Source organism: Bos taurus, chromosome 29, assembly GCF_002263795.3.
Source record: "Bos taurus isolate L1 Dominette 01449 registration number 42190680 breed Hereford chromosome 29, ARS-UCD2.0, whole genome shotgun sequence".
Lineage (NCBI taxonomy): Eukaryota > Metazoa > Chordata > Mammalia > Artiodactyla > Bovidae > Bos > Bos taurus.
This window is the reverse complement of record NC_037356.1, coordinates 49,763,253-49,833,930: the sequence shown is the minus strand read 5'-3', so window position 1 is coordinate 49,833,930 and position 70,678 is coordinate 49,763,253. Positions and strand designations below refer to the sequence as shown.

Below are 70,678 nucleotides of genomic sequence, written 5' to 3'. Positions count from 1 at the left end.
CAAGATTCCCAGGAGCAATATCAATAACCTCAGATATGCAGATGACACCACCCTTATGGCAGAAGGTGAAGAGGAACTAAAAAGCCTCTTAATGAAAGTGAAAGAGGAGAGTGAAAAAGTTGGCTTAAAGCTCAACATTCAGAAAACGAAGATCATGGCATCTGGTCCCATCACTTCATGGCAAATAGATGGGAAAATGGTGGAAACAGTGTCAGACTTTATTTTTCTGGGCTCCAAAATCACTGCAGATGGTGACTGCAGCCATGAAATTAAAAGACGCTTACTCCTTGGAAGGAAAGTTACGAACAACCTAGATAGCATATTGAAAAGCAGAGACATTACTTTGCCAACAAAGGTCCGTCTAGTCAAGGCTATGGTTTTTCCAGTGGTCATGTATGGATGTGAGAGCTGGACTGTGAAGAAAGCTGAGCACCAAAGAATTGATGTTTTTGAACTGTGGTGTTGGAGAAGACTCTTGAGGGTCCCCTTGGACTGCAAGGACATCCAACCAGTCCATTCTAAAGGAGATCAGTCCTGGGATTTCTTTGGAAGGAGTGATGCTAAAGCTGAAACTCTAATACTTTGACTACCTCATGTGAAGAGTTGACTCATTGGAAAAGACTCTGATGCTGGGAGGGATTGGGGGCAGGAGGAGAAGGAGACGACAGAGGATGAGATGGCTGGATGGCATCACTGACTCGATGGACATGAGTTTGGGTGAACTCTGGGAGTTGGTGATGGACAGGGAGGCCTGGCGTGCTGCGATTCATGGGGTCGAAAAGAGTCGGACACAACTGAGCAACTGACCTGAACTGAACCAACAATTCTGCAGTGATGTGGAAGCAGGAGAGTTCAGGGATCACCAGAGAAGAGGAGTCACCCTCCTGGTATGGGGCCTGGGGCCTGAGAGGCAAAGCTGGGTCAGGACAGGAGGCAGAGATGGGGCGACCTGGCACCTGAGGCTCTGAAGTCAGACACAGTGATGGCAGCGGGTGGTACACGGGGCCTTTCTTATGTGTCGGGAGACACTCTGAGTGTCCTTCAGACGTGCCTCAGTGGTGCTCACATCGGATCCTGGAGATGGGAGTAGCTCTAAGCCTCCCCGCAAGCAGGCACTCAGAGCCTGGACCAGATAGGAGGTGCTGGCAGGGCCTGGCTCCTGGGGAGGAAGGTGGGGGCTCCCCTGGTGTCCACAGCTAAGGCAACCTGGAGGTGGGGTGGGGGCTTATGCTGGAGAACTAAGTACCAGAGGGAAGATGGATGGGGTTTATACACAGAAAGGTGACTGAATTTTCAAAAATATAATATTCATCAAGTAAAAGGAAAGACAGAAATTCTGTAGCACAGCATATATGTCAGTTTCAAATAAAAACATCAAAAGATACACTGTGTTTCCCATGTCTTCTTTCTTCTGGGAAATTAGGGAGATCAGTGGTTCCAGACCTTCCTTAACAGGGTGGCAGGGTGGGAATAACACAAACCAAGTCAGGGAAAAACAGTTTTCAAAGAAACTTATGACGCAGATTTGATAGGAATCTCCCGGTCCCCTTGGAAGATGCAAGAAGCATTAGTGTGGGGATGAAGGGGAGACTCCGCAGTTCACATGTGACACTCAGGCATCTGTTGCTGGTCCCTGCTCTGATCATCGTTTGTAATCACTCAGCATTAATCCCCACGTTATGGGTCCCATCAGGGCCTCTCCCATCGCTCCTGTTTGATGTGAGGCAGTCCCGAGGGATGGGTCCTGCCAGGCTTTGTCGAGGAGCCAGGGGCCTGCAGCTCTGGCCTCCTGTCCTGCAGGGCCTGCTTGCCTGTTGCTAGTCCTTGAGGATTCTGTGTGCACAGGGACTGTCTCAGGGGTGACTCTGTTCCCATCAGGTGTTTGCAGATAGGGCTCCTGCCTTGCTGGGTTTAGGGTGTTTCCAAGAGACGGGGCTCACATTGACCAGATAGCCACAGCGTCCCCACCCAGGGCCCCGGGACTGAGGGATTTGTGTTTTCGCAACATTTCTTAAAACCTGTGGAATTCTGCTTGTAATCATCTTATGTCTTCAGCTCATGTTAGTCCTGAACATTTTGCATCTGTTTTCCTGGAACATGTCATCCTCCTTTCAGCTAAACGTGCAGATTTCCTCCCTCATGGAGGGTCTTGCATTTGAAACACTGCATTTCTGTTCCCCTCTGGGATCTTTACCACCTGTACTGAGGTGGGTGTTCTCTGCCCCTACCTGCACTAACCTTTCTGCTTTTCTAATATGTTTCCATTTTCCCCTGCATGGTGAACCTCTCAAATCTTTTTTTTTTTTTTTTTGTTATATCAGACTAATTTCTAGCCATTTCTGAACTGTCCACCCGTTTCTATTTATTGGTTCTATGTATAATGATCATGAATGCTAAGTTCTATCTATAGGTCTCCACTTTTTTCTCTTACGAATTCTATAGTTTTATTATTTCATTTATGAGTCCTGCTCAAATGATTCAGCCATATTTTAACTTACAGTGTAGCTCAAATATCTATAGGTAATGGTCTTTGTTTCCTGAATTATGTTTTAATTTAGATTTTCTTTTTTTCCTTGAACTTTGGTATATCTTTTGATTGGAGATTTTAATCCATTTACATGTAAGGTCGTTATTGAGAGGTGGGCACTTCCTCTCGTCATCTAGTTGATTGTTTCGGGCTTTGGTAGTTTGTTTTCCTTTTTCTTTCTCTCTTGCTGTCTTCCTTATTTCTTTGATGATTTTTCTGTAGTGGAATGCCTTGATTCCCGTCTCTATCTTTTGCTTGTCTTCTGCAAATTTTAACTTTCTGATTACTATGTGATCAGGGGCTTCTATAAAACATCTCATCACAGTCCATGTATTTGGCGTATTATTTCTGTTATTATTTGAGTGTGATCGTGTACTCATGGATTTCAGCACATTTGCTGTGCATCCGTCCGTTTGAAATCTTGGTTTTCCCCTTGTCCCCAGTTTCCTGGGGCCTCTTCCAGGTTGATGCCTCAGTCCTTGGGCTTGACCGGAGTAGTCTTTGTTATCTTCCTGCTTCCTGGGACAGCAAGAGGCTTGTTCTTTTCCACATCCATTTCTCCAGAAAACTCAGGTCTCATTCATTAACATACGGGAAATGGTCTTGTACCCCGGCAATTTTGGTGCTGGAGTGCTCATAGCTACTGGATTGGTCATTATTCTAGGTCTTTCAATGGAATAGCATACTATTTTTTTAGGGACAATACTCGTCAAGATTTCATGTTGCTTTTTAAATTCAAATATACCACAACAACCAAATTAGCCCCCTCCCCCACAGCTGGAGCCGCAGCTTCTGGAACAGCCAGAGCAGCCCATGGTTGGTGGGCTGAGGCTGGAGCAGGTCAGAGGAACAGGTGGAGAGAGAGAAGGTGCTCAGGTGTGGGGCCTCCAGGAACAGGAGCCTCTGCATACCTGCAGGGGTCTGGGTTGTCCTGGGCACATGCTCCCTTCCTGGTTCCTGTCTGGGCCAGTTTCCCAAGGAATCACTCTGTTCTCACATTTTCCAAGCCCCCTCTGTTTATTCTGTCCTTTCCCTACATTGCCCCGACCTTGCTGTCAGCTATGTTTGTGCAAAAGTGTTCTCAGCTGAGAAAAGAAGAGAAGTGAAAGGCAAAGGAGAAAAGCAAACCTATACCATCTGAATGCAGAGTTCCAGAGAACGGCAAGGAGAGGTGAAAGTGCCTTTTTAAAGGAACAGTGCAAAGAAATAGAGGAAAACAAGAGAATGGGAAAGACTAGAGATCTCTTCAAGAAAACTAGAGATACCAGGGACATGTCATGCAAAGATGCGCACAGTAAATGCGGAAATGGTGTGGACCTAACCTAGGCAGAAGAAATTCAGAAGAGGCGGCAAGAATACACAGAAGAACTGTACAAGAACAGGTCTTAATGACCCAGGCAACCATGATGGCGTGATCTCTCACATAGAGCCAGACACCCTGGAGTGCGAAGTCAAGAGGGCCTTAGGAAGCATCACTATGAACAAAGCTAGTGGAGGTGAAGGACTTCCAACTAAGCTATTACAAATCCTCAAAGACGATGATGTTAAAGTGCTGCAGTCAATATGCCAGCAAATTTGGAAAACTCAGCAATGGTCACAAGACTGGAAAAAATCAGTTTTCATTCCAATCCCAAAGAAAAGCAATGCCAAAGAATGTTCAAACTACCACACATTTACACTTATTTCACATGCTAGCAAGGTAATGCTCAAAATACGTCAAGCTAGGCTTCAACAGTACGTGAACTGAGAACTTCCAAATGTGGAAGCGGATTTAGAAAAGGCAGAGGAACCAGAGGAACCGTTCTCCTGGGCCAGAAGGTCTGTCTACCTGTCCAGGGAGAGGTGTGATGCTGGACACAGGTCACTTCCTGGCTCTTGTGCCGCTTCCCCAGGGGATGTCTGTGTCCCACATGATCTCAGTCCTCTGTGTTTATGTCCTCCTTTCTGCGCCTTGCTGTCAGTTTCGTTGCTGGAATGTTGTTCTCGGTGAAGGTGACCACTCCAGCAGGGATTGGGGGCAGGAGGAGAAGGGGATGACAGAGGATGAGACGGCTGGATGGCATCACCGACTCGATGGACATGAGTTTGGGTGAACTCCGGGAGTTGGCAATGGACAGGGAGGCCTGGCGTGCTGCGATTCATGGGGTCGCAAAGAGTCGGACACAACTGAGCAACTGAACTGAACTGAACCAACAATTCTGCAGTGATGTGGAAGCAGGAGAGTTCAGGGATCACCAGAGAAGAGGAGTCACCCTCCTGGTAAGGGGCCTGGGGCCTGAGAGGCAAAGCTGGGTCAGGACAGGAGGCAGAGATGGGGCGACCTGGCACCTGAGGCTCTGAAGTCAGACACAGTGATGGCAGCGGGTGGTACACGGGGCCTTTCTTATGTGTCGGGAGACACTCTGAGTGTCCTTCAGACGTGCCTCAGTGGTGCTCACATCGGATCCTGGAGATGGGAGTAGCTCTAAGCCTCCCCGCAAGCAGGCACTCAGAGCCTGGACCAGATAGGAGGTGCTGGCAGGGCCTGGCTCCTGGGGAGGAAGGTGGGGGCTCCCCTGGTGTCCACACTAAGGCAACCTGGAGGTGGGGTGGGGGCTTATGCTGGAGAACTAAGTACCAGAGGGAAGATGGATGGGGTTTATACACAGAAAGGTGACTGAATTTTCAAAAATATAATATTCAGCAAGTAAAAGGAAAGACAGAAATTCTGTAGCACAGCATATATGTCAATTTCAAATAAAAACATCAAAAGATACACTGTGTTTCCCATGTCTTCTTTCTTCTGGGAAATTGGGGAGATCAGTTGTTCCAGCCCCTCCTTAACAGGGTGGCAGGGTGGGAATAACACAAACCAAGTCAGGGAAAAACAGTTTTCAAAGAAACTTATGACGCAGATTTGATAGGAATCTCCCGGTCCCCTTAGAAGATGCAAGGAGCATTAGCGTGGGGATGAAGGGGAGACTCTGCAGTTCACACGTGACACTCAGGCATCTGTTGCTGGGCCCTGCTCTGATCATCGTTTGTAATCACTCAGCATTAATCCCCACGTTATGGGTCCCATCAGGGCCTCTCCCATCGCTCCTGTTTGATGTGAGGCAGTCCCGAGGGATGGGTCCTGCCAGGCTTTGTCGAGGAGCCAGGGGTCTGCAGCTCTGGCCTCCTGTCCTGCAGGGCCTGCTTGCCTGTTGTTAGTCCTTGAGGATGCTGTGTCCACAGGGACTGTCTCAGGGGTGACTTTGTTCCCATCAGGTGTTTGCAGATATGGCTCCTGCATCGCTGGGTTTAGGGTGTTTCCAAGAGACGGGGTTCACATTGACCAGATGCCACGGCCTCCCCACCCAGGGCCCCGGGACTGGGGGATTGGTGTTTTTGCAACATTTCCTAAAATCTGTGGAATTCTGCTTGTAATCATCTTATGTCTTCAGTTCATCTTAGTCCTGAGCTTTTGTATCTGCTTTCCTGGAACATGTCATCCTCCTTTCAGCTAAACGTGCAGATTTCCTCCCTCATGGAGGGTCTTGCCTTTGAAACATTGCATTTCTGTTCCCCTCTGGGATCTTTACCACCTGTACTGAGGTGGGTGTTCTCTGCCCCTACCTCCACTAACCTTTCTGCTTTTCTAATATGTTTCCATTTTCCCCTGCATGGTGAACCTCTCAAATCTTTTTTTTTTTTGTTATATCAGACTAATTTCTAGCCATTTTTGAACTGTCCAGCTGTTTCTATGTATTGGTTCTATGTATAATGATTATGAATACTAATTTTTATCTATAGGTCTCCACTTTTTTCTTTCATGAATTCTATAGTTTTATTATTTCATTTATAAGTCCTGCTCAAATGATTCAGCCATAGTGACCGAGTGGTCCTTCTTTCTCATCTTCCCGCTTTCTGGGATCACAAGATGTTTCAGATTCATAGTCTTCATTTCCTGACCAATTTCTCTAGGAAACCCAGGCCCGATTAAGGTATGAGGACTGTATTTCAGCACAGCAGTCTTCACGCTGGCATTGGCTCGGTCGTTCTCCTAAACCTGTCAGTGGAGCAGAGGACCCTGTTTCAGATCACACACATCCACTCTTCATGCTGCTCTCTCTGATTCCAGCACAGCGCAGCCCCCACAGCTGCAGCCGCGGGCCCCGCAGCCCATGGTCAGCGGGTTCAGGGTGGAGCTGGTAGAGCAGCAGGGGAGAGAGAGGGCAGGTGCTCGGGTGTGGGGTCTCCTGGGCCAGAAGGTCTATCTACCAGTCCAGGGAGAGGTGTGATGCTGGACACAGGTCACTTCCTGGTCCTGTGCCACTTGCCCAGGGGATGTCTGTGTCCCACATGATCTAAGTCCTCTGTGTTTATACCGTCCTCTCTGCACCTTGCTGTCAGTTTGTTGGTGGAATGTTGTTCTTGGTGAAGGTGACCACTCCAGCATGTGATGTTCCTTTGACAGACCCGGGCGTGGACGCACAGAGAAGGTGGAGACTCACCCAGAACCTGGTCTTGGGAACCGGTGTGGGGCCGGTGGCCTGGATCGATCCTGTGTGATGTCACCTTTGAAACCACTTCTCCGGGCTTGGAGGGTACTAGGTCCTCCTCTTCCTTGTGTGCAGGGGCTCCTGTCCAGGGGAATTTCTGGTCTTCGGGCATCTCATCTATACAGGACTGGATTAGAGATTCTCAGTATTGGCTGGAATAATGGATTAAGTGCTTATCACAGCATTTTGCCTCAAGCTCCATTTAGGAAGGTGCTCCTGTCGTAACAGGGAGCTTGGTTCTGGTCTCTGAGACCTCTCTCCTCAGCTCATCACGTGGGTGTCAGGGTTGACAGGTAAAATTCAGGATAGTTGGAGCCGGGATTTCTCACAGATGCTTCTGAAGGAAGAGGAGCATCCAGGGGTGTGAATACTTCTGAGCTCAGAGGGGACGGACGCCGTGCTGTTCCTCCTGCTGCCACACGATGGCGCTGCAGGACCTCCCAGGAGCCGGGCCTCAGGCCTGCAGGCTGCTCACCCCAGGTGGAGGCAGGGCGTCCCCCTGATGTTACAGAGAGAAACGTCTGCATCCAGGTGCAGACCGTGTGTTAACGTGTCCCATGATCTCCCAGTAACTGCCTCTGGGTGGGTTCCCTCCCCAGGGTACCAGAGGACTTGGGTTTCCTTGGGGGTCTTTAGAGTGAGCTTTCATCTCCTTTGAGTTGGCACCCCACTCCAGTACTCTTGCCTGGAAAATCCCATGGATGGAGGAGCCTGGTGGGCTGCAGTCCATGGGGTCGCTGAGAGTCGGACACGACTGAGCGACTTCACTTTCACTTTTCATTTTCACGCATTGGAGAAGGAAATGGCAACCCACTCCAGTGTGATTGCCTTGAGAATCCTAGGGACGGGGAGCCTGGTGGGCTGCTGTCTATGGGGTCGCACAGAGTCGGACACGACTGAAGGGACTTAGCAGCAGCAGCAGCAACAGGGGCACTGAGTCCTGCAAAGTGTTCTCAGGCCTGAGCAGGTGAGGAGGGGGCTCCTGAAGCCTTCCCGCTGAGCCGTCAGCACAGCAGGGGCCTCGCCCCTCCCTGATGCCCACCCAGCGATGAGCAGTCTGAGCTGCCCCAGGAGCAGGGTCTTCCCGTGAGGCAGAGATGCTCCTGTGCCGCCAGGTGGCGCGCGTTAGTCCATTCTCACCCTCTGACGCTGAGACCCAGGTGTGCTTCAATGCACTTTCCTGCTCCGCATCGGGGACCAGACCCGAAGCCCCGTGCTAAGGACTTCTGGTGCATATGCGTGTTTTTGAAATCCTGCTGGGCCTCTCCTCAGACAAGTCCACATATCTGCACAACACACAGCTTTGCATCGAATTGAAAGCCTCCATATCTAACCTGATGTCCACCCATGGACTGCAGGCTCCATGTTAAGAATTTCCTACAAGCGAAGGCCGCAGGGAAGGGCAGAGAGCCGCGTTGCCCCTTCACGTTTCTGTGGGCAATCGGGGACTCGGTGGGTGGATCACATGAAATTCACTCCTCTGTTTCCTGAAACCAGAATACACTGAGAGCTGAGGCGCCGGGCAGCCATGTGTAAGATGACAAAGTGCTGATTTTTCTGAGCTTGGAAAGTTTCAGGCTTGTAGAGAGGGCTACAAGTGAGAATATCCATGACCGAGGTTCACTTGCAGGGACAGACAGGGATCGGAGCGAGGGTCAGCCGCCAGCACGGCCCCGCCAGGCGGGTCCTCCCCAGACTTCGGGGCGTTGTCTCAACCTGCACTCATTGGTGGTGATGGACAGACAGACACCACTGCCTCCAAACCAATCACTCGGCCAGTTCTACCAATTCCCCGAGGTTTTGTGAACTACGCCAAAGCCTTGACTGTGTGGATCACAATAAACTGTGGAAAATTATGAAAGAGATGGGAATACCAGATCACCTGCCCTGCCTCTTGAGAAACCTATATGCAGCTCAGGAAGCAACAGTTAGAACTGGACCTGGAACAACAGACTGGTTCCAAATAGGAAAAGGAGTTTGTCAAGGCTGTATATTGTCACCCTGCTCATTTAACTTCTATGCAGAGTACTTCATGAGAAACGCTGGGCTGGAAGAAGCACAAGCTGGAATCAAGATTGCCGGGAGCAATATCAATAACCTCAGATATGCAGATGACACCACCCTTATGGCAGAAGGTGAAGAGGAACTAAAAAGCCTCTTGATGAAAGTGAAAGAGGAGAGTGAAAAAGTTGGCTTAAAACTCTACATTCAGAAAACGAAGATCATGGCATCTGGTCCCATCACTTCATGGGAAATAGATGGGGAAACAGTGGATACAGTGTCAGACTTTACTTTTTTGGGCTCCAAAATCATTGCAGATGGTGATTGCAGCCATGAAATTAAAAGACGCTTACTCCTTGGAAGGAAAGTTACGAACAACCGAGATAGCATATTGAAAAGCAGAGACATTACTTTGCCAACAAAGGTCCGTCTAGTCAAGACTATGGTTTTTCCTGTGGTCATGTATGGATGTGAGAGTTGGACTGTGAAGAAAGCTGAGCACTGAAGAATTGATGCTTTTGAACTGTGGTGTTGGAGAAGACTCTTGAGGGTCCCTTGGACTGCAAGGAGATCTAACCAGTCCATTCTAAAGGAGATCAGTCCTGGGATTTCTTTGGAAGGAATGATGCTAAAGCTGAAACTCTAATACTTTGGCTACCTCATGGAAGAGTTGACTCATTGGAAAAGACTCTGATGCTGGGAGGGATTGGGGGCAGGAGGAGAAGGGGACGACAGAGGATGAGATGGCTGGATGGCATCACCGACTCGATGGACATGAGTTTGGGTGAACTCTGGGAATTGGTGATGGACAGGGAGGCCTGGCGTGCTGCGATTCATGGGGTGGCAAAGAGTCGGACACGACTGAGCAACTGAACTGAACTGAACCAACAATTCTGCAGTGAGGTGGAAGCAGGAGAGTTCAGGGATCATCAGAGAAAAGGAGTCACCCTCCAGGTATGGGGCCTGGGGCCTGGGAGGCAGGGCTGGGGCAGGACAGGAGGTAGAGAGGCACCTGAGGCTCTGAAGTCAGACACAGTGATGGCAGCGGGTGGTACACGGGGCCTTTCTTATGTGTCGGGAGACACTCTGAGTGTCCTTTAGACGTGCCTCAGTGGTGCTCACATCCTATCCTGGAGATGGGAGTGGCTCTAAGCCTCCCCGAAAGCAGGCACTCAGAGCCTGGACCAGATAGGAGGTGCTGGCAGGGCCTGGCTCCTGGGGAGGAAGGTGGGGGCTCCCCTGGTGTCCACGCTAAGGCAACCTGGGGGTGGGGTGGGGGCTTATGTTGGAGAATTCAGTACCAGAGGGAAGGTGGACTGGGTTTATACACAGAAAGGTGACTGAATTTTTTCAAATGTAATAATCAGCAAGTAAAAGGAAAGACAGAAATTCTGTAGCACAGGATATACGTCAATTTCAAATAAAAACATCAAAAGATACACTGTGTTTCCCATGTCTTCTTTCTTCTGGGAAACTGGGGAGATCAGTGGTTCCAGCCCCTCCTTAACAGGGTGGCAGGGTGGGAATAACACAAACCAAGTCAGGGAAAAACAGTTTTCAAAAGAAACTTATGACGCAGATTTGATAGGAATCTCCCGGTCCCCTTAGAAGATGCAAGGAGCATTAGCGTGAGGATGAAGGGGAGACTCCGCAGTTCACATGTGACACTCAGGCATCTGTTGCTGGTCCCTGCTCTGATCATCGTTTGTAATCACTCAGCATTAATCCCCACATTATGGGTCCCATCAGGGCCTCTCCCATCGCTCCTGTTTGATGTGAGGCAGTCCCGAGGGATGGGTCCTGCCAGGCTTTGTCGAGGAGCCAGGGGCCTGCAGCTCTGGCCTCCTGTCCTGCAGGGCCTGCTTGCCTGTTGCTAGTCCTTGAGGATGCTGTGTGCACAGGGACTGTCTCAGGGGTGACTGTGTTCCCATCAGGTGTTTGCAGATACGGCTCCTGCATCGCTGGGTTTAGGGTGTTTCCAAGAGACGGGGCTCACGTTGACCAGATAGCCACGGCCTCCCCACCCAGGGCCCTGGAACTGGGGGACTGGTGTTTTTGCAACATTTCCTAAAACCTGTGGAATTCTGCTTGTAATCATCTTATATCTTCTTAGTCCTGAGCATTTTGCATCTGTTTTCCACTGGAACATATTATCCTCCTTTCAGCTAAACGTGCAGATTTTCCTTCAGGTCATGGAGCGTTCTTTATATTTAAAATACAGATTTCAACTCTGTTCACTGAGGTTCTGAGGGATGCAGTGTGGCTGGGTGTTGACTTGCCCGCATCTGCTCACCTGTCTGCTGGTGATACCGCTCTGCATTTTCCCCTTGTGGTGAACGTCTCGGTTTTTTTCGAGGCTCAGCTGCTCAGTTTCTGGCAGGCTTTTTTCCTCTCTGCGCTCTTCTCCTTTGTGTTCTCGTGTGGCGGTCACTGATGGTCTCTTCTTTCTCTAGGTGTCCACATGTTCCTTTCCACTCCTCCGTGTTTTTATCACAGCGCCTCCGATTCCTGTTGAAACGATTCTCTCATATATTTCAATTAGCTATAGAATTAGAGCATTTGTAGGAACTTCACTCTTTCTTCTGGATTATGTTTTAATTCAGACCTTTCGTTTCAGTAGAGCTTCTCTGAGTCTTCATTTGGAGAACGTAACTCCTCTTCGTTGGTCACTGCTGGTGAGGGCCTTGCTCTCGTCCTCTTGTTCATTGCTTCTTGCTGTTCTGTAGTTTATTTCTTCTCCCTCCCGTACTGTCTTCCTTTGTCACCTGATGATTCTTTGTAGTGGAATACCTGGATTCCTGTCTCTTTCTCTTTTCTGTATCCACGGCAGAATTTTGCTTCTGATGACTATGAAGCCGCAGTGATTTTGGAGCCCAAGAAAATATAATCTGCCCCTTTTCCCATTCTTTCTTCATCTATTTGGCCTGAAGTGGAGGGACCAGATGCCATGGTCTCTGTCTTCGAATGGTGAGTTATAAGGCAGCTTTCACTCTCCTCTTTCGTCGTCATCAGGAAGGTCTCTAGTGCCTCTTCACCTCCTGCCATTAGGGTGGTGTCATCTGCCTGCCTCAGGTTGTTCATATCTCCTGGCAATCTTGATTCCAGCTTGGAAGAAAAGCTCTGACAAACCTAGACAGTGTATTGAAAAGGAGAGACGTCACTTGACGACACAGGTCCGTATAGTCAAAGCTTGGTTTTTCCAGGCGTCAGGTACAGATGAGAGAGTTGGACCATAAAGAAGGCTGAGCAGCAATGAATTGACGCTTTGAATGTGGTGCTGGCAAAGATTCTTGAGAGTCCTGTGGACAGCAAGGAGATCCACCCAGTCTATCCTAAGGAAATCAGTCCTGAATATTCACTGGAAGGCCTGATCCTGAAGCTAAAGAGCCAATACTTTGGGCAGGTAATGGGAAGAGGTGACTCACTGGAAAAGACCCTGATGCTGGGAAAGACCGAGGGCAGGAGGAGAAGGCTCGACAGAGGATGAGATGGTTGGGTGATGTCACCCAATCAATGGACTTGAGTTTGAGGAAACGCCGGTGATACTGAAGGATGGAGGACCCTGGATGCTGCTGTCCAAGGGGTTGCAAACAGTCAGACACGACTTGGCAACTGAACAGCAATAGTAATTATAAAACTTAGACGAAGCACCTTACAGTTATGCTAAGCTACACCTTTTGTGTGGCATCACACTATGAGTGGTGTGTGATTGTGGACTCAGAGATGTGAATATACTTGACCTGTAGCAATCCACTTGAAAAACTGGTGTCACACCGCCTCTAGTTTGTTTTCGGGAGTCTTTTCAAGTTCTTGCCTCCTTCTAATGGCGTGACCGAGTGGTCCTTCTTTGTTATCTTCCTGCTTTCTGGGATCACAAGATGTTTCACATTCATAGTCTTCAATTCCAGACCTATTTCTCTAGGAAACCCAGGCCTGATTAAGGTGTGAGGACTGTATTTCAGCACAGCAGTCTTCATGATGCTGACTGGCTCGGTCATTCTCCTAAACCTCTCACTGGAGCAGAGGACCCTGTTTCAGATCACACACATCCACTCTTTATGCTGCTCTCTCTGATTCCAGCGCAGCACAGCCCCCACAGCCGCAGCCGCGGGCCCCGCAGCCCATGGTTGGCGGGTTGAGGGTGGAGCTGGTCAGAGCAGCAGTGGAGAGAGAGGGCCTGTGCTCAAGTGTGGGGCCTCCTGAGCCAGAAGGTCTATGTACCTGTCCAGGGAGAGCTGTGATGCTGGACACAGGTCACTTCCTGGCTCTGTGCCGCTTCCCCAGGGGATCTCTGTGTCCCACATGACCTAAGTCCTCTGTGTTTATACCGTCCTTTCTGCACCTTGCTGTCAGTTTCGTTTGTGGAAGGTTGTTTTTTGTGAAGGTGACCACTCCAGCATGTGGTGCTCCTTTGATGGCCCCAGGCGTGGACGCGAAGAGAAGGTGGAGACTCACCCAGAGCTTGGTCTTGAGAACCAGTGTAGGGCCCGTGGCCTGGATCGATCCTGTGTGATGTCACCTTTGAAACCACTTCTCCGGGCTTGGAGGATCCCAGACCCTCACCATCCTTGTGTGCAGGGGCTCCTGTCCAGGGGCATTTCTGTTCTTTGGGCATCTCATCTATTCAGGACTGTATAGGAGATTCTCAGTATTGGGTGAAAAAATGGACTAAGTGCTTATCCCAGGATTTAGCCTCACGCTCCCTGTAGGAAGGTGCTCCTGTCATAACAGGGAGGTTGGTTCTGGTCTCTGAGACCTCTCTCCTCAGCTCATCATGTGAGTGGCAGGGTTGACAGGTAAAATTCAGGATAGTTGGAGCCGGGATTTCTCACAGATGCTTCTGAAGGAAGAGGATGTCCCAGGGGTCCCAAGGGTGTGAATACTTCTGAGCTCAGAGGGGACCGACGCCGTGCTGTTCCTCCTGCTGCCACACGATGGCGCCGCAGGACCTCCCAGGAGCCGGGCCTCAGGCCTGCAGGCAGCTCCCCCCAGGCAGAGGCAGGGAGTCCCCCTGAAGTTACAGAGAGAAACGTCTGTCTCCACGAGTGTGAACTCCCAGTAACTGCCTCTGGGTGGGCACCCTCCCCAGGGTATCAGAGGACTTGGGTTTCCTTGGGGGTCTTTAGAGTGAGCCTTCATCTCCTTTGATGTTTTGATTACCTCTAAGGTCATGTATTGGTTAAGGCAATGGCACCCACTCCAGTGTTCTTGCCTGGAGAATCCCAGGGAGGGAGGAGCCTGGGAGGCTGCAGTCCATGGGGTCGCTAAGAGTCGGACACGACTGAGTGACTTCACTTTCACTTTTCGCTTCCATGCATTGGAGAAGGCAATGGCAACCCACTCCAGTGTTCTTGCCTGGAGAATCCCAGGGACGGTGGAGCCTAGTGGGCTGCCGTCTATGGGGTTGCACAGAGTCGGACACGACTGAAGTGACTTAGCAGTAGTAGCAGCAGTAGGGTCATGTATGGCTTCCCTGGTGGCTCAGAGGTTGAAGTGCCTGCCTTCAATGCAGTAGACCTGGGTTTGACCCCTGGGTCGGGAAGATCCCCTGGAGAAGGAAATGGCAACCCACTCCAGTATTCTTGCCTGGAGAATCCCATGGATGGAGGAGCCTGGTGGGCTACAGTCCACGGGGTTGCAAGAGTCGGGTACGACTGAGTGACTTCACTTTCTTTTCTTTCTTTCAGGGTCATGTATGGATGTGAGAGTTGGACTGTGAAGAAAGCTGAGCACCGAAGAATTGATGCTTTTGAACTGTGGTGTTGGAGAAGACTCTTGAGAGTCCCTTGGACTGCAAGGAGATCCAACTAGTCCATCCTAAAGGAGATCAGTCCTGGGTGTTCGTTGGAAGGACTGATGCTTAAGCTGAAACTCCAATACTCTGGCCACCTCATGCAAAGAGTTGACTCATTGGAAAAGACCCTGATGCTGGGAGGGATTTGGGGCTGGACGAGAAGGGGACGACAGAGGAGATGAGATGGCTAGAGGGCATCACTGACTTGATGGACATGAGTTTGAGTGAACTCCGGGAGTTGCTGATGGACAGGGATACCTGGCATGCTGCGATTCATGGGGTTGCAAAGAGTCGGACACGACTGAGAAACTGAACTGAACTGAGGGTCATTGAGTCCTGCAAAGAGGGTCTGAGGCCTGAGCAGGTGAGGAGGGGGCTCCTGAAGCCTTCCCGCTGAGCCGTCAGCACAGCAGGGCCTCGCCCCTCCCTGATGCCCACCCAGCAATGAGCAGTCTGAGCTGCCCCAGGAGCAGGGTCTTCCCGTGAGGCAGAGATGCTCCTGTGCCGCCAGGTGGCGCGCGTTAGCCCATTCTCACCCTCTGACGCTGAGACCCAGGTTTCCTTCAATGCACTTTCCTGCTCCGCATCGGGGACCAGACCGGAAGCCCCGTGGTAAGGACTTCTGGTGCATATGCGTGTCTTTGAAATCCTGCTGGGCCTCTCCCCAGACAAGTCCACACATCTGCACATCAACACACAGCTTTGCATCGAATTCAGAGACTCCATATCAGACCTGATGTCCATCTATGGACTGCGGGCTCCACGTTTAGAATTTCCTCCAAGCAGAGGCCGCAGGGAAGGAGAGAGAGTGGCATTGCCCCTTCACGTTGCTGTGGGCGTCACGGGGACTCAGGGGTGGATCACGTGGGTTTTCACTCCTCTATCGCCTGAAACCAGAATACACTGAGGGCCGAGGTGCCGGGCAGCAGTGTATACGATGACAAAATGCTGATTTTTCTGAGCTTGGAAAGTTTCAGGCTTGTAGAGAGGGCTACAAGTGAGAATATCCATGACAAATGTTCATTTGCAGGGACAGACAGGGGCAGGAGCGAGGGTCAGCCCCACGCATGGCCCCCGCCAGGCGGGTCCTCCCCAAACTGCCGGGCATTGTCTCAAGCTGCACCGACGGTTGGCAATGGACAGACAGATGCCACCGCCTCCAAACTAATGACACGGCCAAGGCTACCAAGTCCAGGATGTTTTGTGAGAAACTGAACAAACAATTCTGCAGTGATGTGGAAGCCGGAGAGTTCAGGGCTCACCAGAGAAGCGGAGTCACCCTCCAGATGAGGGGCCTGCACCCTGAGAGGCAGGGCTGGGGCAGGACAGGAGGCAGAGACGGGGGGACCTGGCACCCGAGCCTCTGAAGTCAGGCACAGTGATGGCGGCGGGTGGTACACGGGGCCTTTCTTACGTGTCGGGAGACACTCTGAGTGTCCTTCAGACGTGCCCCACTGGTGCTCAGATTGGATCCTGGAGATGGGAGTAGCTCTAAGCCCCTTTGTGTGTGATGGGACCATGGCCCCGCTAGGCAGGCACTTGGAGCCTGGACTACATAGGAGGGTGCTGGCAGGGCCTGGCTCCTGGGGAGGAAGGTGGGGGCTCCCCTGGTGTCCACAGCTGAGACCCTCAGTAAGCAGGGTGGAAGCTTATGCTGGAGAGCTAGGTACCAGAGGGAAGATGGACGGGGTTCATACAAAGAAAGGTGACTGAATTTTCAAAAATATAATATTCAGCAAGTAAAAGGAAAGACAGAAATTCTGTAGCACAGCATATATGTCAGTTTCAAATAAAAACATCAAAAGATACACTGTGTTTCCCATGTCTTCTTTCTTCTGGGAAATTGGGGAGATCAGTGGTTCCAGCCCTTCCTTAACAGGGTGGCAGGGTGGGAATAACACAAACCAAGTCAGGGAAAAACAGTTTTCAAAAGAAACTTATGACGCAGATTTGATAGGAATCTCCCGGTCCCCTTGGAAGATGCAAGAAGCATTAGTGTGGGGATGAAGGGGAGACTCCGCAGTTCACATGTGACACTCAGGCATCCGTTGCTGGGCCCTGCTCTGATCATCGTTTGTAATCACTCAGCATTAATCCCCACATTATGGGTCCCATCAGGGCCTCTCCCATCGCTCCTGTTTGATGTGAGGCAGTCCCGAGGGATGGGTCCTGCCAGGCTTTGTCGAGGAGCCAGGGGCCTGCAGCTCTGGCCTCCTGTCCTGCAGGGCCTGCTTGCCTGTTGCTAGTCCTTGAGGATGCTGTGTGCACAGGGACTGTCTCAGGGGTGACTGTGTTCCCATCAGGTGTTTGCAGATACAGCTCCTGCATCGCTGGGTTTAGGGTGTTTCCAAGAGACGGGGCTCACATTGACCAGATGCCACGGCCTCCCCACCCAGGGCCCCGGGACTGGGGGATTGGTGTTTTTGCAACATTTCCTAAAATATGTGGAATTCTGCTTGTAATCATCTTATGTCTTCAGTTCATCTTAGTCCTGAGCTTTTGTATCTGCTTTCCTGGAACATGTCATCCTCCTTTCAGCTAAACGTGCAGATTTCTTCCCTCATGGAGGGTCTTGCCTTTGAAACACTGCATTTCTGTTCCCCTCTGGGATCTTTACCACCTGTACTGAGGTGGGTGTTCTCTGCCCCTACCTCCACTAACCTTTCTGCTTTTCTAATATGTTTCCATTTTCACCTGCATGGTGAACCTTTCAATCTTTTTTTGTTGTTATATCAGACTAATTTCTAGCCATTTCTGAACTGTCCAGCCGTTTCTATTTATTGGTTCTATGTATAATGATTATGAATGCTAATTTTTATCTATAGGTCTCCGGCTTTTTTCTTTCATGAATTCTATAGTTTTATTATTTCATTTATGAGTCCTGCTCAAATGATTCAGCCATAGTGACTGAGTGGTCCTTCTTTCTCATCTTCCTGCTTTCTGGGATCACAAGATGTTGCAGATTCATAGTCTTCATTTCCTGACCAATTTCTCTAGCAAACCCAGGCCTGATTAAGGTATGAGGACTGTATTTCAGCTCAGCAGTCTTCACGCTGGCGTTGGCTCGGTCGTTCTCCTAAACCTCTCAGTGGAGCAGAGGACCCTGTTTCAGATCACACACATCCACTCTTCATGCTGCTCTCTCTGATTCCAGCACAGCGCAGCCCCCACAGCTGCAGCCGCGGGCCCCGCAGCCCATGGTCGGCGGGTTCAGGGTGGAGCTGGTAGAGCAGCAGGGGAGAGAGAGGGCAGGTGCTCAGGTGTGGGGTCTCCTGGGCCAGAAGGTCTATCTACCAGTCCAGGGAGAGGTGTGATGCTGGACACAGGTCACTTCCTGGTCCTGTGCCACTTGCCCAGGGGATGTCTGTGTCCCACATGACCTAAGTCCTCTGTGTTTATACCGTCCTCTCTGCACCTTGCTGTCAGTTTGTTGGTGGAATGTTGTTCTTGGTGAAGGTGACCACTCCAGCATGTGATGTTCCTTTGACAGACCCGGGCGTGGACGCACAGAGAAGGTGGAGACTCACCCAGAACCTGGTCTTGGGAACCGGTGTGGGGCCCGTGGCCTGGATCGATCCTGTGTGATGTCACCTTTGAAACCACTTCTCCGGGCTTGGAGGGTACTAGGTCCTCCTCTTCCTTGTGTGCAGGGGCTCCTGTCCAGGGGAATTTCTGGTCTTCGGGCATCTCATCTATACAGGACTGTATTAAGAGATTCTTAATTTTGGCTGAAAAAATGGATTAAGTGCTTATCACAGCATTTTGCCTCAAGCTCCATTTAGAAGGTGCTGCTGTCGTAACAGGGAGCTTGGTTCTGGTCTCTGAGACCTCTCTCCTCAGCTCATCACGTGGGTGTCAGGGTTGACAGGTAAAATTCAGGATAGTTGGAGCCAGGATTTCTCACAGATGCTTCTGAAGAAAGAGGAGCGTCCAGGGGTGTGAATACTTCTGAGCTCAGAGGGGACGGAAGCCGTCCTCCTGCTGACACACGATGGCGCTGCAGGACCTCCCGGGAGCCGGGCCTCAGGCCTGCAGGCTGCTCACCCCAGGTGGAGGCAGGGCGTCCCCCTGAAGTTACAGAGAGAAACGTCTGCATCCAGGTGCAGACAGCGTGTTAACGTGTCCACTGAACTCCCAGTAACTGCCTCTGGGTGGGCTCCCTCATCAGGGTACCAGAGGACCTTGGTTTCCTTGGGGGTCTTTAGAGTGAGCCTTGATCTCCTTTGATGTTTTGATTACCTCTAGGGTCACTGAGTCCTGCAAAGTGGTCTCAGGCCTGAGCAGGTGAGGAGGGGGCTCCTGAAGCCTTCCCGCTGAGCCGTCAGCACAGCAGGGGCCTCTCCCCTCCTGATGCCCACCCAGCGATGAGCAGTCTGAGCTGCCCCAGGAGCAGGGTCTTCCTGTGAGGCAGAGATGCTCCTGTGCTGCCAGGTGGCGCACGTTAGTCCATTCTCACCCTCTGACGCTGAGACCCAGGTTTCCTTCAATGCACTTTCCTGCTCCGCATCGGGGACCAGACCGGAAGCCCCGTGCTAAGGACTTCTGGTGTATATGCCTCTTTTTGGAATTCTACTGGGCTTCTCTTCAGACAAGTGCACACATCTGCACGTCAACACACAGCTTTGCATCGAATTCAAAGCCTCCCTATCAGACCTGATGTCCATCCATGGACTGCAGGCTCCACGTTAAGAATTTCCTCCAAGAGGAGGCCGCAGGGAAGGAGAGAGCAGCGTCGCCCCTTCTCGTTGCTGTGGGCGTCCGGGGGACTCACTGGTGGATCACGTGGGTTTTCACTCCTCTGTCTCCTGAATCCAGAATACACTGAGAGCCAGGGGCAGGGACAGCGGTGCTGAGCACTCGATTACAGCCTGTAGAGAGGGCAACTCAGGAGAACATTCATAACAGGGATTCTCTTGCAGTGAACAGAACTCACAGAGGAGCAAGAGTCAGCTGCCAGCATGACCAGGCTGCCACACCCCCAGGCTGGTGTCTACTAAACTACTGGGGCCTTGTCTAAACCTGCGCTGAGGCAAGGCAGGTGTGGACAGACAGATGCTGTTCCCTCCAAGCCACGCAGCCCGTTCTACAGACCCCTAGAGATTCTGCAAGGAAATGAACAAACAGTTCTGAAATGACGTGGAAGCAGAAAGTTTTGGGGATCAGGAGGAGGAGGAGTCACCCTCCAGATGTGGGGCCTGGGTCCTGAGAGGAGGGCCGGGTCAGGACAGGAGGCAGAGATGGGGGGACCTGGCACCCGAGCCTCTGAAGTCAGGCACAGTGATGGTGGTGGGTGGTACATGCGGCCTTTCTTATGTGTCAGGAGACGCTCTGAGTGTCCTTCAGACTTGCCTCACTGGTGCTCACATCGGATCCTGGAGATGGGAGTAGCTCTAAGCCCCTTTGTGTGTGATGGGACCATGGCCCCACTAGGCAGGCACTCAGAGCCTGGGCCACATAGGAGGTGCTGGCAGGGCCTGGCTCCTGGGGAGGAAGGTGGGGCTCCTCTGGTGTCCACAGCTAAGACACAGCTAAGGTAGGGATGTGGGCTCCTGCTGAAAAGCTAGGTACCGGAAGAAGAAGACCTGGGTTTCTACCAGGAAACATGGCTCAGTCTTCAGAAGCATGGTGCTCAGCAGGTAAAAGGAATGAAACGAGAGTGGCTGTAGGACCACATGTTTGTCAATTTCAAATAAAAACATCAAAGCCACGCTGTGTTCTCAGGGCATGCGCGATGCCGATGTGTCCTGACATGTGTCCGTGTGGGTCTTTCTCTGGAGAAGAAGGGAAATCAGGAGGGATCCTGCCCCTTCTCAAAGGGTGGCTGGATGGGAAAACCTGAACCAAGTAAAGATGCGACAATTTCCAAAGGACATTTGTGATACCAGCTTTGACGGGAATCTCCCGGTCCCCTTGGAAGATGCAAGAAGCATTAGCGTGGGGGTGAGGGGAGACTCCGCAGTTCACACGTTACAGCCCAGGATCCGTTGCTGGTCCCTGCTCTGATCATCGTTTGTAATCACTCAGCATTAATCCCCACATTATGGGTCCCATCAGGGCCTCTCCCATCGCTCCTGTTTGATGTGAGGCAGTCCCGAGGGATGGGTCCTGCCAGGCTTTGTCGAGGAGCCAGGGGCCTGCAGCTCTGGCCTCCTGTCCTGCAGGGACCACTTGCCTGTCTTTTTTTCCTTCAGTCATGCTGTGGCCTCCTCTATTGCTTTTCGGTCAGACTTGTTTTCCCCAGTTTCCTGAAGCTATTTCTGCTGTTTGTCTGGCTTTAGGATGTTTCTGAGGGACAGGTCTGGAGTCGGCCACTTAGCCACACCCACCCCACCCCATGGAATGGGGACTAGGGAATTGCTATTTTTGCCACATTTTTTAAAACCTTTGGAATTCTACAATGTAATCAACCATATGTCTTAGTCTTGAGCATTCTGTATCCATTTTCCCATGGGAAACTTGTTATCTTCTTTGGAGGTAAACTAGCAGAATTTCTAGGTCACAGAGAATCTCATATGTTTTAAAAAGTACATTTCAGCCCCGCTTGCTGAGTCTTTACCGCTTGTCCTGAGGCTGGGTGGGCGCGGGCCCACGTGTGTTCCCCTCTCTCTGGTGGTCGCTAGAAACGGAGCAGCTGTGCTGTGGGCCTGTCTGGTCTTCCCTTGTAGTTAAAGCTGTTCCATTTCTTGTGTTTCAGTGATTTTGTCTGTAATGATCTCCGGTGGTCATCATTTGTCCACGGGCCTCTATGGCTTCCTTTTAAAGCTTATCTTAGAGTTTTATCTTTTTCATCCATGAGTCCTATTCAAATGATCCTCAGTTCAGTTCAGTCTCTCAGTCGTGTCCAACTCTTTGCAACCCCATGGACTGTAACACACCAGGCCTCCCTGTCCCTCACCAACTCCCGGAACCTATTCAACTGACGTCCATCACGTTGGTGATGCCAGCCAGCCATCTCATCCTCTGTCATCCCATTCTTCTCCTGCCTTCAATCTTTTCCTGCATGAGGGTCTTTTCCAATGAGTCACTTTTTCACATCAGGTGGCCAAAGTATTGGAGCTCCAGCTTCAGCATCAGTCTTTCCAATGACCACCCAGGACTGATCTCCTTTAGGATGGACTGGTTGGATCTCCTTGCAGTCCAAGGGACTCTCAGGAGTCTTCTCCAACACCACAGTTCAAAAGCATCAATTCTTTGGTGCTCAGCTTTCTTTGCGGTCCAACTCTTACATCCATACATGACCACTGGAAAAACCATAGCTTTGACTAGAAGGACCTTTGTTGGCAAAGTAATGTCTCTGCTTTTTAATACACTGTCTAGGTTGGTCATAGCTTTTCTTCCAAGGAGCAAGAGTCTTTTAATTTCATGGCTGCAGTCATCATCCGTTGTGACTTTGGAGCCCAAGAAAATAAAGTCTCTCACTGTTTCCACTGTTTCCCTATCTATTTGCCATGAAGTGATGGGACCAGATGTCTTGATCTTAGTTTTCTGAATGCTGAGTTTTAAGCCAACTTTTGCACTCTGCTCTTTTACTTTCATCAAGAGGCTCTTTAGTTCTTCTTCACTTTCTGCCATAAGGGTGGTGTTGTCTGCATATCTGAGGTTATTGATATTTCTCCCAGAAATCTTGATTCCAGCTCGTGCTTCATCCAGTCCAGGATTTCACATGACATAGTCTGCATGTAAGTTAAATAAGCAGGTGACAATATACAGCCTTGATCAATGATCCTGCCATATTTTAACTTGCTGTGTTTTCTGAATTGTCTTTAGGAAATTCAGGTTTGTTTTCTGGACTAGGTTTTAATTACATATGTCTTTTCCTTCCTTCCCTCCCTCCCTTTCCTTTTTCTTTGCTTTGCTTGCACAGTCATTAGGGTGTCTTTTTACCTTTCTTAGGTTTGGGCAGTCCCGGCTACACCCTCTGCTTAAGTTGAACAATATGGGAAGTTTCTGGTTTCTTCCACCCAGTGTCCAAGGGCAGGTCTGCAAGTCCCGTGAAGAGCTAGGTGCCCGCAGTCCGGGCCAGTCTGGGTCGCCCGGGGGAGGCTGGGGGGGCGTGGCTAAGGGAGCGGAGACTTGAAATTTTCACGTGTTTATTCCTGGCTGCTGCCTGCAGGCTTTCTCCAGCTGGGGAGCGGGGGCGGCCCCCCAGTGGCAGCATCGGGGTCTAGTGTGCACAGGCTCAGGAGTAGGCCCCCAGGCGCCGTTGCCTGGCAGCACGTGGAGACTTCGCTCCTGGACCCGGGATAGAACCCGTGTCCCCGGCCCTGGTCATAACCCCTGGAGCAGCAGGGAAGTCCCAGGGAGGGAGCTCTGTATGGGCACCCAGGCCGGCTTCCACCTCCTGGTCTCAGGACTCAGCCTCGCCTGGCCGGGGGGTGGGGTGGGTGGCGGGGAACTGCTGTCCTCGGGGGATGGGGCGGTGCGGTCCAGGCCTCAGATCCAGGGAGAGCTGTGGGGGGCAGGTGCTGGGCCCTGCATTTGGGTCCTCTGCATCTGTGTCCACCATCCGCCTCTCTACGCCCATCAGCAACCACACCCCATCTCATCCTCCGGCCCTCACTTCTCAGACCCTCTTCCTCATGCTGTTTAAGGGTGCGGCCAAGCAAGGAAAACTTGGCTGTTAAGAAAAAGTGAAAATGCCTTTAAAAACATCAAGAACTAAATGACCACATAAGCATCTGTGGAAAACAAACGTTATTTGAACACAAAGAATTTATTTCCTTGATGGAGAAATAACTTTCTAAGCAAGGAAAAGAGAATTCAAAGACAATATATTGTAAAGGAAGAAAATCACCCTCACTAAAAAGAAATTAAGCAAAAAATGAGATCCCCCAGTCCATCTTCGACATTCACGGAGATCTGAAAAATAAAGGGTAACAACAGAAGTTGTGTATATAACAGCCAAGAGTTGCGAGCAAGCTGACGTCTTGGGGAGGCCACGGGGCAGAATTAACCAGTGCTCATGGGCACATCTAGGTGGGGTAAGTCTATGAAGCCTCCTTTTTAACTAAACGTCTTTAATGACACGGGTTAAAAGTCAGGGCACAAGAATTGTTTACATGGAGACCATCAGGAAGGGAGCCGTAGCCTGGAGATGAAGAGATGCCCTTTCTCTGCTGCTGCTGTTCAGCTGCTCATTTGTGTCCGGCTCTCTGTGACCCCATGGGCTGTAGCGCACCAGGCTTCCCTGTCCACCACCGTCTCCCAGAGTTTGCTCAAACTCATGTCCATTGAGCCGGTGATGCCATCCAACCATCTCATCCTCTGTTGTCCCCTTCTCCTCCGCCTTCAGTCTTTCCCAGCATCAGGGTCTTTTCAAATGAGTCAGTTCTTTGCATCAGGTGGCCAAAGTATTGGAGCTTCAGCTTCAGTCCTTGCAATGAACATTCAGGGTTGTTGGGGAAATAGCTAGGGAGAAATTGATCAAAATATTACCAGAGACCCTCGGGACCACCCTGACTTCTCAGATCCTGAGAGCTACCCCTTCTCAGGACGCCCCAGGGTCTCTGGGTGTCGAGACCTCATTCTGAGTTCACGGTCACTTAGACTTGAGGACTTGGTGACTGCAGGACTGGAACGGGATTGCCGCCTCTCCTTGTGACAGAAATGGGGCCAGTTTGCTGAGTGCAAGTGGCCAAACCAAACCCAATGTCATTAACACAGTAATACACGCTGGAAATAACGGTGCCTGTCAAGAATGGAGGCTCGGAAGGGGAAGAACCCGCCTGCAATGCAGGGGACCTGGGTTTGATCCCTGGGTCGGGAAGATCCCCTGCAGAAGGGAACAGCTATGCACTCCAGTATTATTGCCTGAAGAATCCCATGGACAAAGGAGCCTGGTGGGCTACAGTCCACGGGATGGCAAAGAGTCAGACACGACTGAACGCCTAACATCAAGAATATGAGTGTGTTTAATACTGATACATTTATGAAAATACTACACTTCGTGGAAGGGGAAAAACCCATAAGCTACCTCCACGTTCCTGGAAAGGCACTGATCACAGCTGCCAGTACCTGATATGTAACAGTGAGACAGACATGGGGTGATTCTTTCACATGGTGTGAACACGTGTGCACGCGCAATCACGGGTTTCTGTGAACAATCACGTCCGTGTCTGGACTCTGCTGTCTGCCAGCGTCGTCCCCGGGATGGAGGGAGGCCATTCTGGAGGAGCCCGGCTTCTGCCTCGGAGGCCTGTGTCTCTGCGGTCAGAGCCTGGGGACTGGGTAGGGCTGAGCTGGGGGTGGGGGTGTCCGGTCCAAGCCGGTGAGTTCTCCCGGACCTGGGGCTCCTCCTGCCCCTTGGAGCCCTGGCCTCTGCTCGCGAGCCCCCTCAGGGCTCAGGGGGGCTTCTGGAATCAAAGAGATTCACAGCTGCCCCTTCCCAAGTCTCCTTCTTGGACCGAGAGACATCAGTTAGTCCTGGGAAGCAAGAAGGAATGTGAACAGCTGTCTCATAGGTCGTGTCCCTCTGCCTTGTGAAAGCAGGATTTTCTGCTCCCTCGATCTGAAAAGCGCGAGACACAGATTCCCTGGGAATGCGTGGGAATGTGAACTGGCATCTGGGGCAGAGAGCTCTTTGTGGCGGGCATGGGGTGATGTTAGAGGCTCCCGGTGCTCCGCCCAGGCGCCCAGCAGCATTGCACATCTTAAGGCATGTCTTTGCACCCTAACTGCCAATGTCTCCAGCTTCTGCCAAATGTCCTGGGGCACAAAACTACCCCCAGTTCAGAACCACGGCCTAACAGAACTTTCAGCAAACGTGACTAGAAGTAAGCATTCCTGTCTGATTGTTTAAATCTATGAAACTCACAGCAGCTTTCTTGTTTCGGAGCAAGTGTGTGGGCTTCAGTAGTCACGGTGTACTGGCTTGGCGGCCCTCGGCACGCGGGATCTTCCTGGACCAGGAATTGAACCTGTGTCCCCTGCATTGGCAGGTGGGTTCTTAGCCACTGGATCGTCAAGGAAGTTCGTGAATAAGACATTTTAAAGTGTATGAGGTCAAAGAAATCTATTATAATCATTAAGTTAATGTAGCAAGATAGATGGTTACAAGGTCAGTATAAAAAGCAACCATGTTTTGCAACTGGATGAAGCACAAGCTGGGATCAAGATTGCCGGGAGAAATATCAGTAACCTCAGATATGCCGATGACACCACCCTTATGGCAGAAAGTGAAGAAGAACTAAAGAGCCTCTTGATGAAAGTGAAAGAGGAGAGTGAAAAAGTTGGTTTAAAGCTCAACATTCAGAAAACTAAGATCATAGCATCTGGTCCCATCACTTCATGGCAAATAGATGGGGAAACAGTGGAAACAGTGACAGACTTTATTTTTGGGGGCTCCAAAATCACTGCACATAGTGACTGCAGCCATGAAATTAAAAGACACTTGCTCCTTGGAAGAAAAGCTATGACCAACCTAGACAGTTTATTAAAAAGCAGAGACATTACTTTGCCAACAAAGCTTTGTCTAGTCAAGGCTATGGTTTTTCCAGTAGTCATGTATGGGTGTGAGAGTTGGACTGTAAAGAAAGCTGAGTGCCGAAGAATTGATGCTTTTGAACTGTGGTGTTGGAGAAGACTCTTGAGAATCCCTTGGACTGCAAGGAAATCCAACCAGATTTCCAATCTTAAAGGAAATCAGTCCTGAATATTCATTGGAAGGACTGATGCTGAAGCTGGAGCTCCAATACTTTGGCCACCTGATGTGAAGAACTGACTCATTGGAAAAGACTCTGATGCTGGGAGGGATTGGGGGCAGGAGGAAAAGGGGACGACAGAGGATGAGATGGCTGGATGGCATCACCGACTCAATGGACATGAGTTTGAGTGAACTCTGGGAGTTGGTGATGGACAGGGAGGCCTGGCGTGCTGCGGTCCATGGGGTCCCAAAGAATCAGACACTACTGAGAGACTGAACTGAACTGAACAAGCTACAATAAAAATAACCTAGAAATGAAAGTTAAAATGTATCATTTTGTTGTTGGGTGGCCAAGTCCTGTCTGACTCTGTGACCCCATGGACTGCAGCACGCCACTATCTCCTGGAGTTTGTGCAAATTCATGTTCTCTGAGTTGGTGATGCTATCTAATCATCTCATTAACATTAAAATGTATCATTAACAAGGGAATTTAAGAAAATAATGATCTAGGTGTGAAATGAAAGAATGAACGAGAATTGTGACATATTTTTGAGGGAAGTTGATAAAGCCAAATATTACGTGTATGGATTTGCAAAGCCAATATTACAAAGATGATGATTTTTCTAAGACTTACATATAGAGTCTGTGTCTTCTGTATCAAGACCCCAGAAGGCACACTTTGTTTGCAGTGATAAGCTGCTTCCAAAATGTATATGGAGATTCAAGGGACCCCTGAGGAGCTAAGGAGGTCGTGAGGAACAAAGTTGGAGGGTTCACTTCCCTGACATCAAGAGTCAGCGGGAAGGCAGAGCGTTTCAGGGAAAGGAGTGAAGCGCAGGGAGGGGACTGATGGCGCGGCGGCACCGCCCACGGTCTGTCTGCCCTCTTAGTCTTGCTGCACATCCGTGCTGTCCTGTTTGCTGGGCCCTAACCCGCTCTTTGGCTATTGAGCCATTGAGAAGTAACCCAAGAGACTGAAGAACTGAATTTTAAATTTTATTTATAGTTAATTTTGCTTCCCAGGTGGCACCAGTGGTAAAGAACTCACTGCCAATGCAGGAGACAAGAGAGGCGGGCTCGACCCCTGGGTCAGAAAGACCCCTGGAGGAGGGAGTGGCATCCCACTCCAGTATTCTTGTCTGGAGAGTCCCACGGACAGAGGAGCCTGGAGGGCTATCATCCATGGAATCGAAGAGAGTCGGACACGACTGAAGCTACTTAACACATAGCTCGTAGTTAATTTTAAATAGGCAGATGTGACTCATGGCTACCGCATTGCACAGCATACCTGTGAAGGGTCCCCTCATCTTACACAATAGCCTCATTTATAGTCAACGTGATGCTTCAGTGCAGCTTGGAAAGGGTTATTTTTTTGATTTTTGGATGAATGGTTTGTGATAGACTATCCATATTGAAAAAAGGGGGGGGCTTACCCCCTACCCTACACCATACACAAAAGTCAGTTTCAGAGACGTTGCATCTCTAATGTGAAAGGTTAAGAAATGATAACACTGCTACAGGAAACCTCGGGGCTTCCCCTGGCACCTCAGCAGTGAAGAATGCAGGAGGCACAGGAGGCCTGGGTTCGATCGCTGGATTGGGAAGATCCCCTGGAGAAGGAAATGGCAGCCCACTCCAGGGCTCTGAGCACAGATAGGAAACCTAGGAGGACAACTTTCCAATGACCTGTGTTGTCTTAAAGGGTGGAATATGAAGGTTCAGTATAGCTAAGATTTAAGAAATACGTCATTAAGAAGAAACTATTAAGAAAATCAAAGGCAACCAGAAGGCTGGAGTAGATGCTGGAAAGGCATTTATCTGACAAAGAACTATGATCAGGATGCTATGAATAATTTAAGTATAAATAAGTTATTAACGTTCTGTGAATAATTTTAAAAGGACATATAATCCAACGGAAAAATGTGCAAAAGATTTGAACAGACCTCACAGCAGTGGCCAGGCTGTGAGGTCAGCTGCGACTTTCACACACTGTTGAAGGGGCAAAACTTGGCTCAGTTACTTTCAAAAACAGTTTCCCAGCAAATCCCCCCTGATTATTATACACCCCAACAGACGTAAATGGTGATGTTAACCAAAAAGACAGATGCAAAAACGTTCAAAGGCACTTTATCCCAAAGAACCCAGAACTGGAAACATTTCAAATGTCCATAAACTGCAGAGCAGATAAGCAAATTGTGTATCTGTCCAGTGGGACACTTGGTGACAAGGAGAAGATGAACGGTCACATATGAAGCACATACCTAAATGCTGAGTAGGTCAGCCTCGTGCGAGTCCATCTGTACTCACGGTCGTCCCAAGAAAGGAGCCCCTCAGCTCTCATGAAACGGCCAGATGGTGGTTAGGGCTGAAGGCTTTCTATGGGAGGAGGCATGTGGAGGTCTTTTAATCACACTGGTAATTTCAGCAGGAAGATCAGAATTATAAGACAGAATAAAATGGTGCTGATGAACCTATTTGCGGGGCAGAAGTGGAGACACAGGTGTAGAGAGTGGACTTGCGGACACAGCGGGGGAAGGGAGGGTGGGAGGAACTGAGCGAGCCGCATGGACACGTACGCAGGGCCACGTGTGAGTGTGCACCTGGTGTGAAGCTGCTGGGTGACACGGGGGCTCAGCCTGGCACTCCGTGAGGACCCAGAGGGGCGGGGGGAGGCTCAAGGAACAGGGGTGTGTGTCTACACAGAGCTGATTCACGTTGCTGTCTGGCGGAAGCAAATACAGTATTGTAAGGCAATTATCGTCCAATTAAAAATGAATTGCACTGGGCTTCCCTGGCGGCTCAGACGGTAAAGAACCACCTGCCACGCAGGAGACCGTAGTTCTATCGCTGGCTCAGCGACCCCCCGAGAAGGGAATGCCTGCCCACTCCAGTATTCTTGCCTGAAAATCTCATGGACAGAGGAGCCTGGAGGGCTACAGTCCACGGGGTCTTGGACACGACAGAATGACTGACCCTTTCTTCACTTTCAAAGCAACTATCCTCCAATTAAAAATAAATTTAAAAAATAAACTAAAAAATTTAAATGCTAGAAATAGGAAACCCAGCAGCTGTTGAGTCGCTCAGCCGTGTCTGACTTTGCAACCCCATGGACTGCAGCATGCCAGGCTTCCCTGCCCTTCACCACCTCCCAGAGCTTGCTCAAACTCATGTCCATAGACTCGGTGGTGCCATCCAACCATCTCATCCTCTGTCGCCCCCTTCTCCTCCTGCCTTCAATCTTTCCCAACATCACGGGCTTTTCTAATGACTTGGTTCTTTGCATCAGGTGGCCAAAACATTGGAGTTTCAGCTTCAGCATCAGTCTTTCCAATCAATATTCAGGACTGATTTCCTTTAGGATTGACTGGTTTGATCTTGCAGTCCAAAGGACTCTCGAGAGTCTTCTCCAACACCACAGTTCAGAAGCATCAGTTCTTCAGCAGTTGACCTTATGGTCCAGCTCTCACATCCACACATGACCACTGGAAAAACCATAGCTTTGACTAGCCAGACCTTTGTTGGCAATGTCTCTGCTTTCGAATATGCTGTCTAGGTTGGTCATAGCTTTTCTTCCAAGGAGCAAGTGTCTTTCAATTTCAAGGCTGCAGTCACCATCTGCAGTGATTTTGGAGCCCAAACAAATAAAGTCTCTCACTGTTTCCACTGTTTCCCATCTATTTGCCATGAAGTGATGGGACCGGATGCCATGATCTTCATTTTCTGAATGTTGACTTTTAAGCCTGGTTTTTCAATCTCTTCTTTTACTTTCATCAAGAGGCTTTTGAGTTCCTCTTCACTTTCTGCCATAAGGGTGGTGTCATCTGCATATCTGAGGTTATTGATATTTCTCCCGGCAATCTTGATTCCAGCTTGTGCTTCTTCCAGCCCAGCGTTTCTCATGATGTGCTCTGCATAAAAGTTAAATAAACAGGGTGACAATATACAGCCTTGACGTACTCCTTTTCCTATTTGGAACCAGTCTGTTGTTCCAGGTCCAGTTCTAACTGTTGCTTCCTGACCTGCATATAGGTTTCTCAAGAGGCAGGTCAGGTGGTCTGGGATTCCCATCTCTTGAAGAATTTTCCACAGTTTATTGTGACCACAGTCAAAGGTTTTAGCATAGCCAATGAGGCAGAAGTAGGTATTTTTCTGGAATTTTCCTGCTTTTTCTATGATCTAATGGATGTTGTCAATTGATCTCTGGTTCCCCTGACTTTTCTAAATCCAGCTTGAACATCTGGAAATTCTCGGTTCACAAACCTAGCTTGAAGGATTTTGAGCATTACTTTGCTAGTGTGTGAAATGAGTGTAATTGTGTGGTAATTTGAACATTCTTTGGCATTGCCTTTCTCTGGGACTGGAATGAAACTGACTTTTCCAGTCCTGTGGCCACTGCTGAGTTTTCCAAATTTGCTGGCATATCGAGTGTAGCACTTTCACAACATCATCTTCTAGGATTGAAGTAGCTCAGCTGGAATTCCATCACCTCCACTTGGTTTGTTCATAGTGATGCTTCCTAAGGCCCACTTGACTTCACATTCCAGGATGTCCGGCTCTACGTGAGTGATTGCACCATCATGGTTATCTGGATCAAGATCTTTTCTGTACAGTTCTGTGTATTCTTGCCACCTCTTCTTAATATCTTCCACTTCTGTTAGGTCCATGCCATTTCTGTCCTTTATTGAGCCCATCTGTGCATGAAATGTTCCCTTGGCATCTCTAATTTTCTTGAAGAGATCTCTAGTCTTTCCCATTCTGTTGTTTTCCTCTCTTTCTTTGCGTTGATCACTGAGGAAGGCTTTCTTCTCTTTCCTTGCTATTCTTTGGAGCTCTGCTTTAAGATGGGTATATCTGAGAACCCCATGAGCAGTATGAAAAGGCAAAAAGATATGACAGTGAAAGATGAACTCCAAAGGTCAGTAGGTGCCCAATATGCTGCTGGAGATCAGTGGAGAAATAGCTCCAGAAGAAATGGAGATGCTGAGCCAAAGCTACAGCACCCTGTTGTGGATGTGACTGGTGATGGAAGTAAAGTCTGATGCTGTAAAGAGCAATATCGCATAGGAACCTGGAATGTTACATCCATGAATCAAGGCAAATTGGAAGTGATCAAACAGGAGACAGCAAGAGTGAACACTGACATTTTAGGAATCAGTGAACAAAAATGGACCCCAATGGGTGAATTTAACTCAGATGACCATTATATCCAGTACTGTGGGCGAGAATCCCTTAGAAGAAATGGAATAGCCCTCATAGTCAAAAAAAGAGTCCAAAATGCAGTACTTCATGCAATCTCAAAAATGACAGAATGATCTGTTTGTTTCCAAGGCAAATCATTCAATAACACAGTAATCCAAGTCTGTGCCCCAAACGCTAATTCCAAAGAAGCGGAAGTCGCACCCTTCTATGAAGACTGACAAGGCCTTCTAGAACTAACACCCAAAAAAGCTGTCCTGTTCATCATAGGGGACTGGAATGTGAAAGTAGGAAGTCAAGAGACACCTGGAGTAACAGGCAAGTTGGCCTTGGAGCACAGAATGAAGCAGGGCAAAGGCTAATGGAGTTCTGCAAAGAGAATGCACTGGTCATCGCAAACACCCTCTTCCAACAATACAGGAGACGACTTTACACATGGACATCACCAGATGGTCAACACCAAAATCAGATTGATTATATTTTTTGCAGCCGAAGATGGAAAAGCTCTATACAGTCAGAAAAAACAAGACCAGGAGATGACTATGGCTCAGCTCATGAGCTCCTTATTGCCAAATTCAGACTTATATTGAAGAAAGTGGGGAAAACCACTAGACCATTCAGGTATGACCTAAGTCAAATCCCTTATGATTATACAGTGGAAGTGAGAAACAGATTCAAGGGGTTAGATCTGATAGACAGAGTGCCTGATGAACTATGGATGGAGGTTCATGACATTGTACAGGAGGCGGTGACCATCCTCAAGAAGAAGAAATGTAAAAAGGAAAAATGGTTGTCAGAGAAGGCCTTATAAATAGCTGAGAAAAGAAGAGAAGTGAAAGGCAAAGGAGAAGAGGAAAGGAAACACAGTAACAGAACTAAAAATGCCTCCTAAGAGGGTCATCAGGAGTCTCTATACAGCTGAGGAAAGAATCTGAACTAAAGATAGGGCCTGCGAACCACACAGACTGAAATGCAAAGAGAAAACAGTGAAAAGCTGTTAATAGAGAATCCAAAAGCTGTGAAACAAAGGAGAAGTGTCAGAAACGGGGGGAAACAGAGGCGAAACGATCTTCCTGTTTTCATTGCTCACTAGATGCTGCAGAGAGACACTCAGAGTGTGGAGAAGAGTAACGGTCCTGAGGGGTTGGCTGCTGGCAGCGCTCATGGATGAGGGATGCTGGTCACCATGGCAACGTTCGCTGTGAACTCATGTATTAGAAGTGGTTTTTAAAATTTACTTTTTTAAAAAAATGTATTTACTTTTAATTGGAGGATAATTGCTTTCTGATGTCTTGGTTTCTGCCATACATCAACATGGATCGGCCAGAGGTATACATGCGTCCCCCCCTTCCTGAGCCTCCCACCTCTCTAGGTTGTCCCAGGCCTGGCATCAGGTTGCCAGCCCTGTGTTAAAGCAACTTCCTGTCAGCTACCTGTTTCAGACATGGTGGTGCATGCGTCTCAGCACCACCCGCGAAATCCGTCCCGCCCCCCTGCCCCTTCTGTGTCCACAGGCTGTCCTATGTCCGAGTCTCTTCCTGCCCTGAAACAGCTTCATTCGCACCGTTTTTGTAGATCCCATGTATACGTGTTAATACGCAGTTTGTCTTTCTCGTTCTGACTTGAGAAGCGTGCTTTTCAAAGACGTCCGTGTATCTTCGGCATTGCTGGGTCTCTGCTGCCGTGAGGGCTTTTGTCTGGCTGTGCTGAGCGGGGCCACTTCCAGCTGCTGCTCAGGCTTCTCACTGCGGCGCGTCTCTCGCTGCGTGGCGCGGGCTCAGGGGCGTGAGGACGTCAGCAGTTGGGGCACATGAGCTCAGCAGTCGCAGCTCCTGGGCCTGCTCAATAGTCATGGCAGACGAGCTCATTTGCTCCCCTGCACGGGGGGTCCTCTCAGATCAGGGATGGAACCTGTGTCTCCTGCATTGGCAAGAGGCTTCTTCACCACTGAGCCACCAGGAAGGCCACCAGTGAGCTTTGTATGTGAAACCGTGAGTGTTGCTCCTCCTCCCAGGGTCCTTCTGTTGCCCAGTCCCAGGCTGCACAGCTGGCTGCTCAGCAGGCCAGGGAGCCCAGGGGTGAGCTCTCGGGAAGGAGTAGTGCCTTCATTCAGAGGCCGGCAGGCCCAGAAGATGGTGGACTAATGTCCTAAAGAACCACGTTCTTTGGGGTAGGATGCGGCTTCTTTTGCGCTAATGGAAAGGGCGAGCAGGGGATTGGAGATGAAAGGGTGCAGGCGGACTGCAGACTTCCTGGAGCCACCTGGCCTTCAAGGGAGCAGAACATTTGTTTGTCCTGCTGCTTGCTCACGTAGGCTGGATCTCAAGGCTCCTGCAAAGCCTCAAGTTGTTAGCAGTTATTTTTACTTTGCCTGTCTTATCTCTGCTTGTTTGCAAGGTTCCTAGGCTGAAAGCAAACTTATCTACAGCAAGCAACCCGGGGCCGTGGGATGGGAACTTTATTCAGGGGATTAGCGGGCTATTTGGGAACGAACAACATGTCTCTGCCGTTTAACTCCTGACGTGCGGGGGCGGCCGTGCTGGGCTCCAGGGGCCGAGGAGCGGGGGGGGCGGCTTCAGCACGTGTTATTTCTGCCCTTCTCTGCTTCCAGTCCCCTCAAAAGCGTGCATTTCACAGAACCCACGGGCAGTTTTAAATATTACAAATCACGTCAAAATGGTGTTTTGTAAACCCTCAGAGTTCGAGTAGGCTCCAGGAGTTGGGGATGGACAGGGAGGCCTGGCGTGCTGCGGTCCATGGGGTCGCAGAGTCGGACACGACTGAGCGGCTGAACTGAGCTGAGAGCTGATGCTAGTATTAGTTGCTCAGTTGGAATCTTTGTGACCCAGGGATCGAACCTGGGCCTCCTGGGTGGCAGGAGGATCCCTTAGCATCTGAGCCTCCAGGGAAGCCCCCTTAGGGCTGACATGGAAGTGGTAAAATCTAGTTGATTTGACACCAGGAAAGTGGACTCGAGCCACGTTAGTGCAAGGCAGTGGGTGGGTGTCCTTACTCACAAAGACTGTTGATTCTGAAGCGATATTTCGTTACGGGCTAATGGAAGCCTGAAACGGTGGGGTGTGTGTGTGGTGTGTGCGTCTGAAGAATGAAAATTCAGTGAGTGCATTCATGGTAACATCTCCCTCGTACAAAAGAATCGCCATTTCGTGTGATTTTCTTTAAGGCAGGGAATGGGTCTCAAGCTGTGTTTCCTTAATGCTTTTCTTCCCACCCGTTTCCCACCGTGAGACCAGAGCAGGGATTCCGAAAGGCAGCCAGCCCGTCCCCTTCTGAGCCCCTGCCCCCAGCGGCCCCCAGAGTGGCCAGGGTCTGTGGCGAAGCTGTAAAGCCCCACGGAATGTTCCCAGCAGGCAGATTTCAGCGGCCCTCAGCGCTGGCCTGCAAAGGCCCAAATACCTTTCGATAAACTGACGTTGGGAACTTGGTATCTTCAAACATTTCTGTCTTTGGCGAAAATATTTCAAATCCAAGCTCATCTTAAGAGCTAATCTCTCCCACAGCTGCTGCTGTGAGATAAGGCCGGCTGTGCAGAGAGGCGCTGTCTGCAGCCTGCAGCAAAGCTCAGCCTGGGAACGCCGCGGGGGCGGCGGGCGGGCCTGGCTGGATGGCGGGCCTCGGCCTCAGAGGCCTTCACGTCCGTGGTGGGAAGCCCAGTCCTGCCAGGAGTGGGTGACATCGGGGAAATTCTAATTTTTGAATTCTTGGGGTTCTGGCTACCTTTAAAATGACAGAAACACACATTAGCTGAGTTTGTCAGCACCATTTAAAGTAGAAACGTGGAGAAAGAGGGCCCACTCACACGTTATCCGATAACTCGGAGCTCCGGTGGTGAGCAGGCCCTGAGTCCTGCCTCAACTGTGCCGCTGTGGGCTGGCTGACAGCCCTCCGCAGCCCCCCAGTTCCGCCTCTGCAGGGACCAGCCACTCTGGCTCCCACTGCACCCTCTGGGGCCCAGGACCTCCCGGCTGGTGGCTCCTCATGGACCAGGAACCATCTGGAAGAAAGCCCCTTTGGGGGGAAACAGCAGCAGTTTGTGTTAAGAGCTGCAGCCAGAGGGCCTGGGCCAGGGAGGATGTGTCCCGCCTACCAAACGCTGCCCATGGTTTACAGGTGTGACCGAACCCATCAGCTCTGTGTTCACGGTCCCCAGAAATGTGTGGGGCCAGCCTTCAGCTGCCTCCCTGGCCCCCGGGGGGAAACCGCATCACAGAGGCTGCCTTTCGTCAGCAGCGCCCTGGCCCACCTGCTGGTACCAGCGGGGAAAGGGCAGAGGCAACCCTCTCCTTGGCTGCTCAAGGCAGGTCTGGCCACGAGGGTCCCCGGACCTGGGGCTGAGGTCACTCTGCCGTCGGGTTCCCGGGGACCGTGGGGGGTTGTGACGTCACAGAGGGTAGAAGAAGGCATCACCCACGAGGCCTGCCAGGAGGCATGGGTGTCGTTGGCAGTCCGAGTGCGGGCTGGAAAAGAATGTCCGGACAGAGAGCGTTTCAGAAAGGAGTAAGGCTGTCGAGAGCAGAGAGCAGAGTCAAAGTGAGCTCTGAGAGAGCAACGGGCTGACCTCCTGACTGCCAGGGAGAGCCCACCGCGGTTAGCAGCCAACTTTTATGGCCTCGAGACGAAGAAAGTTCCTGCTGGAAGGTTGGCGTTAGGTGATCGCTTAGGGCGCCATGGGGTGACTGGAGATGGGCATTCTGCCCAACTGCGATCAGGAAGCCTGCTGGTGGCGGTCGGGGGCCTTCTGGCAACAATTAGAGAGGGGCTCAGTCAGCCCCGGAGGTGACCTTGGTTCTGGGCTCCACTGCCGTGGCCGAGGCCTCGAGGCAAGGCCTCACCCCTGCGGCCTTGGGGCAGGATTCCACAACAGGTACAAACCTCAAGCCAGTCTTCGCGTTGAAATGATCGGCAGAACCTTGGGTGGCGACAGACAGACAGACAGGACGCGTAACTGGGGTGGAGCGCTTGTCTGATAAGACCCACTGGTTTCGAGATGCCGTCTGTCACACGTCACCCGTTTTCTGAGGATGCAGGTCAGAGTCTGGTTCGCTTACGGCCATGCGGGTGACACCGGCCCAGGCAAAGCGACTCTCTTTCTGGTTTCGCCAGCAAAAGCGCATCATTCAGGAAAGTCTCCCAGAGGTAAAAGAACTGTACTCACTGGGCCCCTGGGTGTGCCCGCGTGCCGTCAGGTGGGGCGTTCAGTGCTGCTCAGTAACTGGAGGTGGGAGGTTTGCATGAGCCCCTGAGTGTTCCCAGGGGCCTCCCAGCTCCCCCAGACCAGGGACACGAGGTGGACCCCGACAGCCTTGCCCCGCTACACGCACCTAGGGCCCCGGTCACGCCCAGCCCCAGTCAGCAGTGGGCGCGTCACTGTTTCCTAGGATGCGAGCACACCTCCCAGTACCCTGAGCAACAGCCAGTCGGTGGGTGTGCACCCTGTTGGTCTTCTCTCTCTGTGAGGTTTATTCTAAGGAGCTGGTTCATGCAGCTGGGGGAGGGGGCGCATCGGAGCTCCGTGGGCAGGAACGCAGGCTGGCTCCCTGTGTTGCCACCTGGAGGTTGAAACCTTTTCTGAGAAACCTCAGTCTTGGCCGTCAGGCCTTTGACTGAGTGTGTGAGGCCCACCCCTTGGAGGGCAGGAGACCTGCTTTCCTCTAAGTCTCCTAATTTAACTGCTAATCTCATCAGAAAGCACCTTCGGGGCAACATCTGGACTGGTGTTTGACCAAGGCCGGGCTGCGGGGACACACCGAGTGAGCCATCACACTGGGGAGATGAGATCCTCTTGAAATTGCCTGCTGTCTGCTCCTGAGCCCTGGAGAGCTGCCGTCAGGGCTCCAGGATGTTCACATCCCGCGACGTCGTCTGTGATGTCACAGGGGCCTGGTGATTGCTAGAACCTCTTACTGTAGCTGCCCCCGTGGATTCAAAAGTGGGGAACGTTTGGAAGACACAGAGCAGATCTTTGTGGTCACACCCCCTCCTCACCCACCCCCCCCCGCCCCGGCCACCCTGGACAGATGCGCCAAGGTCAGGTTCATCCACAGCAGATGCTCTGGGGGAGGCCGATGCGACTATAGGCACCCCGGCCGCTTTTCCAAGAGTGCTTTTAGGAACTTGTTACTCTTTCCTGATGAGCTCAGTAAGCTCCTGAATTCAGCTGTGTAATTAAAGAGAAAGTCACCTTCTGCTGGGTGGGGTGCGAGGCTGGAGGGCATCGTGTCTCTTAGTGAAGGGGGCGGGCGCAGTGTGCAGAGATGGCCACCAGATGGCACTGTTGCCCGGCAAACGGCGAGGTGGGCGCTGGCCCGGCCTTCCCGGCCTTCCTGGGAGCAAAGCTTCTCTGGGCCCCGAGTGCCTTTAGCCCAGGGCCCCAGAGGAGGCTGCAGCTCTTCCCGCGGGCTCATCCTTGGGGTTCCGTGTGTAGGACGGGCAGCCCCATGCGGGACCCACCAGCCCAGCCTCCCTGCCTGGCGTCCGGCGCAGGGCCCCCTGCCCTCAGGGTGCGTTCTTGTCCTCCCAAGACTCCCACGCTGTGAGCCCCAGCAGGGCTCGTGGGCCCTGCTCCCCAGGCCCAGCCTCCCCCGAGGTCCAGTGGGGCCTGGGTCTCAGGGACAGGGAGTGGGCAGGAGTGAGGCCCACTCCGGCCGGCACCTGCCTTTCCCTGCTCTGGGCCTCTTTCTCCTTCGCGGTTGGAAGTGAGAGACTCCCCGGGCCAGGACACCTGGGCAAGGAGCCTGGAGAGGTCCCGGAGCCTCTGCTGGGAGGCACTCCATGCCCGACCCCCATTTGTGCCCCAAACGAGCTGCTTGTGGCAGCAGCTGTGTGTCCCCACCTAAGCATCTCTCCAGCGTGGGGGCTGCGGGATCTGGGGGCTAAGCCCTTCCAATGGTGGCCCGAGCTGACGGAGGACAGATGAAGGACAGGGAGGCAGCTCCAGGGACACTCCCGAGGGGCTCCTGCAGCCCCGTGGACAGGGTCTGCTCCTCTACCCCGCGTGTGCTCCCGTCTCGTGAGTCCCTGCCTCAGAGTCTGACTCACAGGAAGCACAGCATCCTGGGGAGCTTTCGGGATGAGCCGGGGGCTGACGGATCCCCGGGCCCTGGTCCTCCCGGCTGGAGCAGGTCCGTCGGGTGGGACCAGGCCCCAGTAGGGGGGTGTCACCTGACCAAAGGGTTATTTTCCTGTTAAAATACAAGAGAAAGAAAGGATTTTTCTAAATAAAAAAGAGAAGAGTTCCTTGCTCCCCTAGGGCTTCTGGAGCCCGCGTGTGGGACCTCGATCGGCCAGTAGCACTGGGACACAGGTGAGCCCCGGGGCAGAGCTGATGGGGCCTGCACTGGGCCGTGGGGCCCCCCACCTACCTCGGTCTCCCTCGGGGCTGAGCCCCTCTGGCGTCCTGGTAAATGAGTCACACACAGGACCGCAGGGAGCGCCGCCGGGGTCCCCTCCAGCAGTCGAGCAGGCCCCTGGTCATGGTGTGCCTTTCTCGATGGTGGTGGGCGTCAGGGACACGCCCCTCCCTGCACTTTGGAGAAGCCTGAACAGACCTGGGGTTGGGGGCCCTCCTGGGTTTCACTGAATTCACCTCCCACTGCCCGGAAGGTGAGCGTCTCCTGAGGCCCCAGCGCGGCTGCCGCTCCCCCAGGGCGCAGTCAGCTGGGCGCTCCTGTGTGGGGTCCGCATGGGGCTGGCAGGGTCTCTGCAGACCCCGGTCCATGTGGCTGGAGGCGGACGCTGGCCAGTTCTCAGCTCCATGAGGAAGCCAGAGGCTGTGGTGACCCAGTCAGGAAGGGAGGTGGACCCAGGAACGGCTTGTCGGCGTCCTGACCCCACTGAGCGGGTTGTCCTGCTCTGAACCCACGCTGGGACCCTGCGCCGTGGGACTGGAGGGCACAGTGCGTCTGGAGGGCGGCCTCAGCCTCCCGGTCCCCAGGGGCAGGCCGGGCCCTGCGGGGTGGTGACCTCTGAGCCCAGTGGGACACGGAGCCCCGGGGACCTGTCTGTGCCCCCTGTTACCGGGATCCAGGGACTGTGGGGTCACTGCAGGATGGAGGCAGAAGCAGGCCTGCCCCAGATTGGGGTTGAAATCCTGCTGTTCACCTGTTTCCCACATTTCCAGCTCTGACTCGCGTGTGACCATGACCTTCCTTTTTTCCAAAATCCAGTCTCAGCACACCCTGAGGGACTGGAGCATAGCTGTACCGGGACAAGTCCATGGCCACGGGGGATGGCGCCTCCTTCAAGGGGACGTGGGCTGGTCCTCACTCAGGAAGCGGGCCCCTGGGGGTCAGGATGCGGAGCAGGGCTGGGGCTGATGGAGGGCCCGTCCCGCTAGCCCATCTTCTTCCCCCCGGAGACGGGAAGGCTGGGGCTCCTCGCTCTGGAGAGGGAACAGCTGTATTCCCCACAGTGTGCCCACAGGGGTCCCCCCCAGAAAGGAACACGAGAGATGGCTGGTTTTTGGAAAACCTGGTGAAAGAAAGCCTCTCCACATACGCCCACAGAGCATTTGTAAAACCATTCCCTGCAAGACCCAGTGTCAAACAAGGATGCAAAGAAGCTGCTTACCTGGGGGAAACATCGTTTTTCAAAAGCCAGTGGGGAGCAGGACTTGAAAATATGGACCATGCAGTGCTGTGGATGGACCTAGAGTCTGTCGTACAGAGTGAAGCAAGTCAGAGAAAGAAACACAAAATACCATGTATTAACGCAGACGTGTGGAATCTGGGAAATGGTACGGATGAACCCACACGCAGGGCAGGAACAGAGATGCGAATGTAGGGGTGGGTGTGTGGGCCGTGTGGGGGAAGGTCGAGAAAGTCGCCCTGCCATACATCCACCGCCGTGTGTGAAATGGACCGCTGGTGGGCACCCGCTCTACAGCACAGGAGCTCAGCTTGCGCTCCGTGGCGACCTAGAGGACTGGGCTGGGGTCGGGGGTGGGAGGGAGGCTCCCGAGGGAGGGGGTATGTGTAAATATATAGCTGGTTCCCTTTCGTTGTACAGCAGACACCGAGAAGGCATTGCAAAGCCATTATACTCCAATAAGAAAGAAGGAAATGTGGACTGTGGTTCCCAAACCACCACCACTGAGAGGAAGACTCAGAGACCGCCCGCGTCGCCACTGATACTTGGGCATTGCTGACGGGGTGGTGCTGGGCGATGGGGACGAAGGCAGGAAGAGCCTCAGGAGAGCAACGCAGTCAGAGAGCCGGGCGGGAGGCAGGTGCCTGCAGACCCGCGTCTGCTGCTGACGATTGCGGGCAGCAGGGGAGAGAGGTTGAGCGCACGCCACGTTCTGGAGTGGCCCAGGTCTGAGGGGTCTGTCGCGGTGCAGGGCTTTCCGTGGGAAACGGGGAGAGGCCTGGGCAGAGCTGGCGGGCTTCCCGGCCGTAACGGACACCCTCTGCCTCCCCCCAGAGCTGGGGTGTGCACTGGCCTCGTCTCCATCATGTTGGAACCATTGCTACTGGCCCCTCCAAGTGCGTGCTGGCCGTCGGGCTTTGCTGTGTGAATTTCTCATTTACATGATTTTTCCATGTTTCTGCGAGTCTTATTGTTCTCATCTGTTTCATTTGAATTGCAAATATCTCCTGGCTCCTCCAGCCCCCTGCGGACCTTAGGCTTTAGTGGAAACATGTCAGCACAGAGATTCATAAACAAGGAGGTCCGCTGCGGGACTCCGTGTCATGGAAACTGGAAAACAGAACACAACAAACAATCTGGAAATAATACGATTTTCCACCAGCAGAGCAATCATTCTGTAGGTGGTGATACAACTCGACCAGGGAATATTACGCAACGGCCGACGAGAGGGGGCTCCATCTGCAGATGTGACCTCAAGATGCTCCCGTTTTAGAAGAGAAAAAAAGAACGCTCCGTGTCCACGTTAGCACAGAAAGCTGAACAATTACCCCTAAAATACACTCCTGTTGATACCCCAGATTGGAGTTAGGGGGAGTTGGGGGTGTGGTGTAGCTTTTCCTTTGTTTGTTCCTGTGTTGTGTGCCTAGTAACAAAGATCCGAGTTTTTTAATTTTTAACCTTTAAAGGAATGGACAAATTCAGGAAAACTTGTCAGGATGCTGAATAACATGTATGCTGTGATTCTTTTGTTTACATAAAAACAACCGTTAAGGGAGTTAGAGACAGAGGTTTTGACTTAATAAATTTTTTTGAAAGAGGTAAATTGGTAAAGATTAAAGGGTAAAATAAAGAAATAGAAAATAAGGAGGGGAAAAAACCCAGAAAATTCAGAATACCTGAAACCTGGTGTTTGGTCTCTGACAAGGTTTTGGCACATCAGATCCAGAGCCCGAGGCGGCGGGGCTGGCGGGGTGGATGCACGGGGCACAGCCTCCTCCATGCGGGAGGACCGTGTTTGCACGTGGAGTGGCGGTGTGAACGCGGTGAATGCACGAACCCCCAAAGCCGCACTTCCCCTGACTTCACCAGGATCACCAGGGGCTGAGGTGTGGAATGGCTGGAAATAGGTTCAGCAGAAGATTCAGATGCGCAGGCCATGAACTATGAACTGAATTAGCTGATGTCATTTAATAATAAAACACGGGGCAGAGAGGAGATGCCGTCCGTCCGTCTGTCCTGAGGGATGACGGCGTGGACACTCGCCGCCCCTCTCCGTGTGCGCGCTCAGCCAGCCCCACGGGAGGACCCGTGCTCGGCCGAGGGCACCGGCCTCCCAAGGATTCCAGCCAATCTTCTGAGGACAGCGGGGGGCCAGCGGGCTTCGAAGGGGGGAGTGAGAGGGGATGGTCATGCTTTCTAGAGCCCTCCGTCGCGGCTCTGTGATGGCAGGCTGCCAGATGCAGGGCAGGACGGGAGGGACCGGCCAGGTTCCGAGAAGATCGCTTCGGGCTCATCACAAATGGTGGGACTGAGACGGGCCGGACGGGGTGTCAGCCAGGCCGCTGGGGTGTGGGTGAGCGTGAAGCGCGTCCCAGGCTGGGAATGATGGCCCCGTTGGTGGACAGGGTGTGCGGTGGAAGGCAGAGCCAGGCTCCAGTGTGACGGCCAGGTTTCTCCCCACAGGGGGTGGCTCTCCCGCAGCGGGGAGGCCGGGGCTCTGGGGTGGCCGTGTGTGGATGGGCACGTGTCCGCAACCAGCCGGGCAGCGTCCAGCAGGTAGTGGGGCACAAAAGCACGTGTAGGAGCACAGCTCTGGGGGAGGGTCATGTCGAGGGTCTCTTGCATACAGATGTCAAAGAGTGGGGATGGAGACACAGAGAGACAGAGGGGGACAGGGAGAGACGGGGGACAGGGAGAGACAGGAGAGAGAGATGGGGGACAGGGAGACACAGAAGGGACACAGGGAGAGACGGAGGGAAACAGGGAGAGATGTGGAGACAGGGAGAGGCGGGGGGGACAGGGAGACACAGAAGACACACAGGGAGAGACGGGGGAGAGACAGAAGGAGGTGGGGGGGAGGCCCAGCAGGAGGGGGGCAGGCCGCGGGGACCCCTGTCGCACAGACAAGCAGAAGCCGCTGCAGGAGGACCAAGGGGTCCGGGAGGGGGGCTGGGGGCAGAGCTGAGAGGCCTGATGGGAGCCCTTTAAAGGAGGACGGGGAGCTGTGACGCCTGCGAGGGACGCCCGGGGAGACAGCGCTGATGCGTGTCTGTGATCTCATTTGGAAGATGCTGGTGACGGAGCTTGATGTGGGGTGAGACACCGTCCGTGCTGAGAGCTGACGGTTCAGCCAGCTCCTGTCTCCGGATACATTGACCACACTCAGCACAGCCCTCACCCTCTGGCTCCAGGGGTCACTGCTGCTGCCTCCCACAGGGAGGACTTGGCCCCTCCAGGTCCATCCACCCCAGGACACAAAGGCCTCGTGGCTCCCAGCACGGCAGGCAGTGTGGACATGTTTCCCGTGGCTCCCAGCAGCCCCGAGCGTCCAGCAGGGATGGGGGCCCGAGACACCCACGGGCCCGGACGACCCTGGCCGTCCAGCGACGCTGGAGCAGGGAGCAGACACACAGCACGCAGCGAGCAGCGAGCACGGCCCCCAGCACCAACTCTGAGGCCACAGCACACCCTGCAGGGCAGCCACCCCGCTCAGCCCCTGCTCCCCGGGGCCTGCAGGCTCACCCTGCGGGCGGCTTCACCACGTCCAGGCCCATGTGACCCGCGGTGCGGAGGGCTCAGCGTCAGGGCTGCAGGATGTGGAGCTGGAGCCCACAGGAGCCAGGGCGGGGTGCGCGGGCCGGGCTGGGGCCTCCCCAAACCAACCGAGCTGCGAGGCCAGAACAGACGCAGGCCAAGCAGGAACCTCACCGGGGGCCTTTGTGGGGCCGGGGTTTCCTGGGACCAGCTGCCCCGCAAGGGGCAGGAGTGGGCGTGGACCGGGGCCTGGAGGGCCGTCTCGGCCCCAGACGGGGCTGGCGGGCTGTAGGGGTCGGGGAGGCTCCCTTGGATGGTGGCAGAACCCAGGGCCTCACAGCCACCGTCCTGCACGTTCACTCTTTTCCTGAACCTTCCCCTGGGGTAGAGGCCTCTGTCGCCGCCCAGCAGCCCTAGTCTGTCCAGTAGCCACTAGTGAGAGCCCTTCACCCCCGCGGTCTGAATCCATGACCAGCCCTTCTGTGTGAGCTGAAAGAAGGGCTCCCGAGTAGATTCCTTCTCATGAAGATGGAGGGGTTTCTGTCTCAGCCAGACTGAGGAGTGGGAGAGGGGGGAGGTAATCACACAATCAAGTCACTACCTGGACAGGGAGAAGCCAGGCTTTCCATCAGCCCCAGGGACTAGTGGGTGTTTAGCATCGCCCCACACAACTTCCCTGGTGGCTCAGACGGTAAAAGGTCTGTCTAGAATGCAGGAGACCTGGTTCGAGCCCTGGGTTGGGAAGATTCCCTGGAGAAGGCAATGGCAATCCATTCCAGTACTATTGCCTGGAAAATCCCATGGACAGAGGGGCCTGGTAGGCTACAGTCTATGGGGTCACTAAGAGTCCGACACGACGGAGTGATTTCACTTCACTTCACGCAACTTCCCGTGAGAAGACTCGCTGAGGTTGCTCGTCTTACTCTACGTTCACGGAAGCACTGCTGGTATTTGTCACCCTGGCCGCACGTCCCTTTGCCATTAAACCAACACGAATAATGGTATTTTTCAGGAACCAGATTAAATTAATAGCCAAACAAATTCAGAGTGTGGTCAAACACTTGTTAAATATAATGACAAACTTGTTACCATTAGTATCTGGAGGACTTAAAAACTGAAGAAAAGGCCAAACCCACATAATACAGGCAGGCTAAGATGTTGGCTGCATGCATAAAAAATGTTCACCATTTTGTTCAAAAAAGAAAAAGAAAGGGGACACCACGGAGAGCAAAGCTGAGGTGCCCTTTCATCTCCGAGGGCAGCTGGGAAGATGCTGTCAGCGTTTGCTCAGAGGCGGACTGACTGCTGACTCCATTTCTGGAAGCAGCTGACAAAATGCTCCAAAACCTCACACTCTCCCTGCGCTCGGAAACAGCAATTGCCCTGATGCAGTTTTATCTGCGGGAGTGCTAACAGCCTGATGCATAAAGGGGTGCTGGTTAAAGACATCTAATGTTATAACAGAGGGATCCAGCCTCACTTGGAATAATATTAAAACCCTGGATGTAAAAACGATTAATGTGCTGAGAATTACACAAGTAGACTGCTCCATGCAAACAGTCACACGAATCTGCAAGGGAAAGTCAGGGCGGATACAGCAAAAAATCGGAGACTATATTAAAAACTGCAGAGTCTGCACCCATCTGGGTGGTGAGATTATGGCCCACTTTAATTTCTTTCATTCTTTCCTTAAATAAAAAGAATTATTCCAATTTGTCCCAAATCTAGTATTATTTTTAAAGAGTCAGTGCATTACAGGAAATGCACAGTAACATTGGCTTAAACGGGATAGGATTTTAATCCTCAACCACATTCTCCAAGTCTAGAGGTAGAGTCTACTGAGGCTGGTTATTCAGAGGCACCAGCAGATAATCAGGCGTTCGAGCGCCTTCTGTCTTGCTGCTCCACACTCCTGGCAGGAGGAATCCATGCCTCATGCTTAATATGGCTGCTGGAGCACCTGCCATTGCACCAGCCTTCTAAAAAGCTGAGAGGAGCATCGGGGACATGACCAAAGAGTGTGCCAGCCAGCAGAGCGTGTTCCTTTTGAGAAAGCGAGTTGAACATAGAATTTCCACATGGCCCGGCAACCCCACTCCTCGGTATAGACCCAAAGAATTGAAAGCAGAGATTCAGATGGATATTTGCACACTTATGCTCAGAGCAGTCTAACTGTGGAAATCAACACAAATACACAAAATGTGGTCCATCCACACAATGGAATAGTTCTCAGCCTTAATTTAAGAAGGAAGAAAGTCCTGACACAGGCTACAAGCGTGATGAGGCTTAGGACGTGTGTGTGCGCGTGGGTTAGTCACTCAGTCGTGTCCGACTCTGCGATACGGCAAACTGTAGCCTGCCAGGCTTCTCTGTCCATGGAATTCTCCAGGCAAGAACACCGCAGTGGATTGCCATTCCCTTCCCCAGAGGAACTTCCCAACCCAGGGATCGAACCCTGGTCTCCTGTGTCACAGGCAGATTCTTTACCATTTGAGCTACAGGAAGTCAAGGGCATGACACTCAGTGAAATTAGCCAGACTCAGAAGGACGAACGCTGTCTGACTCCACTCACAGGAGGTCCCTGGCGGGGTCAGGTTCATAGAGACAGGAAGTAGATGGTGGGGTCAGGGGCTGGGGGAGAGGGAGGGGAAGAGGGTGAGTTTTTCACGGGGTCAGGGTCAGCTGGGAAGGTGGAGCCTTCTGGAGATGATGGTGTGCAGGCAACATGCCCGTGTGAGTGTGCTTCGTGGCCCTGAGCTGCATCCCTAGAAATGGTTGAGATGCTGACGTTGAGGGAGTGCACACTTTATCCCAATTTTGAAAACAGGGAGAAAAAAAGGCGGAAAAAAGGAGGAAAACAAAGGAACAAGGAGGCTCCTGCCTGCCTGGTGTTTGCCAACGTGTCCCCATCCTTCCTGGGCGCCCGGGACCCGGGCCTGCGACCACAGCTGGTGTGAGCGAGGCCGGGACACGGTGGCGGCCGTGCGGGGCTCCCCACGGGGGAGCGGTGGGACGGGGCAGCCTGGCGTGTCCGGCAGAGGAGCCGAGGTCGACTGAGGGATGGGGGCGTCCGGTGCTCCAGGGTCACTCGGGCAGGGCTGACAGAATCGAAGGACCGACACCATGGGGGTCACAGGGGCAGGGTGGTGTCTGGGGTCTGGCCGGGGGTGGTGCGTGGCTGGAGGTGTCTGCAGGGCTGCAGCCCCCAGAGCAGGCCAGCTGCATCTGGAGGCGGAGGAAGGGGCAGGTCAGGCGGAGGGGAGGCGAGACCAGGCCCTCTGACCCCCTCGGCTTTGCCATCCCAGGACCCTGTCTGTGACCCCCACCTTCTCTAGTGCTCTCGCTACCGCTGACCAGGGCCCTGGGTCTGGGGTGTGGATGCTGGGTCCCTGGGAAGCGGGGCCTCCCAGAACCAGGGATGACCACAACGCAGTGTCCACCCTCAGCCTCCACTTGCAGAACAGCCCGGAGGGTCCAGCCTCCAGGCCTGGGCCTGCGAGATCCGGGGACGGCCAAGCTCCTGCCCGTACCCCGAGGCCGTGCCCCGGGCCGAGGCCCACTCCGCTCCCACGCGGGGGTCCCGGGACCCGCCCCAGCCGCACCGCCAGCCCAGGCCCCGCTGACCGCCCAGGTGGTGGGCCGGGGGCCGCTGTGGCCCCGCGCGGGGCGGCCCGGAGATGGCGTGACTGCAGTGATGTTAGCGATAGTCCCACAGGGACCCCGGAGAGACCTGCAGAGCGTTACAGCCAAGCGGACGAGAAGCAGAGGGGAGACAGATGTGCTGGGCTGTAAACAGTCTGATTTCTCAATGTAAACCAGACTCGGGCCCAGGACTCCAGGTAAGCGTCCGAGGCAGAGCCCGCCCCGCGGGGGCCCAGGCTCTGCAGCCCTACTCTGGGACGCGTCAGAGTGACCGCCGAGACGGTCCGTAATTAGGCGAAATTGGTCTTGCATTCCTCCCCTAAATCCCCAAGATCTCTGCAATTTTAGGTCTTCTCAAAAAGGAAAACATTTGCTAATTAAATGATACAAGTGAAAAAAAGCATAGAATGTTCCGTCGACTGGAAAATACCCATTAGGGAAGCGGCTCTGCTTTTCCTCCCACCTTGGGCTGAGCGGGGCGCTTATCTCGCTGTGAGGGGTCTGCTGGGAGCGGGGTGTGGGGCAGGGCCCTCCTCGGAGACCCCTGGCGGAGGATGGAGCGGCCGGGGCCTGGCCGGGCAGGCGGGCCGTGTGCTGGGCCTGGGGAGGGGGCCGGCTGACCCTGGGCCTGGGCGCTCGGAGCTGGGCGGCCCGGGCGTCGCCTCCAGCTGTGAGGCAGCACCAAGGACAGGGGCCTTGCCCACACATGTTGGTGGTTAGTCTGCTTCCCTGCCGGCTGGCGGGGCCCCTGCCCTGGCCTTCACTCTGGAGTACGCGGCCTGTTTCTAAGGTGGGTGGAATTCATGTGGGTTCACCCCTCACAGTCTGTTATTCACATAAAACGCTCATAGATTCCAGTTTTATTCCATTTTACACATTTTCCATCCTGTTAAAAAATCTTAGTTTATATTCCCTGTTTGATTCTGGGAGACAGTTAAGTGGGTCCAGAAGTTACCATGTCCTGCTCATTCAGTCCTTTTCTCATTGCTGGCTTACCTTCCTGGGGGTTTTGGTTGCAACAGTAACTAGACATTTGCTACTCTCTATTTTGTCTTCTTTCTCACTTGCAAAATAGCACACAATCCATGCTCCTTGAAAGAAAAGAAAAGCTTATGATGTGTTTTTTAAAATATTTTTTATTTGGAAATAATACAGAGTCACGGAGAAGGCAATGGTACCCCACTCCAGTCCTCTTGCCTAGAAAATGCCATGGACACAGGAGCCTGGTAGGCCGCAGTCCATGGGACTGAGCAACTTCACTTTCACTTTTCACTTTTCACTTTCGTGCATTAGAAAAGGAAATGGCAACCCACTCCAGTGTTCTTGTCTGGAGAATCCCAGGGACGGGGGAGCCTGGTGGGCCGCCCTCTATGGGGTCGCACAGAGTCGGACACGAGTGAAGCGACTTAGCTGCAGCAATACAGAGTCACAGGAGTTTTCAAAGACAGAACCGAGAGTCCCATCCTTCACTGGTTCCCCTACGTCCCTCCGCTTACCTGCAGCACAGGGGCCCCAGGACTGTTCGTCACCCCGTGGGGTCTGGTTCTCAGGGACAGCGTGACTTCCCAGCCCCCGTGTTTGTCACCTGAGAGTCACAGACCCCACCCCACCCCTAAGCCCAGCCGCCACCTGCCTGGTTCCTGTGACTATGAATCTGTCTCTTCCCAAAGGACTCCGGGCATCACACGGCTCGTGGCCCCTTGAGATCGCGGGTTTGCGCTCAGCACGACGCCCCTCGGGACCACCTATGCTCCTGTCAACAGTTTATTTCTTTTATTGGTAAGAGCCTCCCGTGGGGCTCACGGACGACTGTTTATGTAGCCGTCATCAGTGAAGAATATTTTAGTTTCCAGTTTTGCCACGAGAGATAAGGCTCCTGTGAACAACGCAGGCACGCATGTGTGTATGTGTGTGTGGACGTGAGTTTTCACTCCTCTGGGATGAATGCCTGGGAGTGTGATACTGGGTCCCAGGGTAAGTGTATGCTTAATTTTTTTTTTTTTTTGAGAAACTGCCAAGCCATTTTCTGGCATGGATGTCCCTTCTACAGCCCCGCAGCGGTGAGCTCGTGTGATCTCCAGCCTGTGGCGTCGTCGGTATTTTCCATTTCCACTGTTTTAACAGGAGCGCGCCGTATCTCGCGATCACTCCCGCCGGCGCCTCCTGACCCGCTAATCGCGTTGGCCATCTCTTCATGGCTCGTTTGCCATCCGTGAGTCCCCTTCCGTGACGTGTCTTCTGTCCATTTTGTCTCTTTGGGGTCGAGTTCTGTGTGCTCTTTTTATCTTCTAAACGTGAGTCGTTCATCAGAGACACGAACCACAAACACTGTCCCCTAACCTGGCACTTACCTTTCATCCTCTTTATGGAAGCTTTTGCAGGGCAAGAGTTTCAGGTTTTAATGATTAAAAAGCGAAAGCGTCACGCTTCTGATGCTGTGTCTCAGAACTCGGCCGAGTCCTGAAGAGTTCCTTCTATCTTTGCTTTTGAAAGTTTTCCGTTTTATATTGTTTAACTCTGGGATCCAGTGTGAGTGAGTTTTTTAAGAAGGTGGTGTGAAGCTCAGGTCAAGGGTCTGGATGCGTAATTGCTCCAGCCAGTGCCCTTCATTTAGAAGACTCTGCTTCCTCTGCAGCGTCTCTGCAGCCTGGCCGGCGTCCGCACGCATGTGCGGCTGTGTGTGGGCCTCATTCCACTCCCCTCACTGGGCGTCCATCGCCCCAGCATCCCTTTTTAATCACAGCAACTTTACCGTAAATTGGTGTGATTCCTCAACCAAAGTCTAAAACATCTTTTTAAATTAGCTATGCTGGTCGTTTTACCTTCCCTACGAGTTTTAGAATCCATTTCCACCAAAAAAACACAAACGTTTTCCTGCGTTTTCAAAGGAACTGTGTTAAATGTATATAGATGGATTTAGGAAAACTAAATTAAAATATAAAGTGATCTACGTAGTTAGCGGCATGAATCTACTGATTATGTGGGTGTCATAGATGCCATGGAGAAGGAAGTGGCAGCCCGCTCCTTCAGTGTTCTGGCTGGAGAACCCTGCGGACAGAGGAGCCTGGCGGGCTGCTGCCCACGGGGTCGCACAGCGTCAGATGCGACAGAAGCGACTTAGCAGCAGCGTGGACGGCGCCTCGCTGTTCTGAATCCCTCTGAACCATCTCCCCACACCCTCAGCCCACTGCTCTCTTGAGCGCCTGGCCTCTTGCTGATTTGTGTGATCGGCTTAGAGGGAGGGGTGCATGTGTGCCCAGGAATGTCCGACTCTTTGTGACCCCGGGGACTGCGGCCCACCAGGCTCCTCTGTCCGCAGGGTTTTCCAGCCAGAACACTGAAGGAGCGGGCTGCCACTTCCTTCTCCATGGCATCATCCAGGCCAGAACACTGGAGTGGGTTGCCATTTCCTCCTTCAAGGGATCGAACCCGAGTCTCCTGCATCTCCTGCCTTGCTGGCAGATATTTTCTGGCTAAGCCCCCGGAGAAGCCACCAATCCCTTTGGATAGTAGCAATATTCATATTTTCTTATTACATTGTTAGGAATATTTCCTCTGAACCTGCAAATCTTTCTTTTTGGTTGGTGTGTTCAGCAGAGACGTGTTTCCTATTGAAAGTGTCCAATGTCTCAAACACCTCCATTATTTCATGCCAAGATTGTGTTAAATTCCCCAGTGTGTTCTTCCAGAAACTCCATGCTTTCATGTCTCTGTTTAGATTTTGGTTCATCTTTACTGTCCTGTCTAACTGAGGATTTAGTTCTTTTGCTCCAAACGATTTAGTGGTTTTGCCCTTGAGCGGCAGGCCGTCCCCTGCCCTGTCCAGTGAAGCTGCCCCGCCCGCCTTCCCCGCACCAGGACCCTGGGCTGGCTGGAGGGCTCCGGGTGCAGCCTTGCTCTGCTGTCTAATCTCGAATCTGCCGTTTCATTCCTGGCCCTTTGTAGTTGGTTCTAATATCTTCCGGGAAATCTCCACTCATCCTGTTTCCTTTGTACTTCGCTTTCAGAAAGTTAATAGCTAGCCTGCATATTTCCTCTTTAATGAGAATTTTAAGGAAACTTGGTAGGATGAAACTAGTCCTTTCTTTTAATTGGAATGAAATTAAATCTGTAGATTTGCTTTTGGAGAATTGAAGTTATACTGCGTTGCCCCAGTCAAAACCATGTTGCTTTTTTATTTATTTAGATCTTTTCTTTAGGAGAGTAGGCTCTTAAATTTTTTAAACTAAATTTTCTTTGTTTATTTTAGTGTTTTGCCAAGGAGTTTCCTAGAGTAGTCTATGGTTTTTGAATTAGAAATGTTGTCACATGGTGTTTAGAAAACTGTTTACTTACGGCGCTTTTATTTTGCACTGAGATTTTATCTGTTCTGGTGGGTTTGTCCCTTCCTTTTAAATACTTTTAATTGCATTTACTTTTTATTTTGTCACGGTGCTATCATCCAAAGCAATGCTAAATAGAATAGGTAATAGCTTTTTTCTTCTCACGTGGCACCTTTACGCGAACTGTAGTGTCATTTTCTGATGGGTGTCTGTCAAAAGTTAACAGTATTGCTAGGTTTTCAAGCATTTCCCTTTTTTCTAAAAACATGAATGCTGAGCTTTAAGCTTTAGGACTTTGGACTTGGTTGGATATATAAGCTTCTGCAGCTTCTATTTGAGATAGTCATAGAGTTTTACCATTTGTGAAGTTTCAGGAATTCATAGACAGATTGTCTATTGGTCTTGTCTTGGTGGAAGAATCCATCCTTGGTTTGGTGCCTGGCAGAGTAGAGGCTTCATAAAGCCTGTCGTCTGGACACGCGAGTGTCGCAGAAAGAGTGCAGAGGAAGGCCATCCGTGGTTCCAGAACGAAGGGTCTGGGGAATTGGGGAGGGGGCGCCCAGGCCCCACCCGGAGCTCAAGGTGGCAGCAGCCCCAGCAGCGCCCAAGAGAAGCCCCAGCTTGGCTCCCACTGGCCAGAAGGACCGATCCTAAGGTCCTGGCAGAAGGCGAGCAGCCCTCTCGGGCACAGACCCATGCGGCAGCCAGCCCACTCGGGCACAGACCCACCAGCAGCCTGCTCAGGCGCAGACCCAACCAGCAGCCCACTTGGGCACAGACCCAACCAGCAGCCAGCCCACTCGGGCACAGACCCACACCGCAGCCCACTTGGGCACAGACCCAACCAGCAGCCAGCCCACTCGGGCACAGACCCACACCGCAGCCCACTTGGGCACAGACCCAACCAGCAGCCAGCCCACTCGGGCACAGACCCGCGCGTCCCAGGCTCTGGCGTTCTCGCCAGGGTCTGCCATCCGTGGAGCTCCACGGGCTGCCCAGAGAGAAAGGTGCAGGGCCGCCGTCGCCGGATGAGGCAGGAGGCACCCGGGCCTGAGTGCTCAGGCCTCGCGCAACCACGGAGGTCTGTCCAAGGAGGGCCTGCATTTGGAGCTGGGACCAAGCTTGTTACAAGAAAACACAGGAGGAAACATTGGCAGCCCTGGTCCAGGCACAGCTCCTCACGGACGACCCCCAACCGTGATTCATACAAGAGAACGTGGGTGAGCTGGACTCTATCAAAATCAAAGTCTTTTCTGCTTCTAAAGACACCATGAAGAAAACAATACTCACACCTCTGACCGTCCGCTCACATTTAAAAGTGCCTGGGACTGGACGTGAAATGTCCCGTTGACGGTTCCTTCCTTCCACGTGTAACTCTGGCCCCAGCGTGTGTGAGCATGAACCTTCCAGTGCTCAGGCGCCTCCTCCCCAGAAAATTCTAGAATCTCCTCTTTGTCACCCACACTACAACGCGCATGTGGGAAGGAGCGTTTCTTCTCAAACCCTTTTAACATAAGGGCTTTTAAAAAAGTGTTTCTTTAATTTTGAGGAAAACTCTCGGTTATTTTTTCCAGTTTTTTTTTTTTTCCCTCCAGAATCATTCTTCTTGGGCTCAGATTCCTGTTGCTCGCGTGCTGGCCTTCTGCGTTTGGTTCCGTATCTTTTCGTTTTCCTTATACACTTTCGTCCGTTAACTTTTTCCTGCTACTTTTGGGTGACGTCTCCCCACATGGAGTCTGCCTTGTTACATGGCAGCCAACACCTCGTTTTCTTCCCAAGGGAGCCCCTCCCTGCTCCCAGGAAACACAGGCGCAGAACCGCCAGAGCCGGAGGAGAGAATCGGAGTGAGGAGACAGGGCGCTCGGGTCAGGCAGAGACTTCAGAGATGACTCAGCATCTGGTTTTAAACACCGGAGGGGATCAATTGATAGAGGAGGGGGCCGCTTGGGTACCGAAGTCCCTGCACTACTGGAGTCCTGCGGTCTGCGGTCAGCAGCTCACATCTTGCACTAGCAGCAAGTGGACTGGGAGACCCCACACGAGCCACAGCCCCCTTTTGAGAGAGTCAGTTCCTAGGCAGGTTGATAGGGAGTCTAGGGGTCCCCAAGGAGAGAGGGGTCTGGAATTCTCAAGGAGGAAGAAAGGACAAACTTTTTTTCTTTCTCTACATTCCTTAGGATTATATAACAATAATATATCCTGCCTAAGGACAGTCTCTGGATCAAACCTTCTGGCCAATTCTGTTATCTTAAAATGTAAATTATGGGAGTAGGTCTGATGAGGTCTTTACAACCTCCAGACATTCTTTGGATTATATAACTTCATTGTTAACACTAGCAAGCAGGTACTCTTTCTACCCCCTTCTGATGCCTATGTCAGAAACTTTCTCTATCTCCTTTATACTTTAATAAAACTTTATTACACAAAAGCTCTGAGCGATCAAGCCTCGTCTCTGGCCCCGGATTGAATTCTTCTCCTCCGGGGGCCAAGAATCCCGGTGTATTCGCGTGATTCAACAACAACCTTTCACGTTGCCACAGCTGGAGCAGCAGCAGACAGGCACACAGCAGCTGGAGCCGCAGCCTCTGAAACAGCCACAGCAGCCCATGGTTCTGGTGGGTTGAGGGTGGAGGAGGTCAGAGGACCAGGTGGAGAGAGAGAAGGTGCTCAGGTGTGGGGCCTCCTGGGCCAGGAGCCTCTATATACCTGCCGGGTCAGGTGTGACCTGGGCACATGCTTATTTGTCTATTTCTCCCAGAGAAATCTGTTTAGTTTTACCTTAAACCAACTCTATCATTCACTCTATTTAGTTCATACTGTGCACATTTACTTTTTGCAGTTTTGGGAAGTCTGGGGTCCCTGCTCCCTCCGTGTGACAGCTGAGGTTCTGGGCTCTGTGTCCTACATGCTGAGCCTCCCTGGGTCAAGGGCGTCTGAGAAGCTGAACGAGCCTCCAGTCACATTGGCCTCAGACGCAGGGCCATCCCATCCCATCCCAGTGTGAAGCACCAGGGGGAGGAGCCGGGCGGTAGGGGAGGGATGTGGGGCCTGGACGGCTCAGGTGCCATGCCCTTCTCCGTTCAGTTTCTGGAACAGACACGGCCTCAGTGCATCCAGGGAATAAATGAGTGAGCGAAGAATTGGGACCTGGCCTCCTGCTCGTCACCTGTAGCGGAACTCAGGCTTCTCCCCTGAGTTTACCTGGGATGTAAACTAAGGAACAGCTCTCCGTGAGGCTGTGGGTTCAGGGTGACGCTCCGAGGAGGCTGAACCTTCAGAACACAGGACGTTTGCCCAGGTCCAGGCGGGGCCTGTGTGAGGGTCAGGGGTCAGCAACACGCGCCATCTCCCAGCTCCAAGCCTGGGGCTGTGTCTAATTACTTCGGCCCAAAGCACGGACATTGTCTGTAACTGTCCAGCCTTCTCGTGCAGATCCTCCACCGCCCCAGAGCCCAGCCCAGCCCACAGTCTGTTCACGGCTCACTGTGGTGACTCTGTAGGGGGCAGCTTGGGGCCCCAGCGCTGGGCATCTGAGATGTCACCAAGTGGAGACCGTCCTGACCTCAGGACAGCATCACCAGCAGAGGCACCTGGAGCCCCTACCCTCCAGCGGCAGGGAACCGCTTCAGGGTGGGCTGGCCGGTCGTCAGGGACCCACAGGGAGATGGCCCTGGCTGAGACTCACATCACGTGCTGTTGAAACTGGTTGGGAAAACCTGGGGAAGCGGGAGTACAGATGAGCCTGAGAGTCACGTTGCTGAGTGGAAAAGCCAGCCCCAAGGGGCACACATGTTATGATTCCCCTTCTCTAAAGAATTCAAGGAATACCCAGTGACAGAGAGTGGGGGTTGCGGGGGGACCGGGTGGGCCCGGCGGTGGTGAGAGGGAGGGGCTGCAAAAGCACGAAGGGCTTGGAGGGTGTTTGGCTGTGAGATTAGCGCGCAAACCGCTTTCAGACGTTCCAGAAGCAGACTGCCCCTCAGGGTGGTAGGCCGCGTCCAGGCAGTTGAAGGCCCAACTAGAGCCAGAGACCAAGCTCCCCGAGCAGGAGGGGATTCTCCAGCCCGCAGCCTTCAACCCCATCTGAGCCCTGGGCTCTCCTTGGCCTCCGGCCTGCTGTCTACACTGCAGACTCCCCAGCCTCTGTAATCACGAGTCGATTCCTGATATTGAATCTCTCCGTGTAGTGGTACATATGTGTACACATGTGTTCATTTGTCGTCCTGCCTCTGAGAACCCTGCTGTGACTCCTGAGGAAGGTGGGACTTGGGGGTCCATGACCCCAGGGCAAAGGAGCCACGGGCACGTGGCTCCAGCTCATGGCTTTCCCCAGGGCTTCCTGGCACCTGGACCATGGCCGCGTGGAGTGGGAGACAGGCAGAAAACACCCCGCGGAGAGGAGCAACCTCCGGGCGTCGGGCGGGACGGGGAGGGGGATGACGGCGGAGCAAGGCCTGCCAAGGCTAGGGGCCCCCGCCGTCCGCCGAGACCAGGATGGGGGCCTTGAGTGAGTCACCGCGGCCTGCTGTGCCTCCCCCGCTGCCAGAAGAGCGTGTTTCTGGCTCTGTGGGAGGTTCCATCACTCACGCTCTGCCGAGGTGCGTGCTCGCTGTCTAAGGCAGCGGAGCCTCTGCGCGCAGGTCCTCACTGTGTGACCTTGGGAAGCCACTCACCTATCCAGCTTTAGGGCCTTGAGTGTGACCAGGGTCAGGATGGACCCTGCGGGCATGGGGAGTCTTGGGCCTCGGGCCCACAGGACAACGTCCCTATTCTCCCCTCCCTTCTGCCCCAGAGCAGTGCAGAGGCCCCCGTGAAGAGGACCCCTGCCCTCCACCCCCTGCCAGCGGGACGTGGCGGGGGTCTGCCTGGGGCAGGCAGGGGTCTGGCAGGAGCAGGGTCAGCACACACCCGGGCACGCTGGAGCCTCTGGTCAGCAAGGCACAACGGCCCGAGGTGCCCCTGCCCCAGGCCCAGGCCCCCTGGGAGCCAAGAACCCTCGCTTCACCGAGAACAGCAGGGCGCTGTCTTATTGGAAGAAGCAGCCAGGCCACCTGCCGTGTCAAAATCACTGTCTCCGAGCTGTGGGGACTGCTATCTTAGCTCCTCAGGAAAGGCTTCTCTCACGGCAGCTCTGACGACAAGCCATGCCTTCCCGGGGACCCAGGTCGGCGACCACAGCAGTGCCTCTGATCCAGCGCCCGTTCCTCCAGACCTGCACTGCTGATCACAGCCGGACACAGTCACCATGACTTTACACCCAGCAGTGATATGTTTCCAATAGTCACGTGTGGATACGAGAGTTGGACTACAAAGAAAGTTGAGTGTTGAAAAACTGATGCTTTTGAATTGTGGTGTTGGAGAAGACTTTTAAGACTTCCATTGAATAGCAAGGACATCAAACCAGTCAATCCTAAAGGAAATGAGCCCTGAATATTCATTGGAAGGACTGATGCCGAAACCGAAGTTCCAACACTTTGGCCACCTGATGCAAAAAGCTGACTCACTGGAAAAAACCTTGAAGCTGAGAAAGTCTGAAGGCAAGAGAAGGGGGTGACAGAGGATGAGATGGTTGAATGGCATCACTGACTCAGTGGACATGAGTTTGAGCAAACTCCGGAGATGGTGAAGGACAGGGAAGCCTGGCGTGCTGCCGTCCATGGGGTCACAGAGGGTTGGACGCGACTTAGTGACTGAACAACAACGATGCTCTCCCAGAAAAGCAGACACAGGATGCGTGCTCACTGGCCAATCGCCGCGTCTGTGGGAAAGATGGGTCCCAACGCCGGGAGAGCCTGAGCATCGTGTCTGGGCCTCCCTGCTGCAGGCTGGAGCTCTGGGCCCCAGATCCCAGCTGGGCCCACACTCGGCCCACGGCTCCATGCTGATCGGACGCATGCTTGAGGACTGGACCACTTCCCAGCCCCTGGTTGCCCCACCTTGCCCATTGCAAGTTCGTGCTCTAGAAACATGTATGTGTCTTGGCTAGATTTCTGGAAGCCAGGGACCTTGAGACACCGTTCAAACACTCAGCCAAGGCTCTTTCTAAAAGCCCCACCAGCACCACGCAAGAGGCCAAGGGACAGAGACCTGAGCCCGGCCCGATCCGGCCCTGAACCGGGCCGAGTCCGAGTGGGGACAAGGGTCAGGGCAGGCAGACGGCATAGATGTGGTGCGCTTCACGGTCTCTGAGCCACAGCTCAGCTCTGCCGCTGGAGCAGGAAAGGGGCTGCAGAAAGTTCGGGTGGACGGGCAGCTTCCTCGGAGACAGGCTACTGCTGGCCCTGAGCCTGAACGCCTGTCACTTTCGTGTGTCCCAAAGTGTCCTTCCTCTTCTGACTTTTATCCACACATTCAAAACCATAAACCCCATTATTAGGGTGTGGGCTGCACAGGGACATGGTCTCCAGGCCAGCCTTGGGGTGCAGGGGCGGGAAGGCTGGGGGACACTCTTCCTTACAGGCGTTTGAGAGCCCTGAGCCTGCAGGTGGTGGGGGTCTCAGCGACACACAGGGGGAGAACCACAGGTCAGCAAACACACACCTGAGTTCCAGGCCTCAGAGACCTGCCCCAGACCGGCCCTGAGCAGGGCGCTGGGGAAGGACACTTCCGGCCCAGGGAGCGGAGCCGGGCTGCGTGAACACACGGGAACCACCACCCCACCAGCACGAAGGACCAGCTCCTCCAAGCGAAGGCCAGGGCAGGGCCCGGCAGCCCGCGGGGAAGCAGACTAACCACCGACGTGTGGGCGAGGCCCCTGTCCTTGGTGCTGCCTCACAGCTGGAGGCGACGCCCGGGCCGCCCAGCTCCGAGCGCCCAGGCCCAGGGTCAGCCGGCCCCCTCCCCAGGCCCAGCACACGGCCCGCCTGCCCGGCCAGGCCCCGGCCGCTCCATCCTCCGCCAGGGGTCTCCGAGGAGGGCCCTGCCCCACACCCCGCTCCCAGCAGACCCCTCACAGCGAGATAAGCGCCCCGCTCAGCCCAAGGTGGGAGGAAAAGCAGAGCCGCTTCCCTAATGGGTATTTTCCAGTCGACGGAACATTCTATGCTTTTTTTCACTTGTATCATTTAATTAGCAAATGTTTTCCTTTTTGAGAAGACCTAAAATTGCAGAGATCTTGGGGATTTAGGGGAGGAATGCAAGACCAATTTCGCCTAATTACGGACCGTCTCGGCGGTCACTCTGACGCGTCCCAGAGTAGGGCTGCAGAGCCTGGGCCCCCGCGGGGCGGGCTCTGCCTCGGACGCTTACCTGGAGTCCTGGGCCCGAGTCTGGTTTACATTGAGAAATCAGACTGTTTACAGCCCAGCACATCTGTCTCCCCTCTGCTTCTCGTCCGCTTGGCTGTAACGCTCTGCAGGTCTCTCCGGGGTCCCTGTGGGACTATCGCTAACATCACTGCAGTCACGCCATCTCCGGGCCGCCCCGCGCGGGGCCACAGCGGCCCCCGGCCCACCACCTGGGCGGTCAGCGGGGCCTGGGCTGGCGGTGCGGCTGGGGCGGGTCCCGGGACCCCCGCGTGGGAGCGGAGTGGGCCTCGGCCCGGGGCACGGCCTCGGGGTACGGGCAGGAGCTTGGCCGTCCCCGGATCTCGCAGGCCCAGGCCTGGAGGCTGGACCCTCCGGGCTGTTCTGCAAGTGGAGGCTGAGGGTGGACACTGTGTTGTGGTCATCCCTGGTTCTGGGAGGCCCCGCTTCCCAGGGACCCAGCATCCACACCCCAGACCCAGGGCCCTGGGGCAGAGAGAGCACTAGAGGAGGTGGGGATCACAGACAGGGTCCTGGGATGGCAAAGCCGAGGGGGTCAGAGGGCCTGGTCTTGCCTCCTCTCCACCTGACCTGCCCCTTCCTCCACCTCCAGATGCAGCTGGGCTGCTCTGGGGGCTGCAGCCCTGCAGACACCTCCAGCCACGCACCACCCCCGGCCAGACCCCAGACACCACCCTGCCCCTGTGACCCCCGTGGTGTCGGTCCTTCGATTCTGTCGGCCCTACCCGAGTGACCCAGGTGCACAGGACGCCCCCATCCCTCAGTCGACCTCGGCTCCTCTGCCGGACACGCCAGACTGCCCTGTCCCACCGCTCCCCCGTGGGGAGCCCCGCACGGCCGCCACCGTGTCCCGGCCTCGCTCACACCAGCTGTGGTCGCAGGCCCGGGTCCCGGGCGCCCAGGAAGGATGGGGACACGTTGGCAAACACCAGGCAGGCAGGAGCCTCCTTGTTCCTTTGTTTTCCTCCTTTTTTCCGCCTTTTTTTCTCCCTGTTTTCAAAATTGGGATAAAGTGTGCACTCCCTCAACGTCAGCATCTCAACCGTTTCTAGGGACGCAGCTCAGGGCCACGAAGCACACTTACACGGGCATGTTGCCTGCACACCATCATCTCCAGAAGGCTCCACCTTCCGAGCTGACCCTGACCCCGTGAAAAACTCACCCTCTACCCCTCCCTCTCCCCCAGCCCCTGACCCCACCATCTACTTCCTGTCTCTATGAACCTGACCCTGCCAGGGACCTCCTGTGAGTGGAGTCAGACAGCGTTCGTCCTTCTGAGTCTGGCTAATTTCACTGAGTGTCATGCCCTTGACTTCCTGTAGCTCAAAGGGTAAGGAATCTGCCTGCGACACAGGAGACCAGGGTTCGATCCCTGGGTTGGGAAGTTCCTCTGGAGAAGGGAATGGCAATCCACTGCGGTGTTCTTGCCTGGAGAATTCCATGGACAGAGAAGCCTGGCAGGCTACAGTTTGCCGTATCGCAGAGTCGGACACGACTGAGTGACTAACTCACGCGCACACACACGTCCTCACGCCTCATCACGCTTGTAGCCTGTGTCAGGACTTTCTTCCTTCTTAAATTAAGGCTGAGAACTATTCCATTGTGTGGATGGACCACATTTTGTGTATTTGTGTTGATTTCCACAGTTAGACTGCTCTGAGCATAAGTGTGCAAATATCCATCTGAATCTCTGCTTTCAATTCTTTGGGTCTATACCGAGGAGTGGGGTTGCCGGGCCATGTGGAAATTCTATGTTCAACTCGCTTTCTCAAAAGGAACACGCTCTGCTGGCTGGCACACTCTTTGGTCATGTCCCCGATGCTCCTCTCAGCTTTTTAGAAGGCTGGTGCAATGGCAGGTGCTCCAGCAGCCATATTAAGCATGAGGCATGGATTCCTCCTGCCAGGAGTGTGGAGCAGCAAGACAGAAGGCGCTCGAACGCCTGATTATCTGCTGGTGCCTCTGAATAACCAGCCTCAGTAGACTCTACCTCTAGACTTGGAGAATGTGGTTGAGGATTAAAATCCTATCCCGTTTAAGCCAATGTTACTGTGCATTTCCTGTAATGCACTGACTCTTTAAAAATAATACTAGATTTGGGACAAATTGGAATAATTCTTTTTATTTAAGGAAAGAATGAAAGAAATTAAAGTGGGCCATAATCTCACCACCCAGATGGGTGCAGACTCTGCAGTTTTTAATATAGTCTCCGATTTTTTGCTGTATCCGCCCTGACTTTCCCTTGCAGATTCGTGTGACTGTTTGCATGGAGCAGTCTACTTGTGTAATTCTCAGCACATTAATCGTTTTTACATCCAGGGTTTTAATATTATTCCAAGTGAGGCTGGATCCCTCTGTTATAACATTAGATGTCTTTAACCAGCACCCCTTTATGCATCAGGCTGTTAGCACTCCCGCAGATAAAACTGCATCAGGGCAATTGCTGTTTCCGAGCGCAGGGAGAGTGTGAGGTTTTGGAGCATTTTGTCAGCTGCTTCCAGAAATGGAGTCAGCAGTCAGTCCGCCTCTGAGCAAACGCTGACAGCATCTTCCCAGCTGCCCTCGGAGATGAAAGGGCACCTCAGCTTTGCTCTCCGTGGTGCCCCCTTTCTTTTTCGAACAAAATGGTGAACATTTTTTATGCATGCAGCCAACATCTTAGCCTGCCTGTATTATGTGGGTTTGGCCTTTTCTTCAGTTTTTAAGTCCTCCAGATACTAATGGTAACAAGTTTGTCATTATATTTAACAAGTGTTTGACCACACTCTGAATTTGTTTGGCTATTAATTTAATCTGGTTCCTGAAAAATACCATTATTCGTGTTGGTTTAATGGCAAAGGGACGTGCGGCCAGGGTGACAAATACCAGCAGTGCTTCCGTGAACGTAGAGTAAGACGAGCAAGCTCAGCGAGTCTTCTCACGGGAAGTTGCGTGAAGTGAAGTGAAATCACTCCGTCGTGTCGGACTCTTAGTGACCCCATAGACTGTAGCCTACCAGGCCCCTCTGTCCATGGGATTTTCCAGGCAATAGTACTGGAGTGGATTGCCATTGCCTTCTCCAGGGAATCTTCCCAACCCAGGGCTCGAACCAGGTGTCCCGCATTCTAGACAGACGCTTTACCGTCTGAGCCACCAGGGAAGTTGTGTGGGGCGATGCTAAACACCCACTAGTCCCTGGGGCTGATGGAAAGCCTGGCTTCTCCCTGTCCAGGTAGTGACTTGATTGTGTGATTACCTCCCCCCTCTCCCACTCCTCAGTCTGGCTGAGACAGAAACCCCTCCATCTTCATGAGAAGGAATCTACTCGGGAGCCCTTCTTTCAGCTCACACAGAAGGGCTGGTCATGGATTCAGACCGCGGGGGTGAAGGGCTCTCACTAGTGGCTACTGGACAGACTAGGGCTGCTGGGCGGCGACAGAGGCCTCTACCCCAGGGGAAGGTTCAGGAAAAGAGTGAACGTGCAGGACGGTGGCTGTGAGGCCCTGGGTTCTGCCACCATCCAAGGGAGCCTCCCCGACCCCTACAGCCCGCCAGCCCCGTCTGGGGCCGAGACGGCCCTCCAGGCCCCGGTCCACGCCCACTCCTGCCCCTTGCGGGGCAGCTGGTCCCAGGAAACCCCGGCCCCACAAAGGCCCCCGGTGAGGTTCCTGCTTGGCCTGCGTCTGTTCTGGCCTCGCAGCTCGGTTGGTTTGGGGAGGCCCCAGCCCGGCCCGCGCACCCCGCCCTGGCTCCTGTGGGCTCCAGCTCCACATCCTGCAGCCCTGACGCTGAGCCCTCCGCACCGCGGGTCACACGGGCCTGGACGTGGTGAAGCCGCCCGCAGGGTGAGCCTGCAGGCCCCGGGGAGCAGGAGCTGAGCGGGGTGGCTGCCCTGCAGGGTGTGCTGTGGCCTCAGAGTTGGTGCTGGGGGCCGTGCTCGCTGCTCGCTGCTCGCTGCGTGTCTGCTCCCTGCTCTAGCATCGCTGGGCGGCCGGGGTGGTCTGGGCCTGTGGGTGTCTCAGGCCCCAATCCCTGCTGAACACTTGGGGCTGCTGGGAGCCACGGGAAACATGCTGATATCCACACTGCCTGCCGTGCTGGGAGCCTGAGGCCTTTGTGTCCTGGGGTTGATGGACCTGGAAGGGCCAGTTCCCGCTGTGGGAGGCAGCAGCGGTGACCCCTGGAGCTGAATGCTCAGGGTGAGGGGTCGGTGCAGCCGCTCTGTGTCTGGGGGAGCCCAGCATCCCTGGGGACCCCAGGTTCCGAGGGGCTGGGGGCTCCTGCAGTGTACCCATGGGGCTCGGGACGGGCAGGCGTCCCCGCCTCTCGGCTGCAGCGGCTGAGCTGGCCCTGCTGCCTCCCCTCTCGGCCTGAGCAGCAGCTCAGCAGCCTGCAGCACCGCTGTCCCAGCCATGGCGGCCTCGTCCTTACTCTCCTCCGCCGTCGCCAGCAGGGACCACCCTCTGGCTCCCCAGAGGCCAGCAGGCCTGTCCCCGGCCCTGCTTCCCTTATCTCTGTGTCCTCCAGGGCCATTCTGCTCCCCGTGCTTTGTCCGGGTCCATCTCTGATCACAGCCGTTTTCCAAAATCCTCTCCGGGATGCTCTCCCATCACTTCAGGGCGTGCTGGTCTTTTGGGGAAGGTCTTGGGTTTCCCAGGTGGCTCAGTGGTAAAGTGTCCGCCTGCTAGGCAGGAGACTCGGGTTCAGTCCCTGGGCTGGAAGATCGCCTGGAGAAGGAAATGGCAACACACTCCAGTATTTTTGCCTCAGAGTCCCATGCACAGAAGAGCCTGGTGGGCTGCAGTCCATGGGGTCACAAGGAGTCGGACACGACTAAGTGACTTAACAACAACAAGGGCTTTTAGGCTGTATCTGTAACTCCTCTGTTGATTAGACAGAGGATGAATTTAAGGATTACTTTATAATGAAAACTCTTTAAATGGTACAGACAAAATCACCGCCTCCCACCCAGATGGAGGCCGCCTTTGGCCTGGCCCCACGTTCTCAGTCTGGTTCAGCAGAGCTTTGTCCGTGTCTGGGTGGTTGTAACGTTGTTGGAGCCTCCAGGTGTTTCCGTGGGCCTGCGGGGACCTTACCAGCCGGGGACATAGACCCCTGAGACCCCAGCAGATTCCTGCAGACCCCAGACCCTGAGCCGCAGCTGGTCTGGCCCCAGCCGGACTGTATCTGGACCCCAGGCTTCCGGCCCTGGGCGGGTCCCCGCCGTGTGCTGATCCTGCCACCAGGGGGCGCCATCTCATCCCCGCCCACACCTGCTGTCCAGAGCATCTTCCTGCTTGGTTTCCCATCAGCGGGGATGGGCCCTGCTGTTACCAGGGTCTTTCCAGAGCTGGGGGAAGGAGGTCCTGGGAGCAGGAGCAACTTGGCAGCAGCCACAGCCAGGGCCAGAGTCCGCCCTGGACGCAGTGCCCCCTGAGTCAGGACCTGAGGACCACAGGTGTAGATGAGGGAGAGGGACAGGGCACGGAGAGGCTGGCAGAGGCAGGGCCACTTCCTCTGGGGCCTGGCCATGATGGCCCAAGGCCCAGGAGGCGGTCTAAGCTGCGGAGGGACAGGCACGGCAGGGGTCTGCAGGCGCGGGCCAGTCTGGCACAGGGCGAGTGAGAGACCCCACTCCCCTGCCCAGTCCCGTCCTGCCCTGAGGCAGCTCAGCTTGGTCCACACGGAGGGACGGGGCCAGATGAGAACATGCATCACCTCAGGGCCAGGGCTCTGCTCCTGGGAGGAAGGGGCCACGGTACCGGCCTCCTCAAGTTCTCTGCCCGGGGGACCAGCATGTCACAATGGCTGGATCCAGACTGTCCCGCTTGGAGCCCTGCTCCCACCCTGACTGTGTGCAGACGCAGAGCTCGCGGCACCAGGGGGCACCCACGGATTCCCGTTGGCCTCTGCTCATCCACTCGCTTCCTTGTCCTCCTCAAAGTCAGCTCCTCTCGTGAGAGATGGGGCCTAGCAGATGACAAAAGACCAGAGTGACATGGTCACAGCACCCTCACAGGGAAACTGCAAGGCCAGTGGCTTTTTGTCCCTTGCACTGGGCCGTCCCGGGTCACTGCGGACTCCACTTGACAGATGGGGAAGCTGGGGGCCAGGGAGGCTGCAGTCGCCTGAGGGCGTAGGCGGGCAGGGAAGGGCGGTGGGGTGGGCTCCGAGGCAGTGTGGTCCCACGAGGCTGGACTTGGCAGCCGTGTGCCCGTCACCCCCACAGCCGCTGCCCATCACCCCCAAAGGCGTGTGCTGCAGCCGCTGCCCACGGGAAGGCTGTGCCCACGGTGCTCAGGGCTGATGGTGGTGGCAGAGCTTGCAGGCACTTTACTGGGGGGTGGGGGGTGAGGCGTGAATATAATCAACTTGAGGTGCTGCTGCACTAGGTAAGCACGGTCCCCAGTGAAGGGACGGGTGTTCTCAGGAGAGAGATGAAGACTTGAGTGCAGACACGGGGAGAGAAGCCATGTGAGAGCTCAGGGGGCCCCGGGAACGAGGCCGTGGGAGCTGCCCCAGAGCCGGCAGCGGGGCACAGCCCTCCTGGTGGACTCTGGCCCCCAGAGCTGGGAGAGAGTTCACGCCTGTTTCCTACGCATCTGACAGACTCAATGAACAACTCCGGGAGACGGTGAAGGCAGGGAGGCCTGGCGTGCTGCAGATCATGGGGTCGCAAAGAGTCGGACACGACTGAGTGATTGAACAACAGCAGCAGTTACAGTCACTTTTTCCAGCATCCGTGGAAAACCAGCAGAGGCCGCAAAGGTGAACAGAGCCTCAGGCCAAGGACCTGCCCGACACGTTCCGCAACACGGCAAAGGGGGCTTTGCTGTTTCTCAGGAATCACGTGACGGAAAATCATGAACTAAAGAGAGAGGGCAATACCACCGCCCCAAGGAGGTTATTCTAAAATCAGTAAACATGTGCACACGTAGAGGAGAAAAGGCCCAGACGGGAACCAGAAAGAGACCACGTGCCCAGCATCTCACCCGTCCTGGCCCTGGAGGCCCCACGCTGAGCACCTTCTCTCCCTCCACCTGCTCCTCTGACCTCCTCCACCCTTAGTGCACCAGAGCCATGGGCTGCTCTGGCTGCTCCGGAGGCCGCGGGTCCAGCCGTGGGGGCCGTGGCCCGTGGGGCTGCTCTCTGTCCAGCTGCTGTGTAGGACCCGAGGCTCCGGCCGAGGACCTCGGGGGAATCCGCTCCCCCCAGGGCATGACCGGTGCCCCGACCTGTTCTGCCTCTCTCACACCCAGGAGCACTTTCCCTTGAGCCCTGAGGATGGGAATGGCCGTGTCGTGTCCTTGGCCTGTCACGCGACCCCTCTGTTGTCACAAGGAGCCTCCTTCTTCCCCAGATGGGAATCCGACAGCTTCAGATCTCTAAGAACCTGGAATCTCCAGCAAGCCCTCGCTGGGTCCAGCCCAGATGGGCTCCCTGCATGCCCTGGCCCCCCCCCTTCCTGGCCCTTCCTCTGCACTCGCTCCATCTCAGCCAGCCTCAAGGCAAAGTGGAGCTCAGAACTGGGGGGCGCGGAACGCGGGACTGTCGAGCCCTCACTGCGGTTCTGGTCAGCAGACACAGCTCACCCGCTGTCTTGCCTTCACATATACTGAGCGTCCACAGCACCTCCGGCTCCGTCGCCCTGGGGATGCAGCCGTGAGGAACACGGAGACCCCTGCCCGGGGGTCAGCGTCTGTGGGGCGGGCTCCCCCAGTCCCGTGGCCACCCAGGGGGCTGGTCCTCCCAGGCACGGGGCACACACCCGGGCAAGGCCTGGGCGTAGGCACACAGGTGAGGGTTGACGCCTCTGTTTGCCTGCATATCCTGCCGGTGACTGGGATGGGACTCCCAGCCAGCACCCAGGGTCTCCATCTGTAGAGGCTGCTGGGAGGGCAGAGGAGAGACAGGGTCTGGGGTGGGGTCGTGCACATGCTCTGCTCCCAGGGTTGGAGGGATGGCTCATGCTTGAATACTCTGACAACTCCTCGCCTGGGGGCCTGGGTGGTGGGAGGGGGCTGGCCTGCGCCTGCCTGGGGCTCATGCCCTCCTGGGCCCAGGGGGCACACAGGCTGCTGGGGGCCACTCTGGGCTCCGCCCAGGGGCTTCCTTCCTGGGCCTGCTCGGCCTCCAGGTCTGGGGAAGGTCAGGTCCCCCGTGGCCATCAGACAGGCCTGCAGAGCCCCATGCCTCCTCCAGGTTGCCCTCAGGCCCCCGTTCCTGCCCCTCCTGCTCAGCGAGGCCTCGTGGGAGCCATGTCACAGGAAAGGCTGGCACCCCCAGGGCGGTGGGGCCCCTCGGTCACTCACCAGGCTTGATACTTTTGATGCCAGTGTCCCGGGCCGGGCTTCAGCCCTGCCAAAGCCTCTGCCCACTGCCAGTCACACGAGGAGGTGGTCCAGAGGGGGGAGGGGCTGGAGCCCGTCCCCCCACCCCTCCCTTCTGCCTGTTTGCCCTCCTCTGATCACCCACCCCTCCTGTCTCCTGTCGGGAGCCCCGTTTAGTCCTGGGATCACCACAATGAAGACTGGGGCCACCCACACCCCTCCTCATCGGGGCTTCTCCCCGGCCCCAGGGCCAGTGAGGACCTGGGGGTGGGGGCAGTGCTCCCTGCTAGCCCCTGGGAGGACCCCACCGGGCAGGGCACCTTCTGCCTGGGTCATCCCTGAACCCCAGGTGTGGGCATCCCCCCGTCTCCAGGGGCCAGTCTTGGGCAGCAGGGAGGCCTGGCCTCCTTCCGCCCGCTCTCCTTGGGCAGGCACTTTCCCAGCCAGCCGGAGGTGCCCTGTCCTTTGACATCTGATTTATGGCTTCCCTTAACATGGAACCATGATTGAAGAATAATAACAATAATAGCTAACTTTTACTGAGTGTCACACGCCAGGTTAACCGTTAATGGAGTTAAATGCTCTATATACTCTCATGTGTCAGGTTAAACGTTAACTGAGTTATAAGTTAACCGCTTTATATACTTTATCCTAAACGTATAATTAAAAAACAAGGGGTCAGGAGGTAAAGGAATTTGCCCCAAGTCACGGAGCCGGTAAGTCCAAAGCCAGGGTTCCAAAGAGGGTCACTTTGTTCCCAAGGCCCGATTCGCTTGGATGCTCTTGACTTACCCAGAGGGTGTAGATTATTTCAGAGCAAAAGTTCAGCAGGAATGCAGCCTCCCACGGGAAGAAAGAGCAGAAGGACAATGACATCCTTGCGTCCGGGTCCGGGGTGGTGGGAGCCTGGGAGCCCAGCTTTTGCTCCGAACCCCCAGCTCTTTCCAAAAGGGAAAGAGGGGTCTCACCAGCCTTGTCCCCTGGGGCAGGGCGCAGAGCAGTTTGCAGAAGCCCTTCCGTCCTCTAGAGAGGGGAGAGTCACACGGGGTGGGGGGCCCCCCAGGACAGAGGACTCCCCGTGGCAGGGGTCCCGGTGGCTGCCTCAGTGGGGCTCAGGGGCCTGCTCTCAGACCTGCCTGGGAAGTTCTGCAGGCCATGTCTAAAAGCTCGCGTAATTCATGCACAGTCAGCAGGTTTGAAGTTCAAGTTCAGGGAAAGTGTGTCTGGTCCTGTGTAAGCGAGGGTAGGACCCGCTGCATCCCAGCAGCATGGCCAGGCCACGGTGCCTGGGTGTTGGGTCAGACGTCATCTGGATGTTTCCGTGAGGGCGTCTGTGGGTGAGACGAGCATTTGACTTGGTAGATGTTGAGTGAAGCACATGGCGGTCCGTGAGACGGGTGGACCCACTCAATCAGCTGAAGTTCTGAGCCAAACAAAAGGCCGACCTCCCCCAGCAAGAGGAAATTCTGCCGGGGTGGCCTTTGGGTTCTGTCTGCAGTGTTGGCTCCCGCTGGCTTGCCAGCAGACCGCCTTCCAACTCAAACTGCCTCCCCGTCCTACTCTGTACCCCCAACCCCTTTCAGCGGGGGACTCACCAGGCCTCCGTGATGGTTCGCCGGTGCCTTAAAGTGGGGGTCTTTCTGGACTGACCGCTGGCCGCGGGAACGCTGCCCACAGAGGCCCATCCACACCGGGAGGTTCCAGGCCCTCCGAGCTGCCTCTGTGAGATGACACTGAGGATGGTAGAACCCAGAATTCAGGGAAGACCTCAAGTAACCAGTCCTGGGAAGATGTCTCCCTGTCAGAAGGCCTCTGGCCTGAACCCAGGCAAGCCCGCACACATCCTGGGATGCATGCTGAGGTCTGGGCCGCCAGGCGTGTTGCTGTGTGCGTGTTGGGGGGGGGCCTTCTTGCGAGAAGCAGGCTGCCCAGCCAGCTGGTGTGTGTGTGGGGGGTGTTGGGTAACAGACACCATTGAACAGTAGAAACCCCACGTGAGATGCTGCGGGGGCCTGACCTCAAAGGCAGCCTGGGTCGGCCGTGGGGGGAGGCCGAGGGCCCAATCAGGCCTGGAAGTCCAGCCTCTGTCTGCTCCGCTGGCCCATGGGAGCTGGTCCCGCCAGCCTCACCTGTGGGATGTGCGGCTTCCAACCTTGAATGCCACATCCTCGGAGTCCTTCCAGCTCCGGCACACCAGAGGATGCAGGGCCTGGGGAGTTCCTTGAGCCGAAAATGGGATTGTTGGGTAGAAGAAGGAAAGTCCTTCTCAGGCCGCGGCTGACTCACGATTGCCAGGCTGGTCGTCACGGGCCAGGTGAGCGCTGCTGGAGATGACTGTGAGGGGCAGTGGTCAGGCCCGCCCTGCTGTTGCCCCAGACCCCCAGCCGCCACCTTCCCCTGCCTCGGCTCCTTACACTGGAAAAAAAGCAAAGAAAACCCGCAGGAAAGGGGACGACTGGCACAGGCCCCCGTAACTACACACGCTGGCCGCCTGCTACAGCCGGCACTCGGGTGGGGACAGGAGCTTCCAGCACCCAGGGACCCACCGCGAGCTGCTGCCCCCCACTGCCCCCAGGGCCTACTCTCAGTCCTCCAGCCGAGCGAGTCCTGCTGGTCACGGGCGGTCACACTGGCGCCGCACACTCTATGCGCCCCTCGTGTCCTTTGGCTCCGAGTCCTTTCCACCCAGGCGTGCCGGCGGCTCCGTCCACGCCGTGCAGGGGACGGCGCAGCGTCCACCGGGCACATGTGCCGCTGAGTCCTCGTGCAGGCGGGGTGCACGGTGGGTGGTCCGAGGGGGTGGGCTGCACCATCAGAGACCGGGGGGCCAGGAAGCCCACCCACCATCTGAAGGAGGGAGCAAGGAAATGTCCTTCGTGAGTCAGAGCTGCAGGTGACAGAGCGTCTGCCCGAGCGAGGCCTGGAAACAAAGGGCGTCCAGGAAGGATTCAGAAAAGATGAAGAGAAAGAAAAGCCACGGACCTGTGCTCATGCCCTCAAACTCAGCCGAGTGCTAGCACAAGAGATCCAGCTGTTCTATATGCATAGATGTAATATGTGTATATGTTAGATGTAATTACACGCACGATATGTAACATATCTATAAATATGTGTAAATTGGTGTGTGTGTGTTTGGTGGTAGATCAGGACGAGGGAGGGAAGTAGAGATTTTCATAGGAACTTGTTTAAAGGTTAAATACAGGGACTGCCCCTCAAAAATATAGAATATATAAAATGCATATTTTCGTGTAAACCGTATACTTTATACCTGTCCTCTATCTCGTCTATCTACCCATCCGTGTATCCATCTGTCTGCG

At 54.0% G+C, this 70,678-nt stretch overlaps 1 long non-coding RNA gene across 1 annotated transcript; it reads right to left on the bottom strand.

Moving 5' to 3' along the window:
* Positions 1 to 37,139: 37,139 nt before the first annotated feature.
* Positions 37,140 to 37,481, bottom strand: LOC132344218 (uncharacterized). The gene is made up of 2 exons (XR_009493389.1): positions 37,396 to 37,481; positions 37,140 to 37,252 (listed from the first exon to the last, which is right to left on the bottom strand). It is a non-coding gene; the product is annotated as an uncharacterized lncRNA (long non-coding RNA).
* Between the last annotated feature and the right edge of the window lie 33,197 nt (positions 37,482 to 70,678).